The sequence below is a fragment of the Pinus tabuliformis genome, chromosome 6 (assembly GCF_031772625.1).
Source record: "Pinus tabuliformis cultivar Carrire ecotype Pingquan chromosome 6, CPIR1, whole genome shotgun sequence".
Lineage (NCBI taxonomy): Eukaryota > Viridiplantae > Streptophyta > Pinopsida > Pinales > Pinaceae > Pinus > Pinus tabuliformis.
In genome coordinates, this window is record NC_142292.1 from 125418092 (window position 1) to 125490180 (window position 72089).

A 72089-nucleotide genomic window follows, 5' to 3' on the forward strand; every position below is an offset into this window, starting at 1 on the left:
ACTTGCCATAACTTGAAAACATAAATTCCTCTCCTCGAGCTGCTAAACATTAATTACTTTGTCAAACCACTTAATATTTCATTAAAACTCAATAACTTCCCATGCTTCATGCTTTATTTGTGCATCGCAACTTTCAAACATTTCCATATAACGTTGTACGGAGTTAATGCGAAATGCGATTGTGAAAATCACAATATCAAATTTCACAAATTCTCAAGGGGTGTCACAATGGCATGCTTGATCAATTTGTGACTTGCGAAGTGCGATTGCATGTTCTTAAAGTGTTCTGATCGGAATATCGCAATGGGGGGCTTTATCGCATATCACATTTCGGGATTTTCTTTAAGATGTTTATAATTGTCACATGGAAAACGTTCGAAATGCGATTTTCAATAACAGTTATAAGCCTGGTTTGTATTCTAAGGGTTTTAAGGCAATTTGTAGAGTTAGCATTTATTTTCAAAGGCTAAAAATTTAAAAGGGTCCCCATTTATATGTCAAATATTAACTATTACTCGTATAAATGGGGGGGTTGTTACATAGTACAACACAAAGCAATGTAGTAATACCATTTCCTAGACCAAAAAATTTGTTTTCCTTATGATTCGCCCCTAGGGTAAGAAGAATTTTGTGGCCATGGATTCCAGGAAGGGCTCCTCTGCACAACAACAACAAATGGACAAGGTCGTGGAGTAGTACAGAGATATTTTCGCCTCACCCACATGGGTACCTCTGCACTGTCAGGTTAAGCCCTCCATCAATCTGACCCTAGGTGAACCGTTGCCCAATGGACTGATCTATTGACGCTATATTCTAGAGAAAGATGAGATCAAGAGGTAGATTTAGGAACTATTGCATAAAGGGCACATCAGGCCAAGCTCATCACCTTGTGGGAGACCAATTGTATTGGTATAGAAGAAGGATGGGACCTGGAGGCTATGTATTGACTATCAGGTGCTGAACAAGATCACTATTCTGAATAGGTACCCAACCCCGTGGATTGATGACCTTCTAGACCAGCTCAAGGGGCCCAAATATTTAAGAAAGATTGACTTGAAGTCAAGTTATCACCGAGTGCCTATCGAACCCTCTGACATGTAGAAGACTGCCTTCAAATCTGAGGAGGCCCTTTCGAATGGTTGGTCATGCCGTTCGGATTGATGAACATCCCTGCAACCTTCATGAGTTTAATGGATGACATCTTGCAACCCTTCACCAATGCATTCATGGTGGTGTATTTAAATGACATCTTGAACTTCAACCATAATTGGGAAGAGCACCTCCACCATAGTTGACAGGTTCTTCAAACCTTGCGCTAACACAAGCTATGTGTTAACTTGGATAAATGCACCTTTGGCCTGACCCAAGTTCAATATCTGGGGTACATTATTGATGAGCATGGTTTATATGTGGACCCATCCAAAATACAAGTCATTTGGGATTGGAAAACCCTAACCACTCTAACAGAGCTCCGCAACATTTTGGCTCTTGCCAATTTTTTCCGTAGGTTCATGTTGGGGTTCTCTCATATCACTTGGCCTTTAAGTCAAGTCACCAAAGGCGAAGAAAAAGAAAAGTTTTTTTGGTCGGAAACCCAACAACACGTGTTCTTTGAGTTGAAGAATCGCCTTTGTTTTTCACCAGTTCTCACATTACCAGACCTGCAACAACCATTTGAGATTGAGATAGATGCCTTTGACTATGCTATTGGTGCGATTCTTACTCAGAATGGGTATCCAGTGGCTTACCACAGTGAGAATCTTTCAGACATAGTCCGAAATTACCCCACTTATGACAAAGAAATGTATTCAATTGTGTAGGCTTGTCATCAATGGAAGCATTACATTCTGGGGAAGGAAACAATCATCCACATAGACCACCGACCTCTATAGTTCATACAGACACAAGGGAAGTTATATAACGATCGCCATCAGAAATGGTCCACCTATTTGCAATAGTTCCATTTGAAAATTAAGTATAAGAAGGTCAGCACCAATAATGTTTTTGATTGCGTCAGCTGACCACCAGTCATGGCGCTAATCATTGTGCTCGACTCTTATGGGCACTAGACATCGGGGTGGCCACATCTTTATAAGAGCGATCCAGAATTCGACAACATATACCGGACACTCCTGGAAGGGAAGAAAGTTCCAACTTTTCACCTTCAAGATGCACTATTATGCCACCTAGGAAAAATTTGTGTTCCTTCAAGTGAGCGTGCGAAGATGATTTGGGAGGCACACTATAGTCGGGTCACTAGACATTTTGAAGTAGAGAAAACAATGGCAGTATTGCAGAAGTATTTTTATTGGCCGAAACTTCGTAAGGATGTTGGGAAGTACAATAGATCCTGCACCGCATGCATAATTGTCAAACCAAACATCAAGAAGCAAGGCTTGTATACTCCTCTACCTACTCCTAGCTAGCCTTGGGAATCTGTCTCCATGGATTACATGTTGAGCCTTCCTTCTACTAAGCACGACAACGATTGCATTTTCATGGTCATGGACAAATTATCTAAGATGGCCATCATGGTGGCCTACAAGAAGAGTATGACAACAAAGGTCACTGCTAAAATATTCTTTAAGTGAGTATGGGTACACTTTGGGATCCCACCGTCATGGGTTGTGTTATATTCTTTCCATGACTAGCCCCAGTAGTTAAGTCGGGGGGTTAGAGGGGGGGCAAAGACCCCCCTTTGTTGCACCGAATGTAGCGGGGGGGGTCACAAGGGGGCTGACAACCCCCCCTGTTGGGGGGTTTAAGGGGGGCCGATAGCCCCCCTCTACAAGGTCCGGGGCAGCACCGCTAGGATTTTTTTTTTTGACCCTATATTAGGTGGGAAAACCTACCTATAGTTTTGTGCATGGATTTGCACATGGTTTTGGGCGCGATGGTTTTCGGTCCCTGGTATTTTGTAGATCCAGTCAAGGGAACTACAATTATGTTCTAATCTAGGGTTAATGGATTAGGGTTATATATATGCTATATATATATATATATATATATATATATATATATATATATATATATATATATATATATATATATATATAGATATATATATATATATATATATATATATATATATATATATGTTGTAACATTGAAAGGAACATAATGAAAAATCAATCTAGTAGTCCCGGTTTTGGGATCCAAGGGAAAATCTCTATGTATATTTGTTTTATGTGTTATGTTCTCGCCATTGTTTATTTTCTTCTTTTAGAATTCGTATGTAGGTAATTTCTGTATGGGGTTAAAACCTACATTTGGTATAAGAGCTGTTTTGGCTTCAAGGGGATGCCTTTGTTGCTGAGGGGTTTTGCTCGGGCCTATGGTAGACCTTGTTCAGTGGAGATATGTGGGATAGATTCTTGTGGTGAAAGAAGGTGGCGAGCAGTGGAAGGATAAAGATCGAGAAATTTAATGGTCAGAGTTTTGATTTGTGGAAACTCAAAATGAAAGATCTGTTGGTGGATAAATATCAGTGAATTGCAGTAGACCTAGGTACTAAACTAATGACAATGTCTGATGAATACTAAAAGAAGTTGGATTGGAAGGCAAAGAGCACAATACGATTGTGTGTCTTAGATTCAGTATTGCTGAATGTATCTGGGGAAGCGACGATGAAGGCTTTGTGGGACAAGTTAGGGACTTTGTACCAATCTAAGTCTCTGGTGAATAAACTGTTCCTACGGAAAAAGATGTATACCATGATGATGAAAGATGTAGACTCAGTGACAGAGCATCTGAATGCATTTAATACTGCGGTAAGCTAGTTATTATCTGTTGATATTAAAATTTCAGATGAAGATGTGCATCAGTTTGTTGTGTTCTCTACCAGATTCGTGGGATATTCTGGTTGTTGCAATAGGTAGCAATGCAACTGCCTTGTAGATTGATGAAATAGTCTCATCCTTGCTAACGGAGGAGGTGAGACGAAAAAATATGGAGAGCCAGAATGGTGATGCCTTGTTTATACGAGGATAGTCCCAGTACAGAAAAAAAAAGTCCTTGAGTGGGAGATCTAAATATAGAGGGAGATCTAAATCTTTGGGAAAACATGTAAAGGTGTGCTAGAAATGCAAAAAGGAAGGGAACTACAAAAGGGACTGTAAATCTAAAGCTCCTGAGAAAGGAAAGGGATCTGATGATGATCCTTCCATAGAGGTGAAAACCACCTCAGATGAAGGGGGCGATGGGTACTTGGCTTATCCTTCATGTGCACATGTAGATCATGAAGCGTGGTTGATTGACTCAGGTGCATCCTTTCACTTCACTCCCCATAGAGAGTGGTTCTGCGAGTATGAGAAATATGACGGTGGTGATGTCTTCTTAGGGGATGACATGAAGGCTAGAATCATTGGTCGCGGAAACTTCAAGTTGAAGTTGCAAGGTGGAAGGATTAGAACACTTTCAGGTGTTCTGCATATTCCTGCATTAGCCATAAATCTAATTTCTGTAAGTAAGCTGGATGATGCAAGTGTAAAAATAGTGTTCAAGAAAGACACCTACAAGATGGTTCAGGGAGCACTGGTATTGATGTGGGGAGTTTGGACTGGAAATCTGTACAAGCTGCAAGGTAGCATTGTTATTGATGGGTGTAATAGTTCTATGGTTCTTGAAAGTGGAGCAGAAAATCTAGTGGTCTCTAGAGAAAAGACCATGCTATGGCATCAAAGGCTTGGACATATTGGAGAGAAGGGGCTTCGAATACTTCATGGTAAAGGTATGGTAGAAGGAAAGTTTAATAGCTCTCTCGATTTTGATTTCTGTGAAAATTGTGTATATAGGAAGTAGAATCGGGTGAGTTTCCTCTCTGGAGGTAAGAGGGCGAAACAAATATTAGAGCTTGTGCACAGTGATGTGTTTGGACCTATGTCGGTTCCATCACTGGGTAAGTTTGTGTACTATGTATCATTTATAAATGAATTCTCAAGGAATACAAGGATATATTTCCCCAAGAATAAATCTAAAGCCTTTGACAGGTTTAAAGAATTTAAGGCTCTGGTTGAACACCAGACAAAGAAGAAGATAAAGGTACTGAGGACACATAACGGTGGAGAGTTTTCCAAGAAGGAGTTTGAAGAGTTCTGTAAGAAGTGTGGTATAGCACGACAGAAGACTACTCCATACACACTTGAGCAAAATGGAGTTGCAGAAAGAATGAACAAGACGTTGATGGAAAGGGCAGGAAGCATGCTCAGTGGTGTCGGGTTTGGATAGGAATTTTAGGCAGAGGTGGTGGAGACTACATGTTACCTAGTCAATAGATCACCTCCATCAACGTTGGAGGATAAGACTCCACATGAGGTACGGACTGGTAAGAAACCTTCTCTTTCACATCTGGGGGTATTTGGATGTATGCATATGTATATGTTCCAAAGGAGAAAAGAACAAATTTGGATAGTACATATGAAAAGTGTATCTTTATTGGGTATAAGGATGGTTTAAAAGATTATAAGCTTTGGAACCCAGTAACAAGGAAGGTTGTATACAACCGAGATGTGGTGTTTATAGAGGTGAAAGATGTTATTAAACATGAATTACAAACAAAGGAACCTGAGAAGATAAGTATGAGCTAAAGGAGGAAGAATCAAATTGTACAACAAAAGAGGAATCAGAAGATGAAGAGCCACAAACTTCAGTTATGTGAAGATCAGTTCGAGAAAGAAGGCAACCATAAAGATATATCCCATCTACTTTCTATTCAACTTTATCTATTACTGATGATAATTCCAGAACTATGAAGGAAGCAATAGATTCAAAGGATGGAAAACTTTGGAAAGAGGCCATGGTTGATGAAATGGCATACTTGCACAAAAATGAGGCTTGGGAGCTGGTGGAGTTTCCTGCTGGAAGAAAATCCATTGGTAGAAAATGGGTGTTCAAGAAGAAGACAAATGCAGAAGGAAAGGTGGAGAAATACAAAGCTCGGTTGGTAGCGAAAGGTTATTCCCAGGTGCTGGGAATTGATTTTGGTGATATTTTTTCTCCTGTTGCTGTTAGGTCCTTATACTACTAGTGTAACCCCTTATTGTTATTAGTAAAAACTCCTTATTATGTTGCTGTACCCATGTAGTCCCCATATTTTATTATTGTGCCCCATAGAAGCCCACTATTGTTATTGTGCCCTTACATTATTATTGTTATGCTGGCTCTGATTATATTATGACCCCTTAGACTCCTATATATAGAAAGGAGGTCTTGTAATTTGTATCGTCCAAGAATTGTTCATTTGTGTAATGTAAAGGAGGCTTCCCCCTCGAAGAGTCTAAATTCTAAGGTGTTTATCTTTCTTTTCTATATTTTTGTGAGCTGGTTCTTGGTATCAGAGCTTTGGATTCTAGGGTTTCATTGCTCCAAACAGGTCATCGTGGAATTTTTGCTATGAATTTTTTCTGCGACATTTCAGAACCTAACAAAAAAACCCATTTGAGAAAAAATCTCACTAAACCTCGGGTCCAAATTGCAGATCTTGTATCACTACATTTTCAGAGATATGATCTGAGGAAGTTAGGGTTTTTGCAAGCTCCAAAATTTCATCTAAAACAGGTCATCATGGAAGTTTCGCCATAACTTGTTCACTACAAAGTTTCAGAAGCTAAAAAAACAAACCCATTTGAGAAGAAATTAGTATGAACCTTGGATCCGAATTTCAAATATTGTCTCACTATATGTTCGGATATATGATCTAAGGAATTTAGGATTTTTGCAGACTCCTGAATTACATCTTAAGCATGTGACCATCGGAAAATCGTTGTAACTGTCTCTCTGAGAATCAGATTGAAATTTTGTAAGAAATTACAAAAAGAGGATGGACTATAGTTTTTTGTATATAACTTTCAGATCCAAAGGTCAAAACAGTGACACGTGGCACTTCATACAAGTTCGATCTTCTGAAAAGCTATATAATCAGGTCATCTTTGGAGATTGTGCATAACTCTTTATTGGAGAATCCAATTTCGATCAGATTGGTGGCACTAGAAAGAGGATGTAGAGGGTTAATGCAGGTCATGATTTGAGAACTGGAAGATCCAAAATTACAGAGTTAAATTCAATTCAAGAGCGAGCTCCTAAAATCAAGAAAAGGTGATATGAGGAAGTTTGATGGAAAGGATCCGGTAAATTGGATACTACAGATGAAGCAATATTTTGATCTACATGAGGTGAAACTGCTACAAAAGGTACGTGTTGCATCTTTATATTTAGAACCAGATCAATTTTTACAATATAAAGGCCTTTTTTCTCATAAACCACTTGTTACGTGGTCAATTTTCATAGAGGAAATGATAGCACATTATAAGGATAAAAAGAGAAACACCTTCTTTAGCCAATTGATAAATCTCAAACAAAAGTGTTCAACGGCAGAGCACATTGAGGACTTTCAAAATTGAATATAAGGGAAAATGATATTCCAGAGAAGCAGGGGATTGATGTCTCCATAGGGACTTTAAAGGATAACATTCAACATGAGGTTCGTCTTTGGGAACCTAATTCATTGGAGAAGGCATTCAGGTGGGCAAGAAAAGTGGAAAGCAAAATTATGGCAACAAGGAAGTATACCCCTCACAACTATAAAGATGGAAGTGTTGTTTCTGCTAGCCTTCCACAACCTACAAGGTTGACACCACAACAATTGGAAGACAAAAGATCAAAAGGAATTTGCTACAATTGTGATAACAAATACATTAAAGGTAATAAGTGTGCTGAGAAGAAATTATTTTACATTGATTGTGAAGAGGAGGAAGAAAAGGATAAAGAAACATCAAAAGAAGAGGATATACACCAAGAACAAACCCCAGAGAAAGATGAAATGAATCCGACCATATCTTGTAAAGCATTGGCAAGAATTACCACTCCTTAAACTCTCAAGATAGAAGGACATATCAAGAAGGAAAAGGTTCAATAAGTGAAATATCACATCGAGAAAGAAGAAATGAATCTGACCATATCTTGTAATGCATTGGCCGGAATTAACACTCTGTAAACTATCAAGATAGAAGGACATATCAAGAAGAAAAATGTTGAAGAAGTGAAAGATCACATCGAGCATCAAGAAATGAATCTGACCATATCTTGTAATGCATTGGAAGAAATTACCTCTCCTCAAACTCTCAAGATAGAATCACATATCAAGAAGAAAAAGATTCAAGCAGTGAAAGATCACATCGAGCACCAACAACAATTTCTCCAACTTTTAAAGGATATTTCCACTTTGTTGCAAAATCGAATGAAACAACAGGCAGATCAACATCGCAGTGAAAGAAGTTTTGATGTAGGTGATTGGGTATTTTTACGGCTACATCTCAAGCAAGCTATTTATGAGAAGGAAATGTTGGCAATACTACATGCACTTAAGAAATGGCAACCTTACCTAATGGGAAGACACTTCAAGGTAAAAATGGATCATGATAGTCTTAAATACTTTTTAGAACAAAGATTATCTTTAGAAGAACAAAAAAAATGGGTCACAAATATGTTGGTTATGACTTTGAAATCATCTACAAAAAAGGGAAGAAAAATGTTGTTGCAGATGCACTCTCAAGAAAGGATTAGGATGTGGAAGCATTGCTTTGTGTTATTTCTATTATCCAACCAGATTGGATAAACGAAGAAAGGGATGAATGGAATAAGGACGAAGAAGTGTGGCCACTCATTCAAAAGTTGCAAAAGATCCCAGTACAAACAATATTTCCAGAACTTGACGAGGAAGGAAAAATCATATTAGAACCTGGAGTAGTCACAGAAACAAGAACCCGACAACTATGAAATCAATCAATTTCAAAGTATCTCATCAAGTGGAAGAACTTACTAGCCGAAGATTCCACATGGGAGGACAAGAATTTTATACAGAAGCATCAAGAACTACTCAAGCATTGAGGACAACACTTTTTGAAGGAGAGGGGCATGTTAGGTCCCTATACTACTAGTGTAACCCCTTATTGTTATTAGTACAACCCCCTTATTATATTGTTGTACCCATGTAGACCCCATATTGTTATTATTGTGCCCCATAGAAGCCCACTATTGTTACTATTGTGGCCTTACATTATTATTGTTATGTCAGCTCTGATTATATTATGGCCCCTTAGACTCTTATATATAGAAAGGAGGTCTTGTCATTTGTATCATCCAAGAATTGTTCATTTGTGTAATGTAAAGGAGGTTTCCCCCTTGAAGAGGCTGAATTCTAAGGCATTTATCTTTTTTTTTTTCTCTTTCTAAGGCATTTATCTTTTTTTTTTTTTCTATCTTTTTGTGAGATGGTTTCATAGCAGTTGCCAATGTAGCTTCTATTAAATTACTTTTATCTATTGCTACTGCTTTTGATTTTGAGGTAGAAAAGATGGATGTGAAGACAACATTTCTTCACGGGGATCTAGAAGAAGAGATCTACATGAAGCAACCTGAAGGCTTTGCAGTGAAGGGTAAGAAAGAATTGGTATGCAAGTTAAAAAAGTCTCTATATGGGTTAAAACAGTCACCAAGGATGTGGTATAATAAAATTGATACATTTATACAGGGACTTGGCTTCACCAGAAGCAAAGAAGATCACTGTGTGTATTTTAAATTAATTGGTGACTGTGTTATTTATTTGGTCTTGTATGTGGATGATATGCTGCTAGTTGGAAATGACAAAGAAATTATCTAGGATTTGAAGACCAAATTGTCCTCCAAATTCGACATGAAATATGTTGGCGTTGCAAACTATATTTTGGGCATGGAAATTAAACGAGATCGGGCAAAGAGGAAGCTCTGGCTAAACTAGAGGAAGTACGTCATGACAATACTACAAAGGTTTAATATGCATGATATTAAACCGGTGAATGTTCCTATTCCTGTAGGTGTAAAGTTATCTTATGAACAATGTCCCAAGACACAAGAAGAGGAAGAGTACATGTCCCATGTTCCATATGAAAGTGCAGTTGGTAGTCTGATGTATGCGATGGTCTGTATTAGACCAGACATTGCACATGCAGTGGGAGTATTGAGCAATTTTATGTCAAAACTAGGGAAGGAGCATTGGAAAACAATGAAGTGGGTTTTAAGGTATTTTCGTGGCACTAGTGATTATGGTTTGTGCTACTAAGGAAGACTAGGATTGGACAGAGTTTTGGACATCTGTGGCTTTGTTAATGCAGACTAGGCCAGAGATATGGATCAAAGAAAATCTACAAGTGGATATGTGTTTAACCTATTTGGAGGTGCAGTCAGTTTGATGAGTAAGAGACAATCTATAGCGACATTTTCAACTATAGAGGCGAAATACATGGCAGGCACTCATGCAAGCAAGGAAGCAATTTGGTTGCAAAGATTATGTTCAATTATGGGGTTAGTACAACGAGCTATAAGGATAGACCGTGACAGCCAAAGTGCAATTTTCTTGGCAAAGAACCCTGCTTATGATTCAAAGACAAAGCACATTGATGTTCAGTATCACTTTGTGAGGGATATGGTAGAAGACAAAAAGATTTTGTTGATAAAGGTGGACACTTTGAAGAATACTGTAGATGCATTGAGAAATTCTATGAGCACTGAGAACTTCTCTTGGTGTAGAGAAACAATGGGTGTTGGAGGGCTAGATCAATGACTAAGCTCTCTTGTGCCCCCTGTGGAAAGAAAACAACAAGTGGGATAATGTTGGGTTGTGTCATATTCTTTCCACGACTAGCCCCAGTAGTTAAGTTGGGGGGCATAGCCCCCCTTCGTTGCACCAGGTGTAGCGGGGGGGTCGGCAGCCCCCCCTATTGGGGGATTTGAGGGGGGCGGTATCCCCCCTCTACGGGGTTCGGGGTAGCGCCATGGGGAATTTTTTTTTTGGACCCTCTATTAGGTGGGTGGACCTACCTATGGTTTTGTAAATGGATTTCGTACATGGTTTTGGGCGCGATGGTTTTCGGTCCATGGTATTTTGTAGATTCGGTCAAGGGAACTATGATTATGTTCTAATCCAGGGTTAATGGATTGGGGTCATGGATGCTTTGGCATATATATAATATATTGTAACATTGAAAGGAACATAATGAAAAATCAATCTGGTAGTCCTAGTTTTGGGATCCAGGGGAAAATACCTGTGTATAATTTTTTATGTGTTATGCTCTCACCATTGTTTATTTTCTATTTTTAGAATTCATATGCAGGTAATTTCTGTACGGAGTTAAAAATTACACACAGTCCATTGTCTCAAATCGGGACAACAGATTCCTGAGTGCATTTTGGTCAAGTCTCTAGTCAATGCTAGATACAAAACTTACTAAGTCCACAACTTTCCATCCCCAAATTGATGGTCAAACAGAGGTTGTCAGCATGATGATCGTACACATTCTGCGCATGTACAACTCAAAGCATCCAAACATGTGGGATGAAAATCTCCACTATGTCCAACAAAGCTACAACAGAGCTCTCCACATCTCAACATGCCACAACCCCTTTCAGGTAGGGCTGGGATTTCAGCCATTATGCCCCATTAATGTGGCCATACCATTTGTAGCCACTTAGGTAGATTTGGTTCACGTTTATTTCAAAGCTAAAAGGGCTAACAACTTCATTGAGCACATTCAACACATCCAGAAGCAGGTCCATGATATATTGGACAGAGCCATCATTAGCATCGAGTGCCGCACAAGTTCTAGGTGGGCAACAAAGTTTGGCTACATTTGTTGTAGGAGTGCCTTGCTGGACCCCACCGCAAGCTTCAACCTCTCCGTATGAGCCATAAACCATCACAAAGGCCGTCAGTGACAATGCCTTCGAGCTTAGCATCCCACTGTTCCTTGGTCTTCACCCAATGTTCAATGTAGATCGCCTTCGGCCATACTTTCCACCATTGTTGGACACATCTGACATTGCAGAACAACTCACACCAATAGAGCTCGACCCGGAATGCATGGAACATGCCACAACTGATAAAATCATGGACACATAGATCAAGAACACTTGCCAACGGAGGATACAACTATATCGAGTTGTCAAAGTAGCCCAACTTCTTCACCAGGGCAAGTGGTTCACTAGGGACCAGGTTCAACAGAAATTTCCTCACCTCATGGAGGCTTTGCACACAATGGGAACCATTGCTTCCTTTGGGGGGGGGGAATGATCCAGGTGGATATTGGTGACCGCCCGCCTCTTCCACTTAGAAAACACCAGTTAGTTTCATCTATTTCCTTTTTCATTTCAACATTTACTATTTTTAGCAGTTTTTCGGGTCCTGAACTTCCGGAGTAGTTTTGACCCCCTAAACGACGTTTTTTTGGGGTCCGCAGCAAGCTTGAAAGCATAGGCAAGGGCATGCAATGAAACTTATAGTACTCAGAGAGACCTTTCCAATAAGGTATCATTCATGCCAAACAGAGATAATATGACCAAGTTACGACCCCGGGAAGTTGGTTGCCCAACTAACCCCAACGAGGCCCACAAACTCTTGGTGTTACATCTCCCAGGATTAGGGTTTTCTCATGTTTTCCAACAATAAATAGGCCCTTGAGCCTCATTGTAACACAGTTTAGAGGCATGTATTCACCACATCTCTTCTCAGAGATAAGCTACCATCGGTCGAGCTATATTATTTCCATTCTGTTTGTAAGCATACTTCAATATTTTTCTATTAATGAAATGTAGTGTTTTTTTGCTACATCTATGTGTTTATGATTATATCTGTAAGTTGTTGCATTCTTATTTAAGTTCGAATCAAAGGTTTCCTTGTCCATTGTGCTTGATTAACTTCTTGACTGATCTTTGTTGTATCATTCAACGAAGAACAAACCTAGGAAGTGATTCCATTGAGTCCTTTTTGAAATTTTTGTGCCAGAATCCTCTTTCCCAGTCCCAACGCACCCCCTGTGCCTTTGACAGAGCGTTGTACCTCACCCTGGACCACTCTGCACCAACGTTGCAATGCACTGGTGCCTCTTCTGCACCAGTGTTGGCCCCCGTTTTTGCATGAATTTTGCTTTGGTTCTGTTATGCTCCTATACCAATAGGTGTCATATTTCATGATTGACTTGATGAGCTCTATAATATGTTCATACCTTTTCTTGTTGCAAAGGTTTCCATATTTCCAAAAATTAAAAATAAAAATAAAAAATGTAAAGAGGGTATACCCTAAAAGAAAAATCAAAGGGTGAAAAGAATAAAATGGTCAAAAAATGAGAAGAAACGAACCCCAAACAAAATAGACCAGGACAGTGTGCAAGTCTAAATGCCACTACTATTTCATTTTCTGTAATAAGCAATTGTGTGCAGCTTGTGAAACTTATGCCACAATTGATGAAGAGTCAAACTGTTTAAACTTGGCTCATTCATTTTTCAATTTCATGCTATAGAAATAGAGAATAAATATCTGATCAAACAGTGTAATCTTGGCAGATAAGTAGATAGGTAGAGTAAATAAAAGGAGTTCAACAGTTTAAACTGAGCCCTTGGATGTAATAAGGTTAGATTTAGATAGACTTCCATATGTAAAAGAAAAAGTGCGATAAGGGTTTTCCAGTCCAAGTGCACCCAAATAAAGAATAAAAAATGCTAGGTTAAAGTAGGTAGGGTAGGTAGATGGTGTTGCAGAATTACTTGTGATGGATAATGTCTCTAAAATGTGTCAATTTCCACTTTTACCACAAGTGCAAGGCAGAAATTTTACTTGATGCAGTACAAGCAAAACAAGGTTAAATTATTAACTTCCCTTCACATTTTCCCTAAAGATTTCACTAATTCCCCCTAAAGTATTAAGGTCTTTGAAAATCAAAGGGGCTCAGAGCATTTCTTTGACTTCTGGAGGGATTGGACCCTCGGCCCAATGATTTAAAAGCCTAAGTACTTAGACTCATCCATAAACCATTCATTTCATTTCATAAAGTTTCCTAAATAAAATCCTATGTTACTTAGGAATAATGCACAATATCACCTAAAAAACCCCCTTTTTTTTATCTTTAGCCTAAGTTAGAATATACACATGAAATGTTTAACTTGGCGCTTTCCGTTTCATTGTCATATTAACTTTAACTTATAATATATAACTCCCAAATAAATATTTACCCTTCCCGTATGATTTAACTATATGAGTCCCCAAATTATTATATATTCCCACTCCAGTTAAATATAACCATAAACGCTGTTTAAAAGGGATTAGTGGGTTTATTCGAAACTCATTAATAACCTACTTCCCCACTTCGCAAATGGGATTAGTTAACCCTCTTGGTTAACTAATAACCTCCCCTCATCCAATCACAATCCCCCCGATACAATTAATAAACGTTTAATTCAGTTAGGCCCGCTACAGTTAATGGTTTGCCATGTCCCACGCCCGTCTGCCGTCCGATCAATCCCCTTTGCATCCAACGGTTGACGATGATATTGCGTCCCCCTGGTGACCGCGCTTTAACTCGCGATCACCAGGCGGTTTTCCACCCGTACTCCCGCCACGCGTCACGTTGTCCATATGCTCGCTCGCCCTCGGCCCAAAACCGCCCAGTCTCAAAAGCGGTGCGATACAAACTGCTTACCACCCTCCGAAAATGACAAAACATCACATCCCGCTTATGTCATACGCCCGATAAAACCAAAAAAGGACCTGCCAACCTCAGTTTTGTTAAATAAACGAACAAAGTGTCATTTTCACTGTAATACGCTGCGACCCATGCTCCCATGCAAAACAACGTCCGAGTCAACTGTTCTAGTTTCCCAGCCGCCACCTGACCAGAAAATTTACAACGACGTGCTCCGTAGCCTGTCATCCAACCTGCCATTGTACAGTTTACCTCCTAAACATAGGTATTTATCCAGTTTACCTTGCAACCCTGTAATTTCGGTTTTCTACTGAAAATTCTACCAGAGAGGGCCAAATTCAAGTCTAAAAACAGTCTGTGTTGTCATAAAAAGTCCCCAAACCTACTGTTTGGTCTATTTTCCCACAGAAATCCCGAATTCCATTTTGAATCCACAAGAACCAAATATGGAAACCCCTATAGCCCTGAATGTAGCACCCATGAATGCACCTCACAAAGACTTAGATTATCTACCTCTGGCCGATAAATATTTTCAGATAAAAGACCTATCTAGTGTTAAAAACCATCTTCAGGCCTTTTGCCAAGCCAGAGATAGTTATTTGAATAAGTCTGACATTTTTGGACTGTGGGAATCTAACCTTCCCATGTATTTCCTCCCCTCAGTCCATGTTTTCCCAGACATAATTCATCAATGCTGTGCTAATTACGATCCCATCCATAGAGCTGTTATGTCCCCATTCCAAACTGTCCTTTTTCCCATAACTGCTAAATCCATCAATGAAATGATACAGTTCCACTCCACTCAGCCCCTGGCTCCTATTTCCATGGCATATTTACTTGAAAAAGCATCTCAGTTATCCAAATCAGAAGTGACTCGTATTGCTCAAACCTTCATGTTGCCAAAGCACCAGCCCAAAGGTCCACCTCCTTATCTGCAGGCTTTCTTCACTGAAACTGGAAGACTCATTGTTGATATGATATCCCTGATTATGGGATTTAACTCTAGTGAATATGTTGATGATATCACCCTAGTGTTACTATCAATCTTTACTCCAGGACAACCCCCTGCTGTCAGATATGATTATGCCACCTTTATTGCCAACAAAATCCATGATCAATTCCTGAATTTGGATAGGGAAGGAGTTTTCAAATACACCTCTTTCATATACCATTTTATGTTATATTATCAGTCAAATAACTTTCCTTTCCCTATCAAGAAATTGGACACAAAAGGAAATCCTAGATCTGTTATCTTTTGGAGTTCAATTTTTCATAATACCAATGAGTCTCCTTATATTTATAATGAGTTCATTGACTTATTTGTACATCCAGCAACCACTCTGTTGATAGGAATTTCCTCTCCTAGGATCAATGGTGAAATGAAGAAAATTCTCTAGCTCTCTAAACAGTACATGACAGGTGACTGGTACTTATATAAAATTCACATAGAAATCAGGGTGTATGGATGTGAACTGTGCCCTTTTAAGTTGCCCAAGTATGTTCCCATGACATTATTTGCATTGGAATATTTCAGGCAGATCATAAATGCAGATTTAGTCCATTTTTTTGGTGCCAAGAAGAAATCTCAACTAAGAATTAGGAACCAGCTAGGCCCTTTTGTCATCAACAATAGGGATGCATGGAAAGAAGCTGAAAAAATATTAGAAGACCACCTTAAATTACAAAAGAGTTTTAGATGGGTGCCATATGACCCCTGCAGTTTTATATGTGACAGAAGAATGAAGAATAGGTTATACCCTTATATACATCATAAGATCCCAGAAATTGAACAGTTTGCAAACTTGGATGAATGGATAGAGGGGACCTTAGTAGAAGAAGTTAATGAGCAGGTCAACATGGAAAATGCTATGAGAGATCTTAGGAAAACCATTGACTTGGATTCTTTTGGGCAGGTACCATTCAAGTTGTCTGAAAAATCAACATTTAGTACATCCACTGCTGGAACTTCTCAACAGCCTCCACAGGAAGTCAACATACCAGCCACAGGAACATCCAAAGGAAAGGAAGTAGTGACCATAGAACAACCTATAATGACAGATCAACCTGGAATTTCCAAAGAACAGGGTCGAGTACCAACTCCCCCGGCTCAAACTAAAGTAGCAGAAAGTCCAATTTTGCAAACTCCTTTAAATGATGAAAGAAATAAAAAGAGGGACAGGGAAACCACTACCCCCATCAGTGGACCTACAGGACAGCCTGGGACAAAGAGGCAAAGACTGAACCCTCTTTCAGAAGAGGAAATTATTGAAGAAACTACAGATAGTCAAAGAGTATAAAGGGTAGTCAGTCAGCAAACATCCCCATTGTGAGGAACATCCACCATCTCACAGAGGTAGGAGCTAGAAAGACAACACAGTGCAGAAGTATCATCCATCAGGCCACAAAGTAAAGAGGCCTTAGATATCAAGAAGACATTCACAGAAATAAAAGCAAAAAATGATCCAGTAAGACTTCAAATTTACAATCAATATTTGAGAATGGCCCCCACAAACCAACATAGATTAATGTCAGCCTATGACATTCAAGAGGGCAAGATGATAATGAGCTACTTCAAGCCAAAGGTTTAGCAACCTCAAACACCAACAGATTATATCAGGACAAATCTAGAAGTCTTGGCTAAGGATATTAATCCTTTGGATCAGATTGAACTTCACACGAAAACTGGAGAAATGGTCCATTCTACCTTAACCTGTAAAGCATTGATGGCTCACAAGCTACAAAATTATTTGGATAATACAACTACCGAGCTGAACTTAGAAAAAGCCTCCTCCCTAGCTAAGGATAACAGAATAAAATCATTAGAAGAAATCATCATTGGATTGGGACATGATCCCAAAGATGTAAAATGTGTAGAAGCATTAATCAAGAAGAAAGAAGAAGACATTGCTGCCTTGAGGAAGCAACTAAAGCTACCTCCTTCAAGGCATCCACAGATTGCTGAGGTTATACAACAAAAATCTGAAGAAGAGATGATGGATCTCCTCTTGAAACTCAATGAAAGATTGAATGACACAGAGCAGGCACTAGAAAAAGCACTGAAGGACAAGCAGGGAGAGTCGACCTCTCAGCCTCCTGATGCAATCCCCATAGTCTCAAGAATAGTCCCTTCTACACTTGGAACATCATTAGCTCCAAACATCCCAACAGCCACAACAGAGGTGGTCACAGGTACAACAACAGCAGGAACATGACAAGGTAGCAGTGCTAATTTGAGCACTGAAGAATTGATAAAGGTAATGGAAGAAATGAGATTACAAGTTTCAGAATTAAAACGGGTAAAAGAGCAGTTGGACAAGGTAGAAAGAAATTATGATGTCTCCAAAATAAATGTTGTGGAAAAAACAAGGGAGATCAAAGCATTAGAAAATAAAGTGAAAACATTAGAAAAAGATCTCACTTTTGACAAGCCTCTTGCAGAGATCAAGAACATTCTTTGGGCCAACATCACACAGTCCATAAATGATGTTTGGCCATCCATCCAATTAATCTATGAACAGATTGATCTAGTTAAAGCATCACATGGAGAAATTCAAAAGACAAAAGCTCTGTTAGGACAAATGCTTGATCAAGCCAACCGGCTCATACATCTTTTGAATAACAAAACTAAGGAACAACTGGAAGAACTTGGCATTGCAGATAGGACATACACTATTTTGGAAATCAAAAGGGTGCTAACCAAGAAAACTTTGATGTAGAATTTGGAGAGAAGATGTCAAAATATGCAGGTGGAAATTAATTCTTTTATGGACAAGTTCACTATTTTGCAGAATAAAGGGCTACCAAGTCCTTTAGTGATTAATGATAGATTAATGAAGCATATAGATTATGTGAGCAAATTGAATAAGTATGATGGCAGTCAAGCTAGTTCATCAACAAGTGCATCAGAAATAAAAGCACTCCCCACAGGCCGAGTTCTCTATGACAGCTTAGAGAACTTATTCTATGTTGAGCATGAGATAAAGCACTTGTTCCCAATCCAACCTAACTTTTTCAAATATACAAAGATGGATGAAACTCTGAGGAAACTTCAGAAACAAAAATTTCCAGAGCAAAAATGGCGGGAAGACATGTTGGAAAATTTGTAAATTTATCTCTAGTAAAATGTAAATTTTGAGCTATTTACTATGGTAAAATGAATAAAGGTGAACAGAGATGAACAAAGGTCAAACAGGTCGAAGTGTATCAGAACAGGTAAAGAGTATCAGTCAAAACAGGGCAGCTAGCACAGAGTTACTAAAGAAGACAGTAGCAATCCAAATCATAGGGCCTGCCTCTAGCACACTTAGCAAGAAAAGGAACAGCACAACATCAGTTTTCCTTTCTCCTATCTTCGAGAATAGTTGTCTCTATTTTCTTGTAACCTACTCTTAGTCACCCTAGAATATATCTCACTCTGTTATGAGATATTTTTTGTAAAGATTTTTTGCACAAATACCTCCTCAATTGGAGTATTGAGGGTGGATTCGTAGACATTGCTGTAACATTGACTATTTTGGAATAAAGTGTTGATTGGACCAAATTTTGTATGGCTTGCTGGATAAAGAATTGAAGTAAAGGACTTTTCACAGATTTCTTGAAGCAAACATTGGATCAATAAGTCCTCTATACCTTCTGTTTTAGTGTTTTCCGTGTTTATTATATCATCTATGTTTCACATCTGAATGATAAACGAAAAAGAATAATCCAAAGCATGCTTGATTGCACTCTGTTTTCAATCGTTATTATTCTCCATGTTTTCCTCTAAATTAGTATAAACAGTGAAATCTTAATTTCTCCTATTTTCTAGTTCATTCATTTTGATTTTTTATTAAAGAATTCTTAACTTCTCTTTAGTAATAATCATTCAAGTTCCCTCTGTAAATGTGTTGAAGGATTCTTAACTGCCCTTCACCCATTTTAAAACCATTCCATTTATCTCAAGTTACCATTTATTCCCTGTTTGATCATCTTTCCCTGTGAAACCATCTTTTGTTAATAAACCAAGTCCAGTTAAGCCATCTTCTTTGACTCCATTAGCCCAATGGCCTAAGCTACTCAGTTTTACCCCTCTGCTATTGAATCTCACCATCCAAACTCAAAAAAAACTCCTAAACTTCACAGCTAGCCTAATATCTTTCGAAACCAAGCTAAATCATAAAGAGAGAGCCCTCTCTGAGTACAAATTGGCTAGAATCTATACTTAAAAGTTGGTTTGTGGTTACCTCAGACCCCTTTCCTCTTCCAACAACTTCAAGGAAAATCTGAGTGATAACATAGTGGCGACTCCGCTGGGGATCTGAATAATTTTTTTGTTACTATTGTTTATTTTATAAGCTACAGACGGAGCCTGAAGTTAGCCAGGTAGCCTTTGAAATGCTCTTGCTTTGCAATTGCAGAAGTAAATGAATGCTGCTTCAGTCTATCTCCGGTCTAGCTTATGGATTGAACATCTGGTTTCAAATTCTTGATCAGTTCCTCTTATCAAATAAGTCTTTAAGAGAGTTCAAATCCCATACCTAAAGCCTCTTAGAGAAACTGTAAGAAGTTGTATTGTCCAACCCATTTATAGAAAAACCCAAAATATACCTAGAACCCTGGCTTCAGAAAGGACTCGTTACACCAAAGCTAACCTTGATCCAAGTCCACCACCTGTGTTTGAGAACCCTAATCTGATCCCTAGGATTCTTAGGAGACAAGATAACCAAGAGAGTTCTGCTAGTTCTCGGCCTTTATACAGATCAAGATCCTGTCCAGTGAAGTGGATTTACCTTGAGGACGAACCTTTTGATGAGTCTTTTGAGACATCTTTATTTGTAACTTTTTCCAAAATCTGGGTTAGCTCACACAGTTCATGATCCATTATTTATCGAAAATTTACAACTTAAGATTGTCACTTCACATCTTGACAGACATTTGCAGAATTCCATTCAATCTGAACTTACCTCTGTAGGAACATCAAGCCTTTCTGTAATCACTTCAGCCTCTCCAAGTTCATCAACAACACCTCAGACATCTCAACCCCAAACCACCCCTTCCATCCCTCCATCCACCACTCCAAGACCATCCCCAACTGTTGTTTCAACCCAACCTACTGCAATGGCGAATAGTTATACTCCCCTCAATTTCCTTGCCAATCTAGGGGCTATGCCCCAAGACTATCAAAGTAAGAACACTCCTTTCGATGGCTCTGGTACTTACACTGCACAACAACATACTAAAAAGATGACAGACTACTTTGAGATATATGAGGTTGATGCCGATGATGTTAGAATGAGGGTATTTGTTCAAAATCTAACTGGTGATGTTAGAACATGGTTTAGAGCCCTCCCTGTAAACAGTATCAATGACCTACAAGCCCTTTATACAACATTCTTGAACAGGTGGGAAAAGAAAAAAGATCCTCTCCATATTTTATCAGAATATGAAAACTTGAAGAGGGGAACACAAGAAACTGTACAACATTATTGTACTAGGTTCAATAATGTTTACAATACTATCCCCAAAAACCTTAGACCTCCTCCAGATTTGGCATTAATCAAATTACTTGATGGGTTTGATTCTGATATGGCATACCAACTTAGGGAAAGAGCTCCTCGAACCTTAGAAGAGATGCAGAGTATAGCCGTTAGCGTTGAAGCCAATCTAATATCTAAACGAGCAAGAGCCAGAGTTGAAAGGAGGATACCTTTGAAAGAAGAACCCTCAGCCTTTGAACAAAAACTGGATGCTATTATTAAAGGTATGGAGAGATTAGGAGATAGAGTAGAAACAATTGAAAGGAAATCCCCTTGGGATGGTTAACCAAGCAACACTGGGAGAAATCCAAATTTTAGGAAGAACTAGAACACTCGAAAGACCAGCCTTGATCAAAACCTTAGGCCCCAATTCCAAGAAAATTATGCTAAAGACTCAACTTCTGATGAACCAATAGAAGATACCCAAATCAATTTTATGGGACTCAATAATGAACTACAAGTTTTCTTGACTCAAGAGGATCAAGAAGCTCACATTCTTAAACAATTCCAAACTCAGTCAGGTGAATCATTTGACTTTATGGAGGGATATGATACAGCTATTTATGAAGTCCACAAACAATATAACCTGATAAGCAGAAGAATAGATATTCCTAAAACCAATAAACAGAAAGCCACAAAGCAGCCTAACAAAGGTAAGACCAATACCACCCCTGTACATATTCTTTCCAGAACAGACCCTAACCAAGCTAACCCAATTATTGAAGATGTATCCAATAATCAACCCAATAATAGACAAATTTCCACTTCTATTCCCTCCAAAGGAAACGTGGAAGAACCTCCAGAAGTTGATGTGGAAACAACTTCAACCCATAACCCCACTCCTGAAAAGGAGAGAAACACAGAGAATACAGATGAAAAAGAGAATCCAACTGTCCGAAATGCAAGAACTCAGACTGAAAAGCCTTTTAATTTGGAAGCCGAAGTAGGAAAATTAAAAATAGCTGTTCCATTGTCTGAACTAGCTAAACATGATGTCTACAGAAGCCAAATCAACAAGTCACTCAAAATCTCGGTTAATGAAGATTCAGTAAATGTTTTTGATGATCAGCCTGAATTAATTTTTGGCCCTGAAGTGAATGGGAAATTAGTAGATGGAGGAATCCCTCATTTCTATGTAAGTTTGAACATACATGATAAAATACTTCATAATGCCATGTTTGATTCTGGTGCATCTCATAACTTAATGCCTAAATCTGTAATGGAGAAATTGGACCTAGACATCACTAGGCCATATAAGGACCTCTTTTCTTTCGATTCAAGTCAGGTCAGATGTTTAGGATTAATCAAAGACTTGTGCGTATCATTAGTTCAATATCTTGCCAAAACAATCTTAATGGACATAGTAGTTGCTGATATTCCACCGAAGTATGGCATGTTATTATCCAGTTCTTGGGGTGCAAAACTTCAAGGATCTCTACAATTGGACATGTCTTATGCTACTATTTCAGTATTTGGTCAACCCAAGAAACTATACAGAGAAACCTTAATGAAATACGTTGTAAGTAGCCAGGAGAAACCCCAAAATTTCCCTATCTACTAAGTACACTCTGATATGGATTCTTTCATCCTTTATAATGCTGAGAGTGATTCCTCAAATGACACAAGAAATTTCCCTATCTACTCAGTACACTCCGATATGGATTCTTTCATCCTTTATAATGCTGAGAGTGATTCCTCAAATTTAGTGTTCAAATACAAGAAATTTCTCAGAACAATGACACACCAGACACCCAAGAGAAACCAAAAGAAACTAAAAAACCAGATCTCCCTATTAAACAAATTCCTGAGACTCTTGACACCAATTATGAACATGAAATTCTCTGGCACTTAGAATTTGATGGTTCAGTTAACAAATTAGGAGTAGGAGCAGGAGTCTGGGTGCATAATCTTGAAAACGACCATACTGAAGGCCATGCCTATAGATTAAACTTTAGATGCACCAATAATATGGCAGAATATGAAGCTCTATTGCTAGGTCTTAAATTGGTTAAGAAATTAGGAGCAATTAGGGTGTCTGTCTTTGGAGATTCTGAGTTAATAGTTCAACAGATTAAAGGACAATATTCAACAAATGATCCCAGATTGAAGTATTACAGAGATACAGTGATAGAGATTCTCAATACATTTCTGGAAACTAACACTACAACAAAACCAGCGATTTGCGCCAGATTTAGCACTAGATTTTAGTGCATTTTTTTTGTAATTGTGATGAGCAACCTGGCGCTAAATCTGGCTCTATTGTACAATTTTTAAAGCGTCCTTTTTTGCACTTGATTTTGCATCCTTTTTCACGCTAGATTTTGCATCATTTTTTACACCAAACTATGCATCATTTTTTGCGTCAAATTTTGAACCAAGATTTATATCTTATTTTATGACAGGTTTTGCTTCTAGTTTTGTGTCATTTTTTGCATCTATTTTTCATTCTCTTTTGCTTCCTATTTTGTGTCATTCTTTGCTTCCATTTTTGCACAATCATTTGCATCAAGTTTACACTGTATTTTGAATCCAATTTAACGTCTTTTTATGCATCCATTTTGTGTCAGTTTTTGCATCTAGTCTTACGCCAGGTTTTGTATCTAGTCTTACACTAGTTTTTGCTTCTATTTTTGCACCAACTTTGGTGCCTATCTTTGCACCATGTGTTGAATTTGATTTAGCACCAAATTTTGCATCCATTTTTGTGCCCATTTTTGCATCTTTTTTTGGACCATTTTTTACATCCACATTTACGTTTGATTTGTCTCCATTTTTCCCATCTCATTTTGCACCATATTTTGCGTCATTTGTTTTATCCAATTTTGCATCATTTTTAACACCATCTCTTGCATCTAATGTTACATCATTTTGAGCATCCAAATTTGCATTTATATTTGCATCTTATGTTGAGTCATGTGTTGTGTCCACCTTTGCATCTTATTTTGTGTCTAATGGTACATTCAATTTAGAGCCATTTTTTACATCTACTTTTGTATTTGTTTTTGCACCAAGTTTTGCATCCAATTTTAAGCTATTTTATGCCCCTTTTTGCACCATTTTTTTGTGTCTACTTGTGTCGAATGTTGCACCATTATTTACACCGACTTTTTCATCCAATTTTGCATTTTTTTGGTGTCTAGTTTTACATCGTTTTCACCATCCAAATTTGCATCTTTTTTTGCCTCATTTTGTGTCCACATTTGCATATAATTTTGTGTCTGAGTTCGAGTCTAAATTTGCATGTGATTAGGAATCATTTTTTACATCCAATATGGCATCCTTGGTTTCACCTTTTTTCAGCCCCATTTTGCATCTTGTTTTATGTCTTTTCTTACATCTTTTTTTTTTCCTTTTTTGCACCCAAGTTTTCATCCCAAATTTACACCATTATTTGCATCATCATTTGGCATATTAATTTGTAACGTTTTTTGCTTCTTTTTAACGCTCAACTTTGCATCTTATTTTACATCTAGATGTTGTCTTTTTTTGCATCTAATTTGGTGCCCATTTATGTGTCATTGTTTTTGCCCAATTTGATATCCTTTTGTATGCCATGTTTTGTTCCCTTCTTTGTGTCAACTATTGCACAATTTTTCACTTCTAATTTAAAACACTTTGTATGTCAATTGTTTGCATTTTTGTATTAATTCCTAGTTTAACATCCAATTTTACTTTCAATTTTGCATCCATGGTTACATCCGCATTTGACTTCTTATATAGAGTATATTTTTCTTTACATATATGACCCCCTTTATAGATTCATAGTGAAATATATGATAGTTTCTAAATATCATTAAAGCAGATATCACAATTCAAAATCATTTGTAAAGAAATTTAAGAGAAATTGACAACATCCATCCAAAAAAATAACAATGTGTCATTAACAATTTTCAAAACATGTATAAAATAGCAACATAATACTAATAAAATCAGTATTATTTTTAATCAAAACAAGTAAAATTCAAATATGATTAACAAATCAAAATATTTCATGAATATCGTTATTCTACGATAAATTAACAACATACATAAATCAAACTCATCGTATGATTACAAAATCAAAATGTCTCATTGATATAGGGTAAATTCACAACACCCATCTAAACATAGCAATGTCATTCTACACAATAATTTCTTCATAAAAAACAATGCATGTGCATGCATAGCTACCACCACCAAGATCATCCTCATGATCATATTGACCATCCTCATTACTCTGATCCACATCATCACCAACACCGCAACTATCATCATCATCTCCTCCTTCACCACCATCATCCTCATCCTCATCCTCATCATCTCCTAATATATGTTGAACATAATTTGGATCATCGTCTTGGCAATCATTACCTATAGCATTCTGACAAAAAAAATCAATATTACATGTTAGTATTAATTACATAACGCAACGCATGTTTTTGTTATACAATGTTAACCATAAAATGAGGTAAGATATAATATCTAATAGTACTAAAAAATAAAATGAAAATATGGTTTAAAAGTATATTGGAAATCCAACTAAGATTACATACCATAGAGTCCATCCAAACAACAAATTCAACCCATCTCTTTTGCTGCAGCACCTCCTTTTCCAAATGATTTGGAGGTCTTCCATATTTTAGTTCCTATCAATCAGTAAATAGGGAGAAATTAGATAACAATGACTTTCTTCTAGTACAAAATTTATTAAAAAAATATCACATGTTTAATATACTTACAAAGGTTGTTATCAGTGCTTTTAAACCTTTCTAGCCACTACGATAAGTGACTTTTGTCTTGGTTAACCTCGCCTTGGATGCCTTGTCCTTAAACATAAACCAATTCAATTTATTTTCACACAAATACATGTCTAAGATACTTAAAAGTATTAATACATTCTAAATAATGTTTAATGAAAAATTCAATACATGAATGCTCTCATTGCCGGCTTTTCTTTGTGCATCCAACTTCTCATATGATTTTACAAGTTCTTTCCATACTTTAAAAGGTATGTCAATAGGTCTTTGTTTCAGTCTTTGATCTTGAGGCATTTTTTTAATTTTTCTTGTTTGGTTAAAAAAAACCGAACAAGTAATTCACATCAATGGCATGGGGACTCTATGGATATGTGTAAAAAAATGGCTATAAAGAAAACATCCAAAAAACATATGAGCTCTCCCTTTGATGGTCACTTGGGGCATATGGCTGGAAAGGAACAACTCCATTTTCGAAAATGAAGGACAATCCTTTCTCAAAGTCCTTCCTAATATTTGCTCCAAATGTCTTAAAATGAAAAACAAAATTTAAACGTCATCCTTAAACATCTCCCTTAAATATAACGTTGGACCATAAATTCTTCACTTTTATTGTTATCGGCTCTGGAATGATTTTTCTATATGCAATTATATAATGAAATATGTGTGCACTAATGAAAAAACATCGAGTTTCATTTTTCATAATCACAAACAATGAAAAAAGAATCACACATAACTAGCATCATTTTGGAAATTTTATATTTATTAAAAATCTTTAACATGTTTTCCTCCCATATCTCATAAAAAGGTGTGAAATTTTTTATATACTCTCCAATAAGCACTACAACAAAACCAGCGATTTGGAGGTTTTACACTAATTTTTTCAACATCGAGCTTACTAGGGCTTGCACCACCTGGGTTATTAGTAAGAATCTCATGAGGTTTGCATAGCCATGATTATTAGAATCAAAATAGTAGGATTTGCACTAAAAAACAGTTCATAGAGCTTTCCTGCTGGGGAGAAAATCACAAGTTCAACTTCTGCAGTGTAGAGCACCGAGAGCTCGTAAGCTTTCTTCAGCAATCCACCTACGTTTGGAAAATGTAGCCTGCCTGCTGGCGATGTTCTCAATCCTCTTCCTCTGCATCTTTCCCCTCACTATTCTCGTATGTCCTCTTTCATTTTTCCCTCCAAACAAACCCTCTCAAATTGAGAAAACTAAACAACTCACTCGATGAGAATCCGAATCCAATTATCGCTTCTAACAATAACCCAATACGATACCAGAAGTGATTACACAAAACCTCATTGACTCTTCATTTGTTTGGAAAAGAGCCAAGCATATACTTCTGACGAGGGTTTCCGTCTCAAGTCTGGCTCGCAGGACGTCGCTTAGTCAATTGCGAGAAAAATTTTCCACCTGCCTGTCACATACGGTTTGTCACACTATATATTAAAATAAGGTTGATCATACTAACAATAAGGTTGTATAGTTTAAAAGGAGGGCTCTCCTGACTGCATTTGGTTGGTTTATAGAAAAGATTGCTGGAATGTGTAATGTGAATGCTCTGCTAACTGTTTTTTAAGCATTTGGAAGTATTAAAACCCCCTAGGATAATTAATGTAAGACCTTTTAATTAATGTGTAAAGATGGCTATTGTCCTTGGGCTACCTTAGCTGTTCGTGTTTAGTGATCTGTGGTATTATGACTCCTCAAGTCACTATTAAACCATGAGAACCATGCCCAGGTAGACTAGTGTGACATTGTGGATGAGAACCAAAACTAGACTCCTATAACCTCCTTTTTCATCCTTTAAATTGCAGAATTAACTGACCGTTCTAGTAATCGTTCTTGAGCACCTGAAGATGTGCACCCTAAATAATAAGAATAATACCCTGTAACATATGAATAGTCCATCCTGTGCATGTAGGATATGCACATGAGGTCCAATAAAATCACTAACCAGAATACCAGGTGTTATTAAAGCCTCTACAGGTTGATATATATGAATGTTACAGTGTGTAGGAGTATGATTCAATTCCATACGAAAATACAAAACATCTGATAGGATTTCCTTATACCTCATAGGCAAACAACCATTGTCCCTTCTATAGATGAGCAGAATAAGTGCTTGGTTCTCTACACTAAATAAAGACAAAGTATAGTAATTATTGCTGACAAAATAGGATTTAAATCGCAGTTCAATTGCTTGACATTCAGCTGGTCACAGAATTGTAGAGTGCATAATCATAAGTGATGTTGCGAGCCTCATTGCTCAAAGTCTAAGGGTCTTGCGAGCCATAATCACAGCCATGTATGGCATATCTTGTGATTATGGCATTTTATGAGGTCAATTCTTGTGAAGACATTTCAGTTTATAATAAATTTTGAACCTCAACAGAGTTTTGGCAAGACCTGGCTGAGCTAGGACATCAACAACACAACTGATATGAATGACATAATCTAGCCTCAAGAGGGAGCCTCTTTTGTTTCATCACTCTAACAATCTATGAAGTGGTGGAAAGCATAACAACTTCCCCTTGAATATGACACCTAAACTGAGTACAAATCCTAAATGATGCAGCCCTTGGTGCATGTCTCTCAAAGTATCGATATTTCAAATGCTGAAAGCTCTTGTGCCCATTTGATATGCATTCGATTGCAGTTCCCGTGAAGAAAGAATCTTATAAAGGTGAGGCCATGGCCAATATGTTAGCCATATCCATTGGAGTTGCCATTGCTTGACAACTTTAGTGTGATCAGTCCCACCATGATTCACATGGGCTTCTACTCAACACTAGCTGTTGCTATTGTAAGAGTCTTCAAGCTCGTTGAACCCATAGTATTGATAAGTGTATTCTTTGGGTCTCTGGTTTTCAAATTCTGCCTATGTTTTCCTCTCAGTATCATTATTTCAAATGCTGAAAGCTCTAATTCCCATTGCTGTGTATTTGATTGTGGTTTCCCTGAAGAAAGAAGCTTATAAAGGTGAGCCCGAGGCCAATATGTTGGCCATATCCATTGGAGTTACTATTTCAGCTTATGGGGAGGCCAAGATGAATGCATGGGAGGTGATTCTCCAGTTAAGTGCAGTTGCATGTGAGACTACCCAATTGGTTCTCATACAAATTCCACGAACATCAAAAGGGATTAAGTTGAATCCCATCACATCTTTGTTGCTCCTTGTTGCCTTGTTTTTCTCAGCACCCCCTGGGCCTTAGTAGAATACCCATTTCTGATAATCAGGGTCTCTTCCTTTGATTTGGATTACATGACATTTCTGCTTGTGCCTTGGCTCTTAATCTTGCAGTATTTCTTCTGATAGGAAAGACTTCAGCCTTGACTATGAATGTTGCTGGTCTTGTCAAGGACTGGCTGCTCATAACATAATCTTTGTCTGTAATAAATGAAAAGGTTACAGTCATAAACTTGAGTGGGTGTCGACTGGCTTTTCTGGCTGTCTGTTACTATAATCATTTGAAACTTCAAGCTCTCAAGTCCAATGAAAACCAACCAAAGTACCTCAGCAGTGCAGCTGATGCCAATGATGAAGGAGAAGGTTTGATAATGACGAATGGGAGATTCTCAATCAGAGATTCAAAACCAGTAGAGAAAAATCAAACTCAAGCTTCAGGATTAGGTATTTAGATCATTAATATTGTCTTGTGCTAGAGATTACTGTTCTTGGATTGGCTCCTCTATGCCCAGATCTATTTGCAGGGAACAGGCCAATCATTCACAGTGAAGAAGATAATGACAAGATTAGTGTATAATGATGGACAGGATGGTGCCATGGTGCCAACCTAAATCTCAAGTAAGGAGACATCTGTTCATCAATTTGTCAAGAAGCATGGCCTACAATTCAATTGCTCTAAGCCTATCACTTCTTCCACCTGTCAAATAAATTGTTTCCTGTTTGTTTAGTTTGACAAAAGCAACATTGAAGAAGAACGTATTTTCACTTGCACTAGGATTTGTAATTTTGTATATAATTGGACTTAAGAAAAGGATTGTTAAACATGTAAATCATAGATTGTGGAGGAGCTCTTTATGTCCAACCTTTATACCATGCAACCACAACCACTAGACATCTCATCTATCAAATCATAGACTAGGCAACCCATCAAAGGGAACAACAAAGTGAAGAAGAACCAACGACACATTTGATCAGCCACAAAAACAAATTTCCAAATATGAGAAGGTATCTATGATGCAGGAAACATGGCCCGCCCCTGCATACCAGCTGCGTTTTCATATCGAGTCACTGAAACACAACTAAAATGCTCTTGAAACACATTTCAATTCATATGAAATGTATTTTCACATGGGAAACGCATTTCAATTCATATGAAACATATTTCACATGAGAAACGCATTTCAATTCATATGAAACATATTTCACATGGGAAATGCATTTCAACATCTGTACAACGTGTTTCTAAATGAAATTTGTTTGATTTTGCCTTGATTTAAATGTTGGGAACAACATTTTTTTGTTTTAATAACTAATTAGAGGATAATTATGAATTCATGAGACTTTTAGAAACTTCATACACTAGAAATATTTATTTAAGACTGGGTTTCACTCTCAATTTGCGTTAAAATGATGGCAATTAATGGTAATGTTAAAGTCTTAAAGTAAAACCTTTACTTAAATTTTTAACATTACCATTCATTGTCTTGAGATGTTTAAAAGCGGTTCCCATCTCCTCTAACTTCATATCGAGAAAGTAGAACTTCATATCCCATTCAAAATTCAACAGAGTTAACATTTTTCGAGATTTCAGGATTGGCAATTAATCAAAAGCACCAAGTGCTTTATGTACCTCAATGTTAGTGATATTGCTTATTTGACTCCTCTATCATTGCCTTAGCAAAACTGTACCCTTCCCTCAAACAAAAAATCAATGATTGGGCACACTAAGCTTTTCATACCATATTTTAAAGTTTGGATTACGTAGTTTCATCATGTTAAAATCGGCAACTAGGGCCAAACTCCACATGGGTCATCTTATTTATGACAACTGATATTTTTCTTGGATTCCTCTCTCCGAGAGGTGTAGGAGTGATCTAAAGATCATCCGATTCTGACATGTACAAATGAAGTTATGAATTTACTTTGATTATGGACAAATTGTCAAGGTCGGCCAACAAACTTATGTAGGCTCAGAAGCCCAACAGTCACGTCTATTCATCCTCAACGTTTGCTATAAATACATGATGCCTTAGCCTCATTTGGATACACTCATCTTCACACTTCTCTCTCTCTCTCTCCTCATTCATTGGGTACGGATTTCTAGGCATCTCTCTCTCCACACGTCTGAAATTTCAGGAAAGCAAAATTTCAAGAGGCCGAAATTTCAAGAGACCGAATTTCTGGACAGTTTGACCAAGCGTTGACCAACATGAGTTGACCTCCTTTGACTACGTTTTGTGGGGGCTATCTCTATTTGGGCAAGCCGCATTTCTAGGCACAGAAATTGAGGCCAAACATTGACTTTGACCAACGTTGACTACAGCTAGGGCTAACCACAGGTTGGTTGTTTGACCAAATTTGACTGCGCTGATTTTGGGTTCTTTTGAGGGTTGATTCATCTTGTTGTTTGGAGGCCGAAGTTGACTGAAGTTGACCAATTTATGAGGGTCAAATCTGCCCTGTTGACCAGCAATGACTTTTCTGGTTAGGTCTCTTTTGCCGCTGTCATTAATTATCAGATCTGTAAATTGTAATATCTCTCTCTCTCTCTGCTGAATTATTGAAGAATATAAGAAGAATTGATCAAGAGTTTCCCCACATTGGGGTTAAGTGATGGTGGAATATTGCTTGTCATTTATGTTTGTCATGTAAATGTTCTTGCTCATTTATTCATAATGATTTCTTTCCACATTTCAATATATATATATATATATATATATATAGTGTGGAAAATAGTAGTGAGTAAGGTCTTCTTTGAATTGTGACTTAGTCAAAGAGACCACAAGCAATCCTATCTTTGACGTGCACGAGTTCCTAAAAGTTAGGTCAAGTTCCTAAAAATTAGGATGAGTTCATAAAACAGTTTAACTCGTGCGTATAGTTGGAGGCTCAATTGTTTGTCTCCTAGTGCGAATTATATTTGGAAAAGGACAAGCAAGTGAGCTTCAGTATCTAAATTGAGGCAGGATGAGTTACATGACTCAGTTAGACTCGATTAACTAGTCAATCACAAGACCGAGATTCAAAAATAAACTTGCTAGATATACCTTATGTGAATTGCTTGTAAGAAGGACGAAGGCACAGAATTGAATCATTGTTTTGTGAGCACAAGGTTGTGAGACAAGACAATAGAGAGCACGAGTTTTGTGTGTGAGCTAGCAGAGCTAGGAAGAGTGTGAAGGAGAGGCCTATACGCAGAGTTTTGGCACAGAAAATCCTTGTTGGTGTACGCAGGAATTAGGAGTAATTCCTAGAAGATAGGGCCACTATTGCGCTAGGAAATAAGAGGCTTCCAACGAAAGGAAATAGGGGCAAGCCAGCGCAAAGATTTAGGAGCTAAGGACAGGGTTGTTGCAAGCAGGTTTCAGTTAAGTGTCAATAGAAAGAACAGTGTTGTTCTCTAGTGAAACAATTTGCCTTGTATTAATTCTATTTGCTCAACTTTCTCAATAAAATTCTATAGCTAGCAGAGGGTTTTCCTAGTACGGTTCCCTACAAAAATCCTGTCTTGGTGTTACAAATTAGTTTCAAAATTGTTTACTACAGCAGTTGCAAGATTTTTAAGGAAATTCTACATGGTATCGGAGCAAGGAACAGAATAAATACCAACACAAGTTGATTGGCACATCCTAGTGCAACATCATAAGGAGAATCTCCCTGAAATAGTCATAGCCCAAAGGAGCCTAGCAAAGTGGAGAAGAGGATTGGTTTTGGTTCGTTTTTCTTGTAACTAATTAGGCCAAGTTAGGCAGGAGCAAGTAGCTTGCAAGAGGAGCATTTTGGGTAGTCTTTTTGTGCATTATTTGTGGTGCAAACAACTTGCAAAACAGACCAAGTTTTTTATGTGTTGTTACAGGAGAGATTAGGCCCTAGTTTAGGGCTGGTCTATGTTCTTAAGGAGCTGGAACAACAATATATAAGAGGGCAAGAGCTAACGCATAGAAGAGGAACCTGTGGAGAAATGTTTGCAAAGTTTTGAGGCAACAAACTATGGGTTGACGTAGGTGCAAGATGCCCTAATCAGAGGGTCGAAAACTTCAGGTAATTGCACAGGGGTGTGACCTAGAGAAGCAGAAGAAGTCTCTATTGGTTAAGGTATGTTGAATGTTATTCTCAAGTTGATGTTCTACTAAGTGGATGAGGTCCCATTGGACAATTGTGTGGGCAGCTTAAGTGTACAGGTTGGAGGGTTGTTAGAAGTTGCCCTATTGTGCCCTAAGTACAGCCTCTTGTGAAGGACTACTAAGCTATTAGTGGGCAGGTGTTGGAGAGCTCTCTGGGAAAGCAGGACGGCGTACCAAGGTTTGAGAGCAGATAACTGTTTAGAGGGAGCATCAAACTTCGTTTCATGGAAAGGGAGGATCATGATAGTTTTGAAGGATAATGGGGTGGGAGAATTTGTGAAGCAGGGTATACCACCACTACAAGATCCCCAATAGTTGACCCGGTATACTAAGAATGATATCAAGGCAAGGACGATTATTCTAGAAGGGGTCAGAGATCATATATTTCCTCATATCCATGAGAAGAAGACAGCTTATGAGATGTTCAAAACTATTTTAGATCTATATCAGAGTACCAGCGATACCAAGAAGCTTGCTCTTAAGGAGAAGCTAAGGAGTATCTAGGTGAACAAGGATGAGTCCATTGTCACGTATTTGTCAAAATTCACTCATGAGTATACCAGAGCATGACCTTGTGAGTTTTGCTCTTCTACGACTTCACAAGTCTTGGTATGGGTTCCAGGATGTTGTCAATGACAGAGATAATTTTCCTAGTTGGGAAATGCTATTGACTGACTACGTTCAGGAAGATATCCGAAGAAGGACCAAAAATGGTAGATCGATGAAGACAGAGGACAAGGAGAACTTTTCCATAACAAGCAAGAGTAGCAAGACCAAGGGCACGGAGGGCCAAGGAGTGGTCGAGTCTAGTCAAAAGGGCAAGTAAAAGGATCTAAGAAAGGTCAAGTGCTTCCATTGCCATGAGTTTGGACACTATGCCACTAAGTGTCCTAAGCGAAAGAACGAGTCCAGTGAGGACCAACATTTGAGTATAAGCTAGTTGGCAGTTGGGCCAACCAACAAGATGATGAGGAGCATAGCCGAAGGCGAGTCGAGGCAGCGACTCAAGCAATGACTCCCAGCATAGGGAGAGTTTGAGCCAAGTGGGCAAAGGATTTGTTTAAGGGAGATCAAGGGAGAGTTGGATCTTCCAATATCACCTTCAACCAAAGGAAGCAGCCACAAAGGTACACAGGGTGCATGGCCCTTATGACTGAAGTGATAGACTCGCAGAGCATGGTGGGAAAGAAAAGGTCTTATCAGGTTCCGCAAAAGAAGGCAAAGTCTTCTAGTTCAGCGGAAGAAGCTGCAACAACGGAGAACGTGGTAGTATTGGAGATAGATCCAAGTGGACGAGGTTCTTCCAAAAGCACCTTTCTCGCTAAGAGGGAATGTTGAAAATAGAAGCGAGTAAGGTCTTCTTTGACTTGTTCCTTAGTCAAAGAGACCACAAGCACTCATGTCTTTAGCATGCATGAGTTCCTAAAAGTTAGGACGAGTTCCTAAAAATTAGGTCGAGTTCATGAAGCAGTTTAACTCATGTGTATAGTTGGAGGCTCAGTTGTTTGTCTCCTAGTGCGAGTTATCTTTGGCAATGGACAAGCAAGTGAGCTTCAGTTTCTAAATTGAGGCAAGACGAATTACATGAGTCAGTTAGACTCAGTTAACTAGTCAATCACAAGACCGAGTTCAAAAAATAAACTTGCCAAATTTAGTTGATGTGAATTGCTTATAAGGAGGACGAAGGCACAAAAATGGATCACTATTTTGTGAGCACAACATTGTGTTGAGAATATAGTACCAAGGAAGTGTTTCCTAGGAATTTATCCTTTTGGCCTAGGAATACACATTAATATCCTTTTCTCTAAGTGACATTATGTGTTTATTAATGTCAAGGAGCTAAAGAAGCTTTTATGAGTTGTGTACCTTGTAATTCTAATTTATTAAAGTCACATGGGTTATTAAAGTGACTTTGTGTAAAGTACTAAGTCCACTTTATGTTAATAAGGTAACCTTTATATTTTAAAACTCACTTTATGAGCGACAAAGTGACCATGGTACTAAAACATTAAAAGGTTAAGTGAGGGGTCATCATGAGAAAGGGGTCTAATGGGAGCTTGATCTCAACTATAGATCTCATTAGCTGAGATTTAATCTCAGCCCTTGATCTTTAGCCTTTAGGGTTAGGTTTCCCTCTCAAAAGAAAAACAGAAGTTAAAGGAAATGAATGATTCTTCATTATTCTTCTCAAAGGAAAGAGGAGGGTGTAGGGAAGCTTGAGAGGAGATCGAGACAGCTAAAGGAGGAGGCTGTGTTCCAAGGTGAACTCAAATCAGAGCAGAACGCAACCATGTTGTGGAGCTTGCATTTGGAGGCAGCAAGGAAGAGCTCCTTCATTCAATCCTCTTGAGAACTATTGAGGAGAGGAAAGGAGATAGGAGGAAGAGAATTTTTGTGAAGAAATTCTACAGCAAGAACTAGGAACAAGACCACAGTTAATCAAATCCCTAGAAGGCCGAGTTAAAGCTAAAAAGGGAGCACGAAATTTTGGAAGACTGTCACAGCCAGTGGTTGCACACAGGTCAAAGGCTTATTAGGAGTCAAGTTTGGTTACTCCTTACCGTAGACAAGTGTTTTAGCAGCATATTTCTCTGCCAGCGTATTTATGTGGGACACAGTGAGATTCTTGGGCCAAGACCAGCAAAAATCTCAAGCCTGGTTTTAGTGGTATATCAATGATATTTAGAGAGCTGTTTTGGAGTGTATTTTCTCAAATTCCAGGGAGGTTAAACGCTGATAAAAAAACCTGTGCATATTTGCTGTGATGAACCCGAGTTTCAAGGAACCTGTGACTGTCAGTGTGGCTTGAATTCCTAAGAAGAAGGAGCATTTCAGAGGACTGTAATTTCAACATGAACATTTGTTGAAGACAGTTCAGAACTCAGTTTGAGAATGGGATTTCAGTGATGCTTCGTCAAAGAAACAAAATAAAATCCTCCTAGAAGAACTGGTTTTCCCCGCTGCGGGGTTTTTCTAGGATCATGTTGACAAAAAACAATGTAAAATTCATGTGTGTGTGCTTGCCTTATTTTTTCTCTTATCAGCTGAAAGTGAAATGTAGAGTACCTCTATGTTGTTTCAAGTTAAATGCAGAAAATGATAAAATGATGTGTATATCAGTCATATGCTATTGATGGGTTTTGGGCATTAAACCTTGCAAGAATTTGAAACTGGGTGGGCTACAGCATGAGCAGACATTAATTTTTTACAGGTTGTGAGACCAAACAATAGAGTGCGAGTTTTGTGTGTGAGCTGGCAGAGCTAGGAAGAGCGTGAAGGAGAGGCCTCTGCACAGAGGTTTGGCAGAGAAAATCCATGCTAGTGTGCGCTAGAAATCAGGAGTAATTCCTAGAAGATAGGGCCACTATTGCACTAGAAAATAGAGGCTTCCAGCACAAGGAAACAGGGGCAGGCCAGCACAAGGATTTAGGAGCTAAGGACAGGGTTGTTGCAAGCAGTTTTCAGCTAAGTGTCAGCAGAAAGAACAACCTTGTTCTGTAGTGAAACAGTTTTCCTTGTAATTAATTTTATTTGCTCAACTTTGTCAATAAAAATCTACAGCTAGCAGAGGGTTTTCCATGTAGGGTTCCATAGAAAAATCCTGTGTTATTGTATTGTATGAATGTGTTTTTAACTCTTTTTTATTCCGCTGCAAAAGAGTAGAGAAACTCTGTGTCTTGGTGTCACAAATTAGTTTCAGAATTGTTCACTACAGCAGTTGCAGAATTTTCAAAGAAATTCTACAAAAAGGTGCTAATGGTTCCCTATAACGCTAAATCTGGGCACATTGCTCCATCATGATAAGAGGAAGCTGGTTCAAAAGAAAAAAGTCTGGAAGTAAGGTTGCCCTCAGGTGCAAAATCATATTATAGCAAAGCAAGAGGTTACAAAATAAGAAAACTCAACCAAGTGAGACTATCAGATAAAGCATGAAAGGAAACTGTTTGAGGAAACTGATCGGCCCGATGTTCTTGCGCAATGTTAATTTTCTCTGTTTTGTTTTGCTTCCACCAAGTAAATACATGTAAGTGAGCGTTTATGATATCACAATATAGCCATCATTGTTTCTCATATTCTACTCAGAAGCACCTTACAATCCTAGTTTCAGGATATGTGCATTAATTTAAAAATAAAATCAAAAAAATCCTTTGCAAACGACAAAAGCATTACCTCTTTGAAGAAGTGTCTAAAGAACAAATTAAACATAACTGCAATTCATCAAACGCAACTTTGTCTTGAAAAATGTGTCTTCGGGTACAGATTATCTTGTCTAGAATTACCATTAATTGTTGTCGACCAGAGAAATATCTGCCTCCGATCCATTCATCTGCACCTCAAGATAGCTATTTTGATTGCAATGCTGTTGTTTATAGCCCTTTGGAGGAAACTTTGGAATTTTGTGAAGTAAAGACAAATATGATAATGTGCATTGTTTTATTTGGTCAAATGAACCTATCTCCGTTAGATATGAAACATTATACATTTTGAATGTTATATTGGAAAAGTCTAACATGTTATTTCTATTCTATGCTTGCTGATATAAGAGCAATAAGCCCTCATAATCCTGACTCAAAAGAACAGAGAAAACAGAAATTTGTGAAAAGACTGAAATACCATGCCACAAATGCACCACTGTGATTGCCAAGAAATGCATCCAGATCTCTCTTTGCCTGATCCTGTTGCTTTCCATGACAGACAAGTACAGTAACATACTCCTGCAAGTGGAAATTCAATCCCATTTATCAGTTCATCAAGCTTCATCCCCACTATTCCGATGGAAAGACAAAAAGCATGACTGGATGAAGGAAAGTGTATTTAATTTAAAATAGAAAGGGAGCTTATATTGCTTGTGTATATGATCAACGCTCGCTGAAAGAATGACAAACCCTCAATTCTAAACCCTAAGATAAACCTAAAGCTCCCGTGGTTTGAATTCAGAACTTGTTGTTTCCGGAATTCCCTGTTTTTCCGATTACAGAACATTGCGAAGGAGTTCAACAGTATTGAGAGCAGAAAAGACAAAGCAAACTTGATGATTCAGTATGTGTTCATATCTCAGGAAGTTCCATAAAGGTACTATCAATATTCGGGTAAATTTTCTCTGGTGTTCAGAATTTCATGCAATATCTTGCGAAGAATCCAAAATATAACGAATTCGCCATCAAAGCGCATCAAATCCCACCAAAAATACACAGAAAAGCAAAACCCTAATTACCCGATAAAACAAACCATAGCCCGCTAAATGCATCTACCATAGAGTTTCTTCAGCACCCCATTGAAATGACAAATCTGATCATCATCAACAGGCGAACAAAACATCGAGAACCCGATAAAAACAGATCTTACTAAAAAGGAGAAAAATTAGAAGTAAATAACTGCCCAAATGCATCTTCCTTATAGTCAAGGTCCCATTTATGTGCACAGGAAAAGGGCCACCGAAGAGGCCATGAAAACAACTTTCAACTGAGAAAACAAAATCATGAAATAGCCATGGATTAAGAAATTTACATGTCAAGAAGGACATCCTCCTCTTCTTCGCCCGTGGTGATAGTAACCTCCTCAAGCTTAACAATGGGTGCAACCTGAGCTCCAGTGTCCTCTTCCTTTCCGGCATCATCCTCGTTCTCTCTCGAATCGTCATCTACTGCCCGTGTAAGAACAGGATCCTCCTGAGTTCCAGCCATCCCAATACCAGATAGTGCACAGAGGGAGGGCTCGAATGAAATCGATGGATCCAAAATATGCCAGAAACTCGCCCAATATCAGACACGAACGCGAAACCCCGAGGATTTTGGACAAAGGATTTAACTGTGCAAAAATGCTTTGAAGGCAAAGGGCAAAGAGGTCGACGGAGAGAAAACACTCTATATAAGGGTTTTTGAGGTCGATGGAGAGAAAACACTCTATATAAGGGTTTTGAAGAGGGAAGGCCGGTAGCTGTTAAAGATTGAGAGTAAAAGTAGCATCGTTAAAGATAATATAATAAATTATTACAGGGATGTTTGGGGGGTTTCAAAGGGAGAGAAGGCCATGGAATAACCCCTAAATCATCTCCAACATGAGAGGCCTACTTCATTCATGTTGTCATGTTGGGACCAGAGGTTGTTGTGCGTTTTTTGTTTTCGCAATTTTGAACTCTTTCCTCGGTGATATATTATTGTGTTTATTGTAATAATAATGGGATGGGGTTGAGGGGTTTGTAAATGAGATAAATATGGAAAAGTAATTAGAAATATTGGTTTTAAATTATTATAATAAGTATTGTTGTGGTTGATCCATGATAAGTTGTAGGGTAGTTGGTTTGTATGGGGTTTAGTTGTTACGAGGTCTTAAGTTCAAATTTCATGGGGAGGGGTTGAGAATGGAAGTCATTTTGGGGGCATCAAAACTATTCTAAGGGGCATCTTCCACTGAGCTTTACACAATCCTCGATTTTGAGGATGAAAATAATATGAATATGCCAAGCTCACTCTACAACCTAGTATGGTTACAGCCATGTTTGTCCATCATTCCAAGGGGCATCTTCCACTGAGCTTTACACAATCCTCAATGTTGAGGATGAAAATAATATGAATATGCCAAGCTCACTCTACAGCCTAGTATGGTTACAACGATGTTTGTCCATCATCAAAGTTGAAATTTTGCTAGTGTCGGCCAAAATAAATTAAAAAAAAAAAAATAAAAAAAAAATAAAAATACAAAACATTTAAATAATGTTTGCTCATAAAAAATAATTGCCAATGAAGAAATTGGATCCCTCTCCGTTCATATTATATCTATATTTAAGATGGGTCTATGCTAGTGGATAACACAAAAATCACAAAGTGAAGAAGAGTTTAATTTCAAGTCAAAGCAAAACTTTGGGACTAGCGCAATTCATCTAACTTCTATTGAAATGCGGTATTTATACGTGTAATGTGATCTATATATATATATATAGTGTAATTGCTATTATGTTGTTAAATGGTTGTTTAATTAATGTTGGTTATTCGATGGCAAGATGGTTTTGTAACTCTTAATGATGTAATTGTTCATCTTCTTGGTTGTAGTGTGCCATGTTGTTGACATACAAATATTGTAATGGAGCCAAAAAATAATGACAGTAAAGCATAGTAGGAAGTTATAAGTTTATCCTCCTGGAAAAGCAAAATTGTGGAGTTAAAGAACCACTTCTAGGAAATCAATTTCCATCACATCCATAGGGAGATAAATACAACTGTAGATTCTCTCTAAAAAAGAATTATTTGTCTGGAGACAGGTTACATATATTATGATGAATTAGTTGGCAACCCAGTTCAAAGTTCTCATTCGATGCCCATATACTAATATGGATCAGCTTTAAGTCAAATTTTCAATTAGTTATCAACTAGCTTACTATAAATTTCAAGTGAGTCTACATTCAGCTTTCAATTAGCCTCAAATACAATGTCTTTCTTTTTCTCTTGACAGGGGCCTCTTCATGGTTGTATAATACAATTTCGGGAATTTTTTGTTACAGGCTAATGTCATTTCTAGTCACTGTCTTTGTTTTTCTCATAGTAGGGCCCTCTTCGTGATTGTATAATACACTTTCTACAATTTTTGGTTGCATGCTATTGTCATTTCTAGTCAGTCTTATAATTTGCAGAAGAAAAAAAACTGTAAAACCCTGGTTTTACGACAACTTCTTTTTCTCTTCTTCTGGGTCGTGATGCCTTGTCTTCTGGCAACCCATTGTAATGACAGAAGTTACAATCTTTTTGTCAATGTTTGTGTTTTTTTTCTTCCTCGTGAATAACAAAAGGGTCCTTTTTTTCTATAGTAATAAGAAGAAGAAGAATAAGAAGAAAGATATTGTAATGGTTATGTCATGGTTGACATTCCTAAATATAAGCAGATATAGGATAAGCATGCATGCATATTAGAACTTGGTGCGCATGGATGGAATTCAATGTGCCAAATGATGTAGATGTTTCACAAGCATGGGGTGTGACATTTCAACCCTAGTTATCAATAGTGATGAGAGGCCACCAAGGACAATACCCCTTGGACCCTATGATAAGTGTTGCAAATTTTGGTGTTAGGAGTGGAAGGGTAAGCTTGGTTCGAGGAGGTTGGTTATGGGATGTTTTTTGGTGCACATGAGGTCGTGCATCAACTACCATGGCTACACTTGAATTAGTGGGTCTTTACAAAAATAAAGTGGGAGAGTTAAGTTTTGTGAACAAAAGTAGCCTATGGGTGATATTTGCATTGATCACTTGTGTTAGGAACCTTTTTAGGCAAGTTAACTAATACTTGGAAGGTGTGAACCATGTAATTGAAATAATTCAATAGTGTCCTCCTTCCTTCAAATGAAGCAACAAAGCCAAGAACGTGACTATCAAATAAATATTAGCCCCCTATTGAGCCCTTGTAGCACATTTACAAATTGCTCAGACATTGATGTCATGGTGTTTCACACTAAGTATATCTAAGATTACATGTGATGGTATATGCCTCATTTTAGTACTAACAACTTCATTAGTTTTGTTCTTATATATTACATACTTTTTTTATTTGTGGTTGTTATGTATGTGATGTTTATAATAATTACAAAACTAACTATGTGAAAGCATCCCTAACATAAATTTTCATTTGGCACTAATAATATTTTCCTTACAACCCCCTTCCTTCATTGGCGGTGGGAAGGAAGCTGATCCTTCCTTCCCCCCACACCCCCCTTCCTTCCTTTGGAAAGAGAGGTAAGAGCAAGAGTTGGAAAGATGCCGGAAAGAATGCCTACCTTTGGTAGTTGTGTTGTCGTATCGAGAGAAAGAAAGTCAGTTACCTGTCGTCCTCCCTTCGGTAGATGAATGCCTACCTTTGGTAGTTACCTTCGGTAGGAGAGAAAGAAGTTCGGTTACCTACGCTTTGCTTCGGTTGCCGTATCGAGAGAAAGAAAGTCGGTTACCTACGCTTTGCTTCGGTTCGGTAGGAGAGAAAGTCAGTATGAGTACTTTGGGTGTTGTTGGTTGTTATTTTTTTTCGAACAACTGTTACTTGTTTGAAGAAAGAAGTCTATCTTACTTTGAAAGAGGTAAGGAGCGGCACTGCAGGAGAACGGAACACTCTCCGGAGGAGCCATCAAAGGTACGAGTTCAAGAAAAAAGATAAGCGGTAAGCGATCATAGGGCGAGGATAGGGGAAGGCACGCTTGAGGGCCGTCCGGGCGAGGGTGGGGTACGGGTAGGGAGAGGGGGGAAAGGATAGGGGAATAAGAGAAAGGAGAAAAGAAAAAAGAATAAGAGAGAGGAAATAAGGGAAAGGAGAAAGCAGTCGACATTAAATTCAACAACTAAAAAGAGGCTCTTTGAGCCATGGCTAGCTCTCAGAGAATTTCATTCTCTTCGAGCTCTATACATATTATACTCGTCTAGACATATGATACTCGCATCTCTACGTTTCACTTCTTTACTCTCTTCTCTACCGAGATAAAGATCTAGATCTAGTATAACTTAGCCATTCCAATAGCCAATAGTCTTTGGTCCTATTTAGTACCCTTCTAATAGTCCCCTTGGCATAGTAGGTAGATATTGATTCCTTGTCCATGCATGAAGTTCCATAGCAAGATATTAGACCCACTTCACCATTGACCTTAGCATATGGAAGGAAGGAGGTGTAGATGCCAGTCATAAGGCCAGGAGGTGCCCTTCTAGATAAGCCCATAGCCGATTATAGAGTAATCCCCTGTTTCATCGCAGATTGATGCTTAATATTGAATTTTCCAGAATGTTCCTTGCTCTCGACACGACACTGGTGAATAAGAAGCGGGGGGGGCTTGACAAAGCACCCAACCCCTACTTTAGCCCATTGATCGGTGAGGCATCCAACCCTTCACCTTCTCTCTTTGACCCTGCAGCGCTTAACTACGGTACTCTCTCACTTCGCCTAGCTAGGTTGTTCCTAAACTTGACCTTGCCTAGCCGGGTTGTGAGCCTAACAATTGGTTGGTCGGGGGAAAACCATCAAATACCAGAATTTCTTAGGTAGGGGTTGTGAGCCCTAGCTTTCTATCTTCTTCTGTGTAATTTGAATAGAACACCATCAAATACCAGAATTATCAATTCCCATTCTCCAAAACTTTTAAATGTGCGGAACTGAGACAGAAATCATTCAATCAAACCACTCGAAATGCATCTGAATGCTGATCCATTAACTTAAAGAACTTCTTCCCAAACTCTGCCATTTTTTAAACAAAATTTTGAGCACAACCTTGTCTAGTCCATTTATAGAGAGCGTTAGTTTATGAAATCTTGCCTGTAAGCCAAAATAGAGTCAAAATTTTCCATTGAAAGCTCAGAATAACTGAACTAGAATACACAATTCCCATCCACTTGAGCTCAATTTTATCTCGCAAAACTTCATTGGGATCTACCTAAACACATATGCAAACATAGGTGAAAATGCCTTTCAAAAGTCTTTCCCTGTCTACTTTGACGAATCTTCCAATAAAATTGCCCACTTTTTCTAAGAGATCTAGATGGGTAAAGTGAATGGGAAAACTAGGAATCTTACCCATACTAGAGTAGTCATCGGCAACATAGTGAGAGGATTGAAGTTGGGAAACCATGGCTTCACTAGAAGACCAACTCATCCCCAAAACCATGGACCTTGGTCAAGGATTTTTTTCTTATCCTCAAGACATTTGAAGATCACCACAAAAAAACATGGGTCTACATCCACCCAAACCGGCGTTCATGATCCAATCCTATCATAATCGAACAGAAAAACGCTACTTTTTCAATAGAAAATGGGGAATAAAAGTATCACCCAAGGATAATGACCATCGCATCAAGCGCTCAATCATAAGGGAGGAGCAATAATTTGACAATCACACGTCCTTGATTTCTGTTGATTTAACTCTGAACACTCACGTAATATTCTCTTGCTTGGCGAATTAAACACCACTGCATGGAATGGACGAGGATTGAGCCGAACCCTGGATGAAGCCCACTTCATTCTCATCTAAACACAAAACTATATATACGTCAAAGCTATTACAATAGATTCTGACTGTCATCACCTCGAGGTTTTGTTTATATGTGGCTACCTTTTATGGTTACTATTGAATGTGTGATTGGCAATAGTAATGGCAACTTAGGGCTGCCAAATTTCCTTCGATTCCCTCACTACATCCTAATGCAAATAGTTGTTCAATGCCTTGGTTGTCTTTCAAAACTGGTAGGCAGCGTCTTCTTTGATATTTCTCGATGGTTTTAATTCCACTACAATCACAACTTTCATTTACATAAACTTCGTGTTTTCGCACAAGCGACGATTGTTCCAAGGTGAATTGTCACTTGGATGGTTTCAATGTTGTTGACCCATCATAACTAACTAACGGATATGCCCATTGCAATTTTATACCACCCCATTATCAATATCAATTATGCATGGGAACCAATTAAAGCAACTTTTCACATTAATTTTATATGAGCATGAGAACATGTGTTAACAAGCAGCCCATAAAGCCTCATTTTGAATGCCATAGTCACTTAGAAGGAATTCCTCTTGTAGTAGCATCCTCCCTACTAAACTTTGCTAGTGCTAACATTAGAACCACCATTACAACAAGATATCTTTCTAGTGTTGACAACACCATTATAGTAACATACCTCAAGAGAGACAGAAAATTTAAAAAGTATGATAGTAATACGTATCCAGAAGATGGTATTGAATCTAGTAATTGTTCACGAATCCATAAGATTGTAAGTTCATTCTCATTATCATAATCATTGTCATCATCATCACCATCATCCTTGTCATTGTTATTTCCATCATTACATTATCATCATAATCACCATTCATGCCATCATCATCATCATTATGGACATTGTTTGCAATTGTTCATAATTGTAGATGTTGTAAGAAATATCATCAACCCAAAAAATGTGATCAGTGCTAGAAAAGGGTTGTTTAGGACACATTGATATACGTAAGAGAAATAACAACTCTATTTTTGACAGATGATCGATGATGATCATCATCACCACCATTATCATCGTCATTGTCATTTTTATCATCCCCATCATCATCATTAATGTAATTTCTATCGACATTGTTGTAATCATGCATCATCATCATTCATGCCATTATTGTTTTTGATGATGACCTAGATGAAAATGATGATCATGACACCAAAGATAATGCTTATGATTATGACAATGACAACATCTAAAATTGGGAAGATTCGCCAACGTCATTAGCATCGTCATCATCATAATCATTGCCATCATCATCATTGTCATTGTAACCACTATCGTCTTTATCATCATAATCACAATTCATGTCATCGCCATCATCTTCATTTTCATCATTGTCAATATTATTGACATTGTCATCAATTGTTCATAATTGTCAATGCCATAAGGAATATCATCAATGCAGAAAATATGATGAGTGTTGGCAAAGGGATGCAAAAGCGAACATAGAAATGGGGGCAACAATAGAAATAAAATTGGACGAAAAGTGGATACAACATAAGTAGATGCACAACAACATGAAAAACCTGACACAAAAGTGGATGCAAAAGTAGATGCAGTTGTCAATGCAAACTTGGATGCAAACATGAAGGCAAAAGTGGAAGCAAACATGGGTCCAATGGTAGGTGTAAAACTTGGCACAAATTGTGGTGAAACAAATGTGGATGCAACAACGGAAACAAAAGTATATGCAAAAATGGATGAAACAAAAGTGGATGCAATAGGGGATGCAAACGTGGAAGCAAATGTGGTTGCAATGGTAGGTGCAAGATATGGTGCAACAAAAGTGGATGTAACAATAGACAAAAAATATGCAAAATAAGATGCAAAAATGGATGTAAAAGTGGAAGCAAACATTGATGCAACAGGCAAAACAAAATTGGATGCAAAAAATGGATATAATGTAAGTAGATGCAAAAGTAGATACAAAACGAGATGCAAAACCCAATGCATAAACCTAACATAAAAGTGGATGCAAAAATAGATGCAATATTTGATGCAAAAGAGGATGTGAACATGGATGCAAAATTGGAAGCAAACGTGGATACAACAATGAGTGCAAAACATGGTGCAAATTGTGGCATAACAAAAGTGGATGTAATGATAGATGCAAAAAAAGAATCAAAGTATGATGCAAATGAAGATGTAAAAAGGGATGCAAAAAGTGAAATTTAAAATGGGTGCAACAGTGGATGCAAAATTGTGTGCAAAAGTGGATGCAATAGAAGTCGATGCAAAAGTAGATGCGAAACGAGACACAAAACCCGATGCAAATCCCGATCCAAAATTGGATACAAAAAGGGATGCAAAAACAGATGTAGTAGTTGATGAAAACCTAGACGCAAATGAGGATGCAAACGTGGATGCAAAATTATAATCAAAAGTGGGTGCAAAAGGAGGTGCCAAACTAGGCGCTAATTGTGGCACAAAAATATTAGATGCAATAGTGGGTACAATAATAGATGCAAAAGAGGATGTAAATATGGATGCCAAACAAGAGGGCAAAGTGGATGCAACAAAAGTAGATGCAAAATTTTATGCAAAACTAGACACAAAACACGATGTAAAACTTGGCGCAAAAGGGATGCACAAATGGATGAAAAAATGGATGCAAAAAATGATTTAAAAAAGGATGCAAAAAAGGATGCGAAAGTCGATGCAAAAGTTGATGCAAGTGTAGGTGAAAAAAGTGGATGCAAATGAGGATGCAAAAGTATGTCAAACAAAATTAGGTGCCAAACTTGATGCAAAACCTGGAACAAAACCTGGTGTAAAGGATGACACAAAACTTGGCATAAAATTTGGTGCAAAACGTGGTACAAAACCTATTGCAATACCTGGTGCTAAACTTGGTGTAAGATTTGGTGCAAAACTTGATGCAAATTTTGTGTCAAGTTTTGCACCATATTTGATAAATGGATGCAAATAGCACCAAAAATGGGCTCTAGATGCAAAAAAAGAAGTAAAAAGGGACGCTAATCGCTGGTTTTGTTGTAGTGTAAGCTTGCCAAAATCCCAAGAAAACATAACTTGCAAGCTCATAGTCTAGCAATGTTTGCCAGCACTTGCAGATTATCATTCGAGCCTAATCATTAGTTCACAACTGAGATTAGACATAGGCCAGCTATACCTGACAATTTGAAGAACTGGCAAGTGTTTGATAGTGATAAGCAGATTAACAATTTCTTGGCCTTAGAGGAAGAATTTTGTAACACTAACATAGATGTAGATACAGTTAGTGAGTTTGATCAAACAAATAAGATAGAAACAAACATTTCAGCAGAAAATGCAACTCAAATGCTTCATCCAACAACATCTACCAACAAAGAAATGCTGGATCTTAAAGAAACGAATATTGATGAAATTATTGAAGGAGAATCTGAAGTAATCAATTTAAAAGACAATCATTTGCCTTAGGGATTAACTCCTTTGGAAGATCTCTTTGATTTCAATGATATTCCAAAGAAACCTAAAATGGAGCCCTTGAAAGCAGATATTGAGGACTATAATTTGGGAACTGAGGATGATCCTAAAATGATAAAGTTGTTTAAATCTTTGCCCCTTGACCAAAAACTCAAATATGTTGAACTAATGAGAGAGTTCCAGGATGTCTTTGCCTAGAGTTATGAAGACCTAAAATCTTATGATACCTCCATAATTCAGCATACAATACCTCTGAAGGAAAACCAGAAACAATTCAAGCAAAAGCTTAGAAGAATTAACACTGTACTGCTGCCCTTAATTGAAAAAGAGATCAAACGAATGTATGAAGTAGGGATAATTGCTCCTATCAGGTTTTCAGAGTGGGTGTCTAATTTAGTACCCACTAGGAAGAAAACTGGAGAAATCATATTATGTGTTGATTTAAGGAATGTTAATAAGGTTTCTCTGAAGGACAATTACCCTTTGCCCAAGATGGATCACATTTTACAGAGGGTGCTAGGTGCTTCTAGAATTTCACTCTTGGACGGGTTCTCAGGCTATAACCAGATTCTGGTTCATCCTGATGACCAACAAAAGACTGTTTTTACAACACCATGGGGCACATTCAAATATGTTAAAATTCCATTCGGACTTACAAATGCAGGGGCAACCTTCCAAAGAGCCACGGACATAGCATTTGCCAAAGAAATTCATGATTTTCTAGTTATTTATCTAGATGACCTGACTGTTTTTTCTCAATCAGATCAACAACATTTGGATCATCTGAGACAAGTGTTCTTGAAATGTAGGAAATATGGTATTTCTTTAAATCCTAAAAAGTCTTTATTTGGTCTAGAGGAAGGCAAAATTTTAGGCCACATTATCTCCAAAGGGGGCATCAGAATTGATCTTGCTATAATAGAAGCCATTCTACAAATACCCCACCCTAGAAATGTCAAAGAACTTCAAGCTTTCCTAGGAAAGATCAATTTTTTGAGAAGATTTATCTCTAATTTAGCTAAATTAATTAGATTTCTTAATAATATGTTGAAAAAGGATTCTAGTATTAGATGGACAGTGGAAGCCAAGCAAGCCTTTGAAGAAATTAAAATGGCTTTAACCAGAACATTGGTCCTTACAAGTCCAAAGTTTGATAGAGACTTTATAATATTTTCTTTTGCATCAGAACACGCTATAGTTGTTGTTTTACTACAAAAGGATGATCAAGGATGTGAAAAACGTATAGCCTTTTTTTGCAAAGCACTTAGGGATGCACCACTAAAATACAAAATCATGGAAAAACAAGCTTTTGCACTTGTAAAAGCTATTAAAGACTTTAGAGTCTACATATTATATTCCCATATAATAGCCTATGTACCAAATTCCGTTGTCAAAGACATCCTAACTCAGGATGGAATTGAGAGAAAAAGAGGTAAATGGATCGCTACTATATTTGAGTATGATATTGAAATAAAACCCACAAAGCTTATAAAAGGACAAGGATTGGCCAAACTCATGACTGAAACAAATTGTCAACCCCTAGACATTAATGAACTGGATAATGAACAGGAGATGACGACTCCACAAATCAGCCAAGCCTTCTTAGATTCACCTTGGTATGCTGATATAACTTATGTATTATTAAACTTGCGAGCTCCTCCAGGGTTATTCAGAACAAAGAAAAGGTTTTTAAAGATGAAAGCTTCAAAATTTTGTATTTTAGATAATGCTCTCTTTTGGAAAAATCATGAAGGTATTCTATTAAATTGTTTATTAAAAGAAGAAGCTGACAAGGTTCTTAAAGAATTTCATGTAGGAGATTGTGGTGGGCACCTTTACTGGAAGGAAACTGTAGACAAGATCCTGAGGGCTGGATTTTATTGGCCAACCTTGTTCACTGATGTAAAGAAATTTGTCACTACTTGCCATAAATGCCAAATTTTTGAAGGCAAAAGAAAACTATTACCTTTACCCCTGAGACCAATTTTCACCGAAAAACCCTTCCAACAATGGGGCCTGGACTTTATTGGAGAAATCCATCCTCCCTCTTCTAGCCAACATAAATGGATTCTCACTGCCACAGATTATTTCACCAAATGGATAGAAGCCATTCCTTCTAGACAAGCCAGTGACACAGTAATTATAGGGTTCTTAGAAACCAACATCCTATCTAGATTTGGTTGTCCTGAAAAGATCATAACTGATAATGTTGCTGCCTTTAAATCCAAGAAAATGATAAGTTTCTGTAATAAATACCATATTAGTTTAGGCCATTCTACTGCCTATTACCGTCAAGGTAATGGTTTAGTTGAGTCTTCCAACAAAAGCCTAATTAATATTATTAAGAAATTATTGGAAGAAAACAAGAAAAATTGGCATAAGAAACTTACCAATGCACTATGGGCAGAAAAACTCACTACAAAGAAATCTATTGGAACTAGTCCTTATGCCATAGTCTATGGCATGGAGGTTGTATTTCCTTCATCTTTAGGTGTTCCTGTAATGAAATTACTTCAAGAAGCTCAAGTGGAACCCAATGATATTCAAAGGAGAATAAATCAGACCACACAAACTAGAGAGGAAGTATATCAAAGATCCCAAGTGGTACAAGAGAAACTTAAGAAAATATTTGATAAAAGAACCAAGGCAGAAGACTTCTACATTGGAGACAAAGTCTTAAGGTGGGATTCCAGGAGAGAGGACAGGGGAAAATGTGGGAAGTTTGACTTCCTATGGAAATGACCTTTTGTTAACCATGCTTTACAAGGGAACAATACTTACTATCTCAAAAACTTGGATGACATAGAAACAGAAGAAGGGCCAGTTAATGGTTGGATGCTGAAGCATTACTATGATCCCACTTTTTAATGTATTCTGATTTTAACATGTAGATACTATATCCTTGGTAATGTCACAGTTTAGATTGGATAGTAACTTGCTAGAGTTGAAGCCCAAAGGGAAGGCCCTAAGCTTCAAAAGGATTATTTTCATACATACAATAAAGCAACCAGCAGAAGGAGATTATAGAGCACAGTCAAAGTCATTCAGAAGGCCATCTGACCTGCTGTTCTTGACTTTCCACTAGGAAAAGCCATCCCTAAGTGGAGCCAGTGTTATGCTCCTATACCAATAGGTGTCATATTTCATGATTGAATTGATGAGTTCTATAATATGTTCATACCTTTTCTTGTTGCAAAGGTTTCCACATTTCCAAAAATCAAAAAATTAAAAAAATGTAAAAAGGGTATACCGTAAAAGAAAAATCAAAGGGTGAAAAGAATAAAATGGTCAAAAAATGAGAAGAAATGAACCCCAAACAAAATAGACCAGGAAAGTGTGCAAGTCTAAATGCCACTACTATTTCACTTTCTGTAATAAGCAATTGTGTGCAACTTGTTAAACTTATGCCACAATTGATGAAGAGTCAAACTGTTTAAACTTGGCTCATTCATTTTTCAATTTCATGCTATAGAAATAGAGAATAAATATCTGACCAAACAGTGTAATCTTGGCAAATAAGTAGATAGGTAGAGTAAATAGAAGGAGCTCAACAGTTTAAACTGAGCCCTTGGATGTAATAAGGTTAGATTTAGATAGACTTCCATATGTAAAAGAAAAAGTGTGATAAGGGTTTTCCAGTCCAAGTGCACCCAAATAAAGAAGAAAAAATGCTAGGTTAAAGTAGGTAGGGTAGGTAGATGGTGTTGCAGAATTACTTGTGATGGATAATGTCTCTGAAATGTGTCAATTTTCACTTTTATCACAAGTGCAAGGCAGACATTTTACTTGATGCAGTACAAGCAAAACAAGGTTAAATTATTAACTTCCCTTCACATTTTTCCCTAAATATTTCACTAATTTCCCCTAAAGTATTAAGGTCTTTGAAAATCAAAGGGGCTCAGAGCATTTCTCTGACTTTTGGAGGGACCGGACCCTCGGCCCAATGATTTAAAAGCCTAAGTACTTAGACTCATCCATAAACCATTCATTTCATTTCATAAAGTTTCCTAAGTAAAATCCTATGTTACTTAGGAATAATGCACAATATCACCTAAAAAACCCCTTTTTTTATCTTTAGCCTAAGTTAGAATATACACATGAAATGTTTAACTTGGCGCTTTCCGTTTCATTGTCATATTAACTTTAACTTATAATATATAACTCCCAAATAAATATTTACCCTTCCCGTATTATTTAACTATATAAATCCCCAAATTATTATATATTCCCGCCCCGGTTAAATATAACCATAAACGTTGTTTAAAAGGGATTAGTGGGTTTATTCGAAACTCATTAATAACCTACTTCCCTGCTTCGCAAATGAGATTAGTTAACCCTCTTGGTTAACTAATAACCTCCCCTCATCCAATCACAATCCCCCTGATACAATTAATAAACGTTTAATTCAGTAGGGCCGCTATAGTTAATGCTCTGCCATGTCCCATGCCCGTCCACCGTCCGATCAATCCCCTTTGCATCCAACAGTTGACGATGATATCGCATCCCCATGGTGACCTCGCTTTAGCTTGCGATCACTAGGAGGTTTTCCGACCGTACTCCCGCCACGCGTCGCGCTGTCCATATGCTCGCTCGCCCCAGCCCAAAACCGCCTAGTCTCAAAAGCGGTGCGATACAAACCGCTTACCACCCTCCACAAGCGACAAAACATCACATCTCGCTTATGTCATACACCCAATAAGACCAAAAAAAGACCCGCCAACCTCAGTTTTGTTAAATAAACGAACAAAGTGTTATTTTCACTGTAATACGCTGCGACCCGTGCTCCCATGCAAAACAACGTCCGATTCAATTGTTCCAGTTTCCCAGCCGCCACCTAACCAGAAAATTTATAGCAACGCACTTCACAGCCTGTCATGCAACCTGCCATTGTACAATTTACCTCCTAAACACAGGTATTTATCCAATTTACCCTGCAACCCTGTAATTTCGGTTTTCTACTGAAAATTCTACCAGAGATGGCCAAATTCAAGTCTAAAAACGGTCTGTGTTGCCATAAAAAGTCCCCAAACTTCCTGTTTGGTCTATTTTCCCACAAAAATCCCGAATTCCATTTTGAATCCATAAGAACCAAATATGGAAACCCCTATAGCCCTGAATGTAGCACCCATGAATGCACCTCACAAAGACTTAGATTATCTACCTCTGGCTGATAAATATTTTTAGATAAGTGACCTATCTAGTGTTAAAAACCATCTTCAAGCCTTTTGCCAAGCCAAAGATAGTTATTTGAATAAGTCTGACATTTTTGGACTGTGGAAATCTAACCTTCCCATGTATTTCCTCCCCTCAGTCCATGTTTTCCCAGACATAATTCATCAATGTTGTGCTGATTACGATCCCATCCATAGAGCTATTATGTCCCCATTCCAAACCGTCCTTTTTCCCATAATTGCTAAATCCATCAATGAAATGATACAGTTCCACTCCACTCAGCCCCTAGCTCCTATTTCCATGGCATATTTACTTGAAAAAGCATCTCAGTTATCAAAATCAGAGGTGACTCGTATTGCTCAAACCTTCATGTTGCCAAAGCACTAGCCCAAAGGTCCACCTCCTTATCTACAGGCTTTCTTCACTGAAACTGGAAGACTCATTGTTGATATGATATCTCTGATTATGGGATTTAACTGTAGTGAATATGTTGATGATAGCACCCTAGTGTTACTATCAATCTTTACTCGAGGATAGCCCCTTGCTGTCAGATATGATTATGCCACCTTTATTGCCAACAAAATCCATGATCAATTCCTGAATTTGGATAGGAAAGGAGTTTTCAAATACACCTCTTTCATATACCATCTTATGTTATATTATCAGTCAGATAACTTTCCTTTCCCTATCAAGAAATTGGACACCAAAGGAAATCCTAGATTTGTTATCTTTTGGAGTTCAATTTTTCATAATACCAGTGAGTCCCCTTATACTTATAATGAGTTCATTGACTTATTTGTACATCCAGCAACCACTCTGTTGATAGGAATTTCCCCTCCTAGGATCAATGGTGACATGAAGAAAATTCTCCAGCTCTCTAAACAGTACAAGACAGGTGACTGGTACCTATATAAAAATCACACAGAAATCAAGATGTATGGATGTGAACTGTGCCCTTTTAAGTTGCCCAAGTATGTTCCCATGAGATTATTTGCATTGGAATATTTCAGGCAGATCATAAATGCAGATTTAGTCCATTTTTGTGGTGCCAAGAAGAAAGCTCAGCTAAGAATTAGGAACCAGCTAGGCCCTTTTGTCATCAACAATAGGGATGCATGGAAAGAAGCTGAAAAAATATTAGAAGACCACCTTAAATTACAAAAGAGTTTTAGGTGGGTGCCATATGACCCCTACAGTTTTATATGTGATAGAAGAATGAAGAACAGGTTATCCCCTTATATACATCATAGGATCCTAGAAATTGAACAGTTTGAAAACCTGGATGAATGGATATAGGGGACCTTAGTAGAAGAAGTTAATGAGCAGGTCAATATGGAAAATGCTATGAGAGATCTTAGGAAAACCCTTGACTTGGATTCTTTTAGGTAGGTACCATTCAAGTTGTCTCAAAAATAAGCATTTAGTACATCCACTGCTGGAACTTCTCAACAGCCTCCACAGGAAGTCAACATACCAGCCACAGGAACATCCAAAGGAAAGGAAGTAGTGACCACAGAACAGCCTACAATGACAGATCAACCTGGAATTTCCAAAGAACAGGGTCAAGTACCAACTCCCTCGGCTCAAACTAAAGTAGCAGAAAGTCCAATTTTGGAAACTCCCCTAAATGAGGAAACAAATAAAAAGAGGGACATGGAAACCACTACCCCCATCAGTGGACCTACATCACAACCTGGGACAAAGAGGCAAAGACTGAACCCTCTTTCAGAAGAGGAAATTATTGAAGAAACTACAGATAGTCAAAGAGTAGAAAGGGTAGTCAGTCAGCAAACTTCCCCATTGGGAGGAACATCCACCAGCTCACAGAGGCAGGAGCTAGAAAGACAACACAGTGTAGAAGTATCATCCACCAGGCCACAAAGTAAAGAGGCCTTAGATATCAAGAAGACATTCACATAAATAAAAGCAAAACATGATCCAGTAAGACTTCAAATTTACAATTAGTATTTGAGAATGCCCCCACAAACCAGCAGAGATTAATGTCAGCCTATGACATTCAAGAGGGCAAGATGATAATGAGCTACTTCAAGCCAAAGGTTCAGAAACCTCAAACACCAGCAGATTATATCAGGACAAATCTGGAAGTCTTGGCTAAGGATATTAATCCTTTGGATTAGATTTAACTTCACGAGAAAACTGGAGAAATGGTCTATTCTACCTTAACCAGTAAAGCATTGATGGCTCACAGGCTACAAAATTCTTTGGATAATACAACTGCCCAGCTGAACTTAGAAAAATCCTCCTCCCTAGCTAAGGATAATAGAATAAAATCATCAGAAGAAATCACCATTGGATTGGGACATGATCCCAAAGATGTAAAAGGTGTAGAAGCACTAATCAAGAAGAAAGAAGAAGACATTGCTGCCTTGAGGAAGTAGCTAAAGCTGCCTCCTTCAAGGCATCCACAGACTGCTTAGGTTATACAACAAAAATCTGAAGAAGAGATGATGGATCTCCTCTTGAAACTCAATGAAAGATTGAATGACACAGAGCAGGCACTAGAAAAAGCACTGAAGGACAAGCAGGGAGAGTCGACCTCTCAGCTTCCTGATGCAATCCCCATAGTCTCAACAGTAGTCCCTTCTACACTTGGAATAGCTTTAGCTCCAAATATCCCAACAGCCACAACAGAGGTGATCACAGGTACAACAACAACATGAATAGGACAAGGTAGCAGTGCTAATTTGAGCACTGAAGAATTGATAAAGGCAATGGAAGAAATGAGATTTCAAGTTTCAGAATTAAAACGGGTAAAAGAGCAGTTGGCTAAGGTAGAAAGAAATTATGATGTCTCCAAAATAAATTTTGTAGAAAAAAAAAGGGAGATCAAAGCATTAGAAAATAAAGTGAAAACATTAGAAAAAGATCTCACTTTTGACAAACCTCTTGCAGAGATCAAGAACATTCTTTGGGCCAACATCACACAGTCCATAAATGATGTTTGGCCATCCATCCAAGTAATCTATGAACAGATTGATCTAGTTAAAGCATCACAAGGAGAAATTCAAAAGACAAAAGCTCTGTTAGGACAAATGGCTGATCAAGCCAACCGGCTCATACATCTTTTGAATAACAAATCTAAGGAACAACTGGAAGAACTTGGCATTGTAGATAGGACATATACTATTTTGGAAATCAAAAGGGTGCTAACCAAGAAAACTTTGATGCAGAATTTAGAGAGAAGATGTCAAGATATGCAAGTGGAAATTAATTCTTTTATGGACAAGTTCACTATTTTGCAGAATAAAGGGCTACCAAGTCCTTTAGTGATTAATGATAGATTAATGAAGCATATAGATTATGTGAGCAAATTGAATAAGTATGCTGGCAGTCAAGCTAGTTCATCAACAAGTGCATCAGGAATAAAAGCACTCCCCACAGGCTAAGTTCTCTATGACAGCTTAGAGAACTTATTCTATGTTGAGCATGAGATAAAGCACTTGTTCCCAATCCAGCCTAACTTTTTCAGATATACAGAGACGGATGAAACTCTGAGGAAACTTCAGAAACACAAATTGCCAGAGCAAAAATGGTGGGAAGACATGTTGGAAATTTTGTAAATTTATCTCTGGTAAAATGTAAATTTTGAGCTATTTACTATGGTAAAATGAATAAAGGTGAACAGAGATGAACAAAGGTCAAACAGGTCGAAGTGTATCAGAATAGGTAAAGAGTATCAGTCAAAACAGGGCAGCCAACACAGAGTTACTAAAGAAGACAACAACAAGCCAAATCATAGGGCCTGCCTCCAGCACACTCAGCAAGAAAAGGAACAACACAACATCAGTTTGCCTTTCTCCTATCTTCGAGACTAGTTGTCTCTATTTTCTTGTAACCTACTCTTAGTCACCCTAGAATATATCTCACTCTGTTATGAGATATTTTTTGTAAATATTTTTTGTACAAATACCCCCTCAATTGGAGTATTGAGGGTGGATTCGTAGACATTGCTGTAACATTGACTATTTTGGAATAAAGTGCTGATTGGACCAAATTTTGTATGGCTTGCTGGATAAAGAATTGAAGTAAAGGACTTTTCACAAATTTCTTGAAGCAAACACCGGATCAATAAGTCCTCTATACCTTCTGTTTTAATGTTTTCATTGTTTATTATATCATCTATGTTTCACATCTGAATGATAAACGAAAAATAATAATCCAGAACATGCTTGATTGCACTCTATTTTCAATCATTATTATTCTCCATGTTTTCTTCTGAATTAGTATAAACAGTGAAATCTTAATTGCTCCTGTTTTCTAGTTCATTCATTTTGATTATTTATTAAAGAATTCTTAACTTCTCTTTAGTAATAATCATTCAAGTTCCCTCTGTAAATGTGTTGAAGGATTCTTAACTTCCCTTCACCCATTTTAAACCCATTCCATTTATCTCAAGTTACCATTTGTTACCTGTTTGATCATCTTGCCCTGTGAAACCATATTTTGTTAAGAAACCAAGTCTAGTTAAGCCATCTTCTTTGACTCAATTAGCCCAATGGCCTAAGCTACTCAGTTTTACCCCTTTTCTATTGAATCTCACCACCCAAACTCAAGCAAAACTCCTAAACTTCACAATTAGCCTAATATCTTTCAAAACCAAGCTAAATCATAAAGAGAGAACCCTCTCTGAGTACAAATTGGCTAGAATCTGTACTTAAAAGTTGGTTTGTGGTTACCTTGGACCCCTTTCCTCTTCCAACAACTTCAAGGAAAATCTGATTGATAACAGGTTCTTGAGCCTCTCTTTGGTCAGGCTACTTCCAGTTGAACTTCCCTGAGTCTTCAAGTTCTTGTGGTCTCTCTAAAGCCTCTATTTGGTTTTCATTTGTGTTGTTTGCCTTTGGTAAGAATTGGTTTTGATTTTTCTTTATTCTTATCATTTGGTCACTTGGAAATTGATTTCATTTGATTGTTGGTCGCTTAGATGAATTGTTGTTCTAGTCCTTATTACGAAAAGTGTAATTGAATCAATAATTGAGCATTTACATCTTATTTATCTTCATTTCAAAAATTAAGTGTGGTGAAAATAAAATCTTTGCATCGACATTTAGGGTTGTGCATGTGCATTAGTATAGGAATAGTTACATTGAAAAATAAATTACATCTTGCATCTTGTTTACTACATATTGTGTGCTACATATTGAGTGTTTCTTCCCTTCCTTAGCTAGATTTTCATTGAAAGAGAAAGGATTTCTATTTTCTCATGCTAGATTTTCATTTTAGGATATTCAGGTGACATTCACGGTGAGCTATAAAATTGAAATATAATCAAAGACAAACAGTAAAATTTATTGAATCAACCTAAGGATCATTTGTAACATTAACACAAACATTTAGAAGTCTAGGCTAGAGACGTCTTCTGACGTCATTAGATGTAGGAGCTATCGTTTTTTACCAATGTTGCATCCCAGGGGTGAAATCTTGTTATACGTATGTGAGTGTATAAGATCGTACTCCACACACTTTCAGGTATATTGGTGGTGCTCCACGCATGTAAAGTATATGGGAACACTCTCATTGAATGGTTACACATTAGACAACACTACTACAGACTACACTCCCATGTATCGTCACGTATATTTTGGGAGTCCCCAATAGGTTTCTATCGATCCATAGGTAACCGAGTCTGTCACCTTGTATACTGTGATACACTGAACACAACATTTAGGGAGATTGTATGTCGTATGTTAAGTCCTTGGTTAGCCAAGGTGTATATTGTAGTTCACGGTTGTGTGGTAATCCTTTATGCCTAGATTACCCTATTTTTATTTATTTCTTTTTGTGTTAATAAAATTTACTATCCAACGTGGAAGAACAAAATCCCCCTCCCTATCATTCATGTAGAATGAAAAATAAGCCTCCTCTTCCTCCATAGGCTACTCCTAACCATAGTCCAAGGCATAGGCAAATGCAAACTACTGAATCAGGAACATCATGAACTACTTTTGACTCTCCTCTCGATATTGATCAACGAGAATCATCTATCCATTTGAGTTCTGAACCCGAGATCACATCTATTCATGTTGGTGACACTGACATAATTGAAACAGAAGTCCCTGAGACTTTTTTACCCGAAGTCGTTGAATATGATCTCTCTGACTCAAAAAACTTGTTTCTTGAGGTTATTTAACTTGAGGAGCCTCAACCATCTTGATCTCATTCTTTGGGACCTTTCGCCTCTCTCCCTTTGTCTCAAACATAACCAATATATCTTAGGCCTGACAGTGAACCTCTTCCACATGAAATTCTGAGTATTGAAGAGATCCCTCAAGAATAACCTCGTCCTTATACTCCCATTCATTGGGAAGGACTTTATTTTTATCAAACCAGTCCTCTTCCATCTCTTCAACCTTTGACACAATCTCCTTTACCTAATTCTTTGGTCCTACCCGTGGATCTCTCGTGGAAATATTCATTGGGATTGTTAACCATGATTGGAGTTGATTCAAACTTGTAGCCTGTGTCCACCACTATGGTTGAGACATCAAGTGTTGCTTCCTCATCAATGTTTATAACATCATTAGGAACTCATTTATATGGTTTCCCATCTGTACCGCCTGGCTATTAGTCATTATTTGGTACCTTTTCTTGTGTGGCTTCCAGTCCTTGGACCTCTTCCATGTTAGCTAACTCAGGAATAATGTCTGTTACCTCTCTTATGAATGTCACACAGGATGATCCTCTTCCTCCATCTACACCTACAATAGAGTAGCAGGCTGGCTCTTATATCAGAGGGCAAAGATACCCTCAACAACCCAACCCTTCTTATGCTGGTACCCTCCATCTGGATCATAGTTACCTCCGTCATCCCCTCCTTTCATGGCAGGGGGAAACCTATTATTGGTATACCTCAATATGGTAACCCAGCTAGTTATAGTTTTCCTTATCGTAGAATGGCTTCCTATGTTTGGAAACTTACTTTACCCATTCAACCTAGTTCATTTTGGGATCAATTAATGAATCCTCAAACTCTACCGTCTTTGTGACAAAATCCTATCTATCCATCAGCACCTCAATAAGTTCAATTACATGTGAGCCAATGTTTACAAGCCATTCCAATGGTGTCTGGTTCTCTCGATATTTTGAGTAGTAAACCTATACAAGGTCCCTCACCTTCTGAATCTCTTGCACAAGGTACTCCTCAATTTTTGGTAGGTCAAATTATTCAAAATTTGGCACAATCTCAATCGAACCCATACTAGGGGGCAATGGAAACCCCTATCACGCAACAATATGGATCACATCAAGTGCATTTTCAAGGCTAGCAAATATAATCCCAACCATTCTAGCAACTTTATTGCCATCTTGGGGCCGAGAAACAAACTCACTTGTATGCTAGTTATCAGAACCCTCCATATTCTGGTAACCAAGTTCCTTATTACCAGAACCCTCCTTACCCAAGAATAAAAGTGCCTGTTTCCTAGGCTATCCCTTCATATCCATGTCATCCAACTCTGTACTTTCATCGACAGTTGCCTTTTGTGGCTACTCTTGAACTACCAAATTTAACTCCTTACTAATGACCCCGTTTCTCATTCGCCATGGCGGCCGATTATTCCCACTAAGTTTCCTTATGATATCCCAAAATTCAATGGGAATCCTAGAGAAGACCCATCGACGCATGTTATGACGTATCATCTATGGTGTTCATCCAACTCCCTTAATGATGATTCCATTCAACTCTGTCTTTTCCAACGAATGCTTACGGGTACCACAACTAAATGGTATATTGAGTTACCTAGAGCATCATTTCATGACTTCAACACTTTAGCCACTACCTTCCTCACACATTTCCAGTTACCCATTAGATACGAAACTGGAACAAAACTATTGACTAACTTCAAACAATCAGACTCTACTCACATTTCAGATCACATTCATGAGTGGAGGCGATGTCACTGGTTGGTCAAGACTTATGTTCCCGATTACTTGTTAGCATAATGGTTTTTCAAATATCTATTAGCTCCCATAACATAAGACGTGGCCAAAGGTGGAGTCGTGACAGAAGAGAAAGTTATTTCTCATGCTCAATATTTAGATCTAGTTTTTACCCAATCGGGCATGCTTTATGATAAGATACCAAACGTTCTGAGACCCTCGAATATTGTTCCTCCTCCAGTTGGTAAAGAATCTCATGATGCTGATGGAATTATAGGTTATTCTAGTTCGCAGCCCGTGAGTAAACTGTCTGGTATTGTTCTTGCCGCTCCTGCACAAAACCATCAATCCCATCCTCCTACGGCTTCTACTTCCAAGATAAATTTCATTTCATCTGATAAAGGCAAGTCTCAACAATAACCTGGAAGCAAGAAGAAAGGTAAAGGTAAGGAAAATAAGGACTATACAATGTAATATAAACAAACAAATTCATCTTCCCATGAGAAACAAAAGCCTCGATACCCATGCTTGATTTGTAACAAGGATAGATTTAGATGTGATTATCCACATCGCGCTGAAGTGAATCAGTTTCTTAAATCATCCACTTCTCCTGTCGTGTTGACCAACCTATTTCTGAATTAGTAGACTCATATGGTTGCACAAGATGCCACTTCCTCTAACAAAAATTTTATGCTTTCCTCCTGAAATCTGAAATCGAATGTCATGGTGGCCACTCAGAATAAGGACTATGGTAATGTGAATCCACCGAATGGTTAGGATACTAATCAAATTTCTAGTTTGGCACCATCTTCATTTGATCCTTTTCCACCTCTGGCTCTTATGAAATTGACTATCAACCCTCCAAAAGGTGTTATCCATAAGTATGCTTTCAACCCTCGTTCTAGAGCCTCTCAAAATTACAACAAAGTTTAAGAGTTATCTCAGTCTCCATCAGTTATGTTAACTATTGAGGTGTTGCAAAACTGCCCCAACTAAAAGAAGGCCTTGTTGTCAACTATTGGATGTGTGGATCCATCAGATTCCAACCTAGTGGTTTTCTCTTATGAAAATTATACCCCTCGACTTCTGGCTTAGTTATATTTTATGATTCAGGTCATTGTCCATGGTAAGAACATTCATCGTTATATTATGTATGAGGGAGCTTCCACCTGCATCATGTCTCTGTCTTTCTGGAAGGTAATTGGTTCACCTAAACTGAGTTAATCGACTACCACATTAAAAGCCTTTAAAGGAAGGACATACAAACCTTATGGCATCCTGAATTCCCTCCAAGTGGAACTAGGGGGCAAAGCTGTCTCCATTGAAGTAGAAGTTATCGACGAAAATTTAGATTATAATATTCTACTAGGATGTACATGGGTTTATGCTATGGTTTCCATTGTTTCAACTTACTTCCAAATGATCGCCTCTGATGCCAATGATTGCTTATGGGAACATTTTCACCTTCTCCTCTCTCCTTCCTAGCTCCTCCGCTTTGGTTGCTTATATCAACATGATATCATCCTCTACGATTTGGGCCAATCCATGGATTGTACCTGTTGAAACTGACATCAAAAGTTTTGGCGATCGAATGCTGCTTAGCCTTGTTGAGAAAGATTACAAAGCCATCTATTCGGCTTGTGCGGCCCATACTTTTTCTTCGATCAATTGGGTAGATCAATCACTGGATTATGGCATGCCCTCTAATCCTTTCTCACATATATTCTCTACAGATGAAAGAATCATGCAAATAATGATGTCAGATGATGTGCCATGGGACGAACATCATCATTGTTCCTCCTTCCCAGATACCATTAAAGATAATCTCAGTGGTGTGTACCTACCTAATTTTGTTGAACCCTTTACGAATTCCATCTCCATTCATGAGATCGACTCTGAAAAGAACCTTTCGAATATTGAAGAAATGATTCCTCTCGATATTTCAATTAAACTAGGAATAGTAAAAAATTTATACATTGGAGCATCTTGTTCTTCATCTGAAATCAAGATTTATTGAGCCCTTTTCCGTGAGTTCAAAGGTGTCTTTCCCTGGACATATGAAGAAATGCTAGGTATCGACCCAAACATATTAGTGCACGAAATCAAGACGTATCCTGGTGCCAAACTCGTCCGGAAGCACCTCCGTCCGATCCATCCCAAGAAGGCTGTTGGGATAAAAAGATGAAATCGAAAAGCTTCTTCGAGTTGGTTTCATATTCCCCGTTCCTTTAACTAATTGGGTATCGAATGTTGTACCCGTCATGAAGAAACAAGGCACAATCCAATTATGTGTCGACTATCAGGATGTCAATCGTGCTTGGTCGAAAGACAACTACCCAACCCCATTTATTGACCAGATTGTTGATGATTGCACTAGCTACGAGATTTATTCGTTTATGAATGGACTCTCGGGATATAATAATATCAACATTCTCCTGACGGACTAACCTAAAACCACATTTGTTTGTCCCTGGGGTACTTTTTCTTACAGAAATCTCCCTTTCGGCTTAAAGAATGCAGGGGCCACGTTTGAACATGCTGGATTACACTTTCCACAACATCAAGCATATCGTGCAACCCTATTTAGACGATCTCCCTGCTCAATCCAAGCGTCGGGACGATCACCCCGTGCGTTTACAAGCCATTTTTCTCCATTGTAGACATTATAACATTCAACTTAACCCACACAAATGTGTGTTCTATGTTGGTTCTAGTCATATCCTGGGGGTTTTCATTTCAAAACAAGGAATTCGTATTGATATTTTAAAATTCCAGGTAATCGTTGACTTGCCTCCGCCTTCCTCCCTCATTCAGTTATAAAGACTCCAAGAGAAAGCTAACTTCCTCAGGAGTTTCATCCCTAACTATGCTGAATTTACCAAAGGATTTACTCGATTACCAAAGGATGATGCTACAGAGAAAGCATTTGATGCCTTGAAAGATGTACTGGTTCAAACATCTCTCTTATATCCCCTTGACTATTAGCACGACTATTTCCTGTACCTTGTTGCCGCCATATCTACCATATCTATGTTTTTGGTCCAAGAAGATGATATGGGGACTGAACATCCCATCTATTATCTGAGTTGAAACATCAATGGTACCGAGATATGGTATAGCCATGTGGAAAAGTTAGCTTTGGCGGCCGTTCAATACGTCCAAAGATTTCACCATTACATCTTTCTTCAAAAAATTAGGGTTGTTTTAGATTGCAACCCTATGACATAGATATTGTCACTTCAATTTTTTGGGGGAAAAAACTATAAGTGGATCGTTATTCTCCAAGAGTTCGACCTAGAATTCATCAAATTCAAGTTGAAGAAATCCTCAATTTTTCCAAGCTAATGTGTAATCTCCCTTCCCTTAATGTTGAATCTACATCTGAATATTCCATCCCAAACGATTCATTATTTTTTATCTCTTCATCTGACCCATGGTATGGAGATTTTCTGATCTATCTCAAGACCTAGACTTTCTAACCTAATACCTCTCATTAAGAGCAATGACGTATCCGATACCAATCCTGAAATTATGTGATTATCGACGACACCCTTTACCATCATGGTATAGATACCATTTTACAGAGGTGCCTCACTCTTGAGGAGGTCGATAAAGTCCTCAATGAGTGCCACTCATTGACATGTGTGTTAAGGGATAAATTCCCCTAGAGCTTTGGGTTAGAACCCTAGCAGAGCAGGGGTAATCTACAACAAGAAACAAGCATATAACACAGGCAAAATACTTAAATGAGCAAACTATGCAAGGATGCACATGCCCGGGTGTCCTTCGTTCTGGTAATTCCAGCCAGGGTTCAAACCCTCTGCAACTCCTCACAATATTTGAACCTACAAAACAACCAATTCAAAGACGCACAACAGCATATAGATAAAGCATTATAATGGAATCAACTTTATAACATATAAGTAGATGGTTAGTTATACATTGAAATAGTCATTCATATATAAACCATAACAATAACATCAGATGCATGAAATAGAGTTGATATCAGGAACAAGACAGTGTTTCTTTTTATTGCAGATAACTATAATAAAACATAGAAAGAGTTCACTTGAGTCTTCCTTTTCCAACTCCAAGCGGAACCGTCCACCAACTCCGTCCAATCCCGGTCTTCAAAAGGATCCTTCCATAGCCAATACAAGGATATCTCCAACAAGTGAAAGGATATCAAATCTCAAGGAAACAGGGGTTTCTTGAACTTGGGGAAGTGCTTGAAGCACAGGGATCTTCAGACTTGACCAGGGGATAATCTCAGCAGAGTAATTCTCTATTTTCTCTCCTCCTTAAGGCCTTCCCATTGGAGTCTTTTTATACTTCTCCCAAAGTAGTTTTTTTAGTTGGGAAACAGTTGGAAACAGTTGGGCCAGGGGCACTAATAGGTAATCAATAGGTAAAACCCGTGATCTCTGCCCATAATTAAGGAAATTTTTTTTTTTAAGTGTTTTAAAACATATACGCAGGTTGGGTATATACTGACCCGCATGTACACGCGTTTGATATAGGGAAAAGTTGTGTACAGGGAGTAAAACACTGTTTTTTAAATATTTGGACTAAGTCTGGAAGGAGGGGTTGCCCTAGGCCATAAACCAAGCATCACAAATACATAAGGTGATATTTGGAGCTATAATAATGCGGCGGGAATTTATCTGGTTACGATACCGCGCAAAAGATCTTAAGCGCAATTTACTTTTGGCCCACCATTTTCTGCGACTATATCCTTGCAGTCTAGAAGTTTCATGTGTGCCATATCTATGATCGTAAAATCCGTGCTTCGCCTGCTCCATTGCATCTCGTTGTCGTTGTTGGTCCCTTTGAAAAATGGGGTATTGACTTTATGACATGTTACCCTCACTTGGGCGGAGGGCATGGCTATATTATTGTCGCTGTTGACTACTTTACTAAGTGGGTCAAGGTGATGCCTACATTCAATAACAATGGAAAAACAAAAGCATTCTTTTTCTTCAACAACCTGATTGCTAGGTTTGGTGTTTGTTGGGACAGGGTCCCCTAAGGTCAATTTTGGGGCAAAAGCCCAAGTTTTGGGGTTGAAAGCCCAAGTATTTGCGATGTAAAGTGTAAAGTCTCTGCAAGTTATGGTCGCATAGTGCGTAGATGTAAAGTGTCATAAAGGGTTTTTACCCTTCGTTTATGTAAATTGTGTCGGCTTTAGTAGATCTACCAATGGTCTGTGGACCATGGGATTGTATAAAAAGGAAAGTATTAGAGAGTCTAAGAAAAGTTTTTGTAGGGAAATATATGAATGTAATGGGTCAGTAGAAGTGACGAGCGAAGAGTCTTAGAGTAGAAGAGAGGCTTTGCAGCTGTGTGCGCAGAAGCATAGAGTAGAGTCCGAAACTGAGTGCGCGCACCCCTACAGATGAGTGCGTAGGGTTATTTGAATATGTAAGAAGATTTGAAGCATTAATAAAGAGATTTCTCCAGAAATATCTGTGTTTTGTCCTTTTACTTCTGTTATGAATGAAGGTGATTATGTTATGATGAATAATTTGTTTATGATTTAATGTTGTATTGATGTGCAAATTTGTATGTTTTACATTGTTATACGAATGCAAGTCATAATATCTGTTTACGCGAAGAATATCTTAATGAATGTTAAAATTATTAGATACTTAAGATGCTCTGGGTGAATACAGAAGTAGAAGCAATCTCAAAAGCGCGTAAATAGTTGAGTCACCTATTTAAGGTCCGCGAAAGATAGTCGTAGACCTTTGCAAAGGTCTAAGGGTGATTAAGAGAAGTATATCAATAAGCCCTAAAAGGATTATCGATTTGCGCGAAGGCAGAGTTAGGGCATAAACGGCATTACACCAATCTCTGGGTGCGGAAACTTGGTTCTAGCATCCCCCCATACTGCTTTGGGTGAGACTTCAGTCCGCACTCAACGGATTGATGCCGAAAGGGCCAGTAGTGTAGGGATTTGTTTGGCTAACTTAACACTGAACCTAGGTCAAGAACCCTAAGCCAACAATGTTCCACAATAAATAGTTACAAATCATGGGAAGAATTTTCAGAATCAGATAATGACAAAATTAGCTACAAAATTGGGACTTTCGCATGAAAATTCCACTTCCTATTATCCTCAAGCTAACGGACAAGTTGAGGTGATCAACAAAGTTCTTAAGACTATGCTTCAATGCATGATAGGGGACCAAAAAATAGACTAGCACTTCATTCTCTTTGCTTCCTTGTGGGCATACTGAATCTTAGTTAGGACTTCTATCAAATTCACACCATTCTAGTTGGTCTATGGTTTGGAAGTGATCCTCCCAACCAAATGTGAAATCACATCGCTAAAACTAGCTATCAAACTTCTTCCTACTACTTCCACAGAGGAGGAGCATCTTTTACATCTAACTCCTTTGGAAGAAACTTGGCGCGATGCTATGTTAGCCAATGAAGCTCATAAAAGATGCGTCAAAGCACAATATGAAAAAAGTGTCAAGCCTAGAGTTTTCGCGGAAGGAGATCTGGTTCTCTTATATGACCAGGAGGTTGAAAATTTAGGTCCAGGAAAGTTCCAGCCTATGTGGCTCGGGCTATACATTGTCAATTGTGTCCTTGAAAAAGGGGCTTATGAGTTATTAGATCTCGATGGAGTTCCACTGGTGTAACCTAGAAATGGGATGTACCTCAAAAAATATTATGCTTGATCCCATGCATAGTACACTGTGTACATACTATTTATAGGTGTGTTAAGTGTGTTTTTCAGAGTTTCCCATGGTTTCTATTGATTCTTTTTATTTTTGGATTGTAGATGTCAACCTTGAACCGCATATTGGTTATGCTAATGGTGCTAGCCATAATACTCAGAACCTATCCTTTGTAGTGCGGGCTATCTTTGCTCCAAAAGGCGAGGTAGTGAGCATGCAAGGGATTTGCATTTGATTTGTAGGAGAGGCTCTAGCCTCGCAGTTTGAGCTTGATTTTTCATTGATCACATGCTTGGTTGCAAGTGTGATGGGATTGGTGTGGTTCTTGGACAGTGGTGTGTCTTTTCACATGACAGGAGATCGAGATTTGTTTTTTGATCTGGAGGACAAAGATCTTGGAGTGCACGTCGAGATGGGTGATGATGGTAGATACAGTGCGACCGGTAACGATACCATTTCCTTTGAGAGGGAGTCTGGTAAACCCTTCGTATTGAAGGAAGTGATGCATGTTCCAGGATTGAAGAAGAATCTTATCTCTGTGGCGATGTTAGAAGACAAGGGATATGATGTTTTTTTCAGTTAGGGAAAGGCTTTCCTGCGCAGCAAGACAACTGGAGAAACCCGGAAGATAGGGGTTCGAGTGAGGAACCTTTATCAGTTGCATGTAGATGGCTGCGCAGCAATGGCATGCAAGGCAGAAGGATTGGTGAGCTGGGATGATGGTGAGTTGTGGCACAGGAGATTGGGTCACCTTCACCATGGAGCCTTGAAGATACTGCAACAAATCACTACAGGGCTTCCTAAAGGCACTCTTGCGTAGTTAGATCAGTGCAAGGGGTGTACTTTGGGAAAGTTTGTGAAAGCCACCTTTCACGAGAAGGATAGTCATGCCACAATGATCCTTGAGAGAATTCACACAGACATGTGTGGACCTTTCTCAGTAGCTTCGACAAAAAAACACAGGTATTATGTGATTTTCGTTGATGATTTCTCTCGTAAGTGCTAGATCTTCTTCATGCAGAAGAAGAGTGAGACATACTCAAAGTTCTGTGAGTTCAAAGCACTGGTTGAAAAGGACTTGAGGAAGAAGGTGAAGGCTCTTAGGAGAGATAATGGTGGTGAATACATCTCTGGCGAGTTCAAGGATTTCTGCAGTGCAGAAGGGATTTGAAGAGAGCTCATAGATCCCCATAACCCACAGCAAAACGGGGTTGCTGAGCGGAAGAACAGAACGATCATGGGTGTTGCACGAGCGATGTTGCATGATTAGGGCCTACCCCTTCACTTGTGGGCGGAAGCATGCAATACAACAGTTTATGTGCAGAACCGTTTTCCTCACAGGATACTTGGCATGAGTACACCCGAGGAGGCTTATTCTAGTAAGAAGCCTGATCTTTCTCATTTGAGGATTTTTGGTGCTAACGTTTACATGCATGTGACAAAGGATGCCAGGAAGAAGTTGGAGCTGACCGCAGAAGTTGGGATATTTGTGGGGTACACTGATATGCCCCACAACTATCATGTGTATTTTCCAGACAGTGGTAAGACTGTTGTGCAACGTGATATAAACTTTTAGGAGGAGAAAGCCATGAAGTGTTCGCTTGAGAGGGAGCTACACTTGCATGCAGATGAGGAGCTATTAGTTCCTAAGGATGAGCTTCAGGATGTGGATCAGCGACAGGACGAGGTTCATGGAGTGGAAGAGACCACTCATGCAGCGCCAACCATCAAAGGGTGAAAGTGCTTGACAGAAGCTGAGCGACTGGCTCAAGATGCCGAGAAAGTTGTAGGACCACCTACAGCCCAATGCAGGCAGAGACAGTCAACTGATCGATACACTGGATACATGGCTCTTATGAGCAAATGTGTTATGACTGAGCCATCCTCTTTCGAGGAAGTTGTGGAGGATCCCGCATGGGTAGATGCCATGGTGGAAGAGTATGATTCGATTGTCAGAAATAGTGCATGGGAGATTGTTCCTAGACCGGAAGGGAAATCAATGGTGGGTTCGAGATGGATCTACAAAGTTAAGCAGGCAGCTGATGGGAGTGTGGAGAAGTACAAGGCAAGATTTTTTGCCCGAGGCTTTTCATAGATAGAGGGGATCGATTATGAGCACCTGTTGCAAGGTATTCTTCCATATGGACGATTCTTGCTCTCTCAGCGCAGATGGGGTGGCACATTCATCAGATGGATGTGAAGACTGCGTTCCTTAACAGAGTCATTGAGGAGGAGGTGTACATTGAGCAACCCCAAGGTTTTGAGATCTTCAGCAGCCAGTCACATGTGTGCAGGCTCAAGAGAGCGTTGTATGGGTTGAAACAAGCACCACGTGCTTGGTACACACGGATAGACACTTATTTCACCGGACTTGGATTCTCCAAGAGTGAGGCGGATCCTAACCTATACCAGATTGTGGTGGAGGGTAAGTTTCTTATCATTGTACTTTATGTAGATGATTTGATTCTAACGGGTGATGAGCTGTTGATACTTTCATGCAAGGATGATATTGCTAAGGAGTTTGAGATGAAGGACTTGGGCCTCCTTCATTATTTCCTGGGATTAGAAATTTGGCAGCTCAATGATGGACTATTTGTTTCTCAAGGTAAGTATGCTTGGAAGATACTGGAGAAGTTCAACATGCATGGCTGCAAGCCTATTGATACTCCTCTTCCTGGAGGTTGGAGGAAGGAGGATGCCACTTCGGCAAAAGAAGTGGATGCCACTGTTTATCGACAGTTGGTGGGGTTGCTTATGTATCTGGTCAATACACGACCCGATATATGCTATTCTATTAACCAACTTTCACAAGCCATGGTTAAGCCTACCAAGCTCTTCTGGAAGGCGAGCAAGCATGTATTACGTTATTTGAGAGGCACATCCCCGATATGGATTGTGGTACAGACAGGAGGATGAGGTGAAGCTATGTGGCTTCATGGATGCAGATTGGGCAGGGAGCCCAACGGACAGAAAGAGCACATTAGGAGGGGTCTTCAGTATCAGGTCGACAACAGTTTCTTGGTACAATAGGAAGCAGAGATTTGTGGCACTCAGTTTAGCAGAGGCTGAGTATATGGCAGCAAGTTTGGCTGCATGTGAGGCTATATGGATGAGGAAGATCTTGATCGGTTTGTTCGGTTCTCACTTGGATCCTACTGTGATTTACTGTGATAACCAGAGTTGCATTAAACTCTCGACTAATCCTGTATTTCATGATAGATCTAAGCATATTGACATCAGGTACCATCATATCAGAGATTGTGTGCAGCGGAGAATCATGTTACTTTCATACATTCCAACGGAGGATCAGGATGCTGATATCTTGATGAACGTGCTCACCAGGAGCAAATTCGAATACCACCGAGGTAGGATAGGGATTGCTGATAATCCATACCTTGTTGAGAGGGAGTGTTGAGAATGCAACAAGATGATGGAGGTTAGTGGAAAGGAGTCGCCTTCACTAAGTGGGCCCGCAGGCAAATTATGGCGCAAAGTCTATTTTTAGACTATGTCTATTTTTAGACATATGGATCATGGTCTATGAGTTGCAGGATGCTGTTTATGGATGATTGGTCATGTTGGGAAAAATAGATGGACTTCTATTTCTGGTTCACAGCAGGAGTGATAAAAGTATATTTTTAGACTGCCAGGTTAAAAATAGAAAAGTCAAATATTATTGTCTCATAATAATATTTAGACTATAAACTTTATCTTATCCTCTTGGAGCACTTCAGTTTGAGCTACAGATGTGGCACATGCAGCTGTCAAAAGGAAATACGCTTTTCTTATGAGTCAGTTGAGCTATTGCATGCATGACATCAGTTAGAACTCATGCATGTGAGTTTTGTGGAGTTGGATGTGGAGTTGATGGAGTTGTGTTCAGTTTGACTTGGTTAAACTAGTTGTAATTAGTCTAACTGCAAATAGACTAGTGATGAGTGATGTGAATTAATTTATTAAATTAATTCACTAATTATTAACTCATAATGTAACTGAAGAATACATCAGTTAACTCAGTGCATGTACAATTCAGCGGAGATAGGTGTTAGAGGTTGAGATTGCTATCAGTTGTGATTATAGTTGTGCATGAGGTCTTGCACAAGCAATGTATTGAGTATGCCAATGAGTATTGCCCAGAATATGCCCAGTAGAATAGCTTATGCTCACGTGATTTCCAAGGTGAGTGATTCTCAGCAGGTATTGTGCAATAGAGGCAGGAAAAGTAGCGGAGGAGATTTGAACCTGTGACTTGTTCGGATCTGAGCTAGTTTTGTGTGTAACAAGTGGAGATAGTGCTGGATACTTGTGAGGAGTATTGTACTATGTATTGTTACATGTTCTCAATCATTAATATATAGATAGTGTGGGGTCTTCAGCTGTAAGATTTCCCCGGGTTACATACTGTGTTAATGTGTGCATGCGATTGATGTTTCATTGTTTTTGATGCAGCTAAATTGTTGATCAACGTAGAGGAGCTTATGTATTGTGCATGTATTCCGAAATAGTGCATGATCAGGATAATCTCTGTTGAATATGTGTTTATTATTCAAAATTTATACACGAATATGGTTTCACATGAAACTCCCTCAATATCACCTTATTGAGCTCACTACTGTCTGGCACATATATCCCATCTCTGAACCTAACCAATCCATCTACTCTAAGGAAATAGTCCACATCCTATGCACCTGCACCTGTACCTATACTATCAGCTTGTTAGGTCCTTATACTACTAGTGTAGCCCCTTTTTGTTATTAGTGAAACCTCCTTATTGTATTTTTGTGCCCATGTAGTCCCCATGTTCTTATTATTATTGTGTCCCATAAAAG

General features: G+C 38.3%; 1 protein-coding gene across 2 annotated transcripts; it reads right to left on the bottom strand.

Annotated features, from left to right (window-relative positions):
* Positions 1-25137: 25137 nt before the first annotated feature.
* Positions 25138-38968, bottom strand: LOC149257658 (ran-binding protein 1 homolog c-like). 2 transcript variants are annotated; one of them, XR_016245967.1, is made up of 5 exons: positions 38583-38967; positions 37689-37789; positions 25738-25824; positions 25552-25644; positions 25138-25379 (listed from the first exon to the last, which is right to left on the bottom strand). XR_016245967.1 is itself a non-coding variant. In XM_089370028.1 (4 exons), the coding sequence occupies exons 1-3, from the start codon at positions 38756-38758 to the stop codon at positions 25577-25579; spliced, it is 345 nt and encodes a 114-aa protein (XP_089226154.1). In that variant the 5' UTR covers positions 38759-38968; the 3' UTR covers positions 25138-25379; positions 25552-25576. The 2 variants fall into 2 exon arrangements, 1 of the variants encoding a protein (XP_089226154.1); XM_089370028.1 differs by lacking the exon at positions 25738-25824 and having other exon boundaries at positions 38583-38968.
* Positions 38969-72089: the final 33121 nt, after the last annotated feature.

Coding starts and splice junctions, on each gene's coding strand:
- LOC149257658 (XM_089370028.1), bottom strand. CDS start 38,758: ATGGCTGGAACTCAGGAGGATCCTGTTCTTACACGGGCAGTAGATGAC. Junction 37,790..38,582: donor GAGGATGTCCTTCTTGACAT/GTAAATTTCTTA, acceptor TTCCACTTGCAG/GAGTATGTTACTGTACTTGT. Junction 25,645..37,688: donor AGTGGTGCATTTGTGGCATG/GTATTTCAGTCT, acceptor ACTGATTGATAG/GAACTAAAATATGGAAGACC.